General features: G+C 31.9%; 5 protein-coding genes and 1 pseudogene across 5 annotated transcripts; 4 read left to right on the top strand and 2 right to left on the bottom strand.

Moving 5' to 3' along the window:
- The first annotated feature begins 4196 nt into the window (after nucleotides 1-4196).
- Nucleotides 4197-9661, top strand: LOC134246396 (carbonyl reductase [NADPH] 1-like). The gene is made up of 2 exons (XM_062728760.1): nucleotides 4197-4290; nucleotides 8611-9661. The coding sequence occupies exons 1-2, from the start codon at nucleotides 4270-4272 to the stop codon at nucleotides 9418-9420; spliced, it is 831 nt and encodes a 276-aa protein (XP_062584744.1). The 5' UTR covers nucleotides 4197-4269; the 3' UTR covers nucleotides 9421-9661.
- A 6910-nt stretch (nucleotides 9662-16571) lies between these two features.
- LOC134246399 (uncharacterized) lies at nucleotides 16572-24328 on the bottom strand. The gene is made up of 12 exons (XM_062728762.1): nucleotides 24055-24328; nucleotides 23301-23462; nucleotides 22918-23024; nucleotides 20937-21107; nucleotides 20469-20580; nucleotides 19673-19756; nucleotides 19221-19258; nucleotides 19018-19059; nucleotides 18662-18800; nucleotides 18249-18369; nucleotides 17799-17936; nucleotides 16572-17426 (listed from the first exon to the last, which is right to left on the bottom strand). The coding sequence occupies exons 2-12, from the start codon at nucleotides 23385-23387 to the stop codon at nucleotides 17269-17271; spliced, it is 1197 nt and encodes a 398-aa protein (XP_062584746.1). The 5' UTR covers nucleotides 23388-23462; nucleotides 24055-24328; the 3' UTR covers nucleotides 16572-17268.
- Nucleotides 24329-28717: 4389 nt separating this feature from the next.
- Nucleotides 28718-39721, top strand: LOC134246398 (D-aspartate oxidase-like; annotated as a pseudogene).
- Nucleotides 39722-41826: 2105 nt separating this feature from the next.
- Nucleotides 41827-49243, top strand: LOC134246397 (D-aspartate oxidase-like). The gene is made up of 10 exons (XM_062728761.1): nucleotides 41827-42181; nucleotides 42623-42737; nucleotides 44876-44958; nucleotides 45050-45115; nucleotides 45246-45300; nucleotides 46260-46361; nucleotides 46717-46778; nucleotides 46905-47022; nucleotides 47307-47405; nucleotides 48287-49243. The coding sequence occupies exons 1-10, from the start codon at nucleotides 41988-41990 to the stop codon at nucleotides 48392-48394; spliced, it is 1002 nt and encodes a 333-aa protein (XP_062584745.1). The 5' UTR covers nucleotides 41827-41987; the 3' UTR covers nucleotides 48395-49243.
- A 1067-nt stretch (nucleotides 49244-50310) lies between these two features.
- LOC134246395 (D-aspartate oxidase-like) lies at nucleotides 50311-59493 on the top strand. The gene is made up of 11 exons (XM_062728759.1): nucleotides 50311-50673; nucleotides 51829-52025; nucleotides 52144-52258; nucleotides 52792-52877; nucleotides 55332-55397; nucleotides 57303-57357; nucleotides 57691-57792; nucleotides 58095-58156; nucleotides 58268-58385; nucleotides 58789-58887; nucleotides 59260-59493. Exons 2-11 carry the CDS (start codon nucleotides 51832-51834, stop codon nucleotides 59368-59370), a joined length of 1008 nt encoding a protein of 335 aa, XP_062584743.1. The 5' UTR covers nucleotides 50311-50673; nucleotides 51829-51831; the 3' UTR covers nucleotides 59371-59493.
- A 1287-nt stretch (nucleotides 59494-60780) lies between these two features.
- Nucleotides 60781-61736, bottom strand: LOC134246394 (uncharacterized). The gene has a single exon (XM_062728758.1). It carries the CDS (start codon nucleotides 61664-61666, stop codon nucleotides 61292-61294), a length of 375 nt encoding a protein of 124 aa, XP_062584742.1. The 5' UTR covers nucleotides 61667-61736; the 3' UTR covers nucleotides 60781-61291.
- Nucleotides 61737-64728: the final 2992 nt, after the last annotated feature.

The following is a 64728-nucleotide window of genomic DNA, read 5'->3' as shown; positions in this document are numbered from 1 at the left end:
ATGCGAATACAGTTCACTGTGAATTTTTTCTCGACGGATCTTGCTGGGGTTGTGGGTGTGGTAAACACCGAGATGAGCGTCGTCTCTATTATACATGGCATCCTTCATACTTTCTAAATTAAGGATCTGCGAATTGGCATAATTTAAGAAAAATCCTTTGACTTTACAGACGCGTTTACCTCTGTGGGTTTGATAAGCATAATTTTTAGGACCGTAACACGAATTCTGTGATCCAGTCTCCCTCCTCGAGTTTGTCAGTGAGTTCGCCGTTGCTTATAATTTACTATCAAAAAAACGACAGGTTTCTTTTTTAAGAACATTGAATTTTACATGTCGCATAAAAACGTACTCTACACAGATCGTGTTTTATATTGTAAAATACATTTTTTTTAGATATCTGAGCGATACATGTGTCTGGTTTCAATCGATGGTTACATCGATGTCTTCTTATTTTTCCATGTGATATTCCTGTACTATAAATCCTTTTCTACTATATGTAATGCATTTTATCTCGTTTAAAACTCGCTATCATCATTTCATGCACTGAAGTGTTCAGTTATAATGTACTTTAATTATGTCTCTTATTTCATTTCCCCCCCAAAAATCATACAACCAAAAATAACATTTTACGCATGAGAGACTAGTCCAAAAGTAACGACTGTCAAATTTATAAAATGGTTGTAAATTCTTAGTCTTAAGACGTTTTTTGTGAAAAAAGAAGACTACTGATAAAAATTTATACTTTCCGAAAAAGAAGTCGATGCATATCGAGAATGGTCCGAGTAACACTTAACAATTCAAATTTCTAAAATGATTTAGAGTTTTAGAATATTAATATAATAGTTCAAATTTCTAACTTTCAAAAACTCAAACTAATTTGGTATATTGAAAATTAATATTTTAGTTCAGAAATCTAAATTTTCAAATTTCCAAACAGGTTTTAGAATTCAAATATTTTAGATTTTTAACTTAAATATTCAAAATTCAAATTTCCAAAAAAACATATTTTGTATTTTAAACTTTTGAGTTTTTGATCTACCGTTCCTTCAAAAAGTTTACGCTCACCAATCTTAAATTCAATAACATATTTATGTCTTTTGATTACTTAGTATTTAGAATTTACTTCAAACTTCCATCTTACAAACGTTTTAGATTTTTAGAAATTTAGAATCTTGATTCAAACACTCAACTTTTAAATAAGCAAAGCCCTTTTTATATTTTTAGGTTTTAGAAGTTTACTTCAAATATCCAAAATATCAAATTCCAAACCTGGTTTAAATTTTGACACTATTTCAAAAACTCATTTGGTAAATAAAAATACTAATTCGAAAATTCAAATTGGGTTTGGACATTTGATATTTTGGATATTTCAAGTAAAATTGTAAAAACTCAAAGCGTTTTGGATATTTGAAATTTGAACATTTGAATCAAACTTCTAAATTCCAAAAAATCCACAATGTTTGAAATTTGAAATTAAGAAGTTTGAAGTAAATTTTGAAATATCAAAAGTCGTAAAACTGTACTGATATTTAGTTTGTTAAGCCTAAACTTTCTAAACAAACGCTAGATTTAAAACTAAAAAAGTTAAAAATACGAAATTTGTTTTTGGAAATTAGAATTTTTGAATATTTTCAAAGTAAAATTCTAAAAACTTGAAATTCTAAAACCTGTTTGAAGATTTGAAAATTTAGATTTTTGAACTAAAATATCAAATTTCAATGTACCAAATCAGTTTGAGTTTTTGAAATTTCGAAATTCAAACTAATATATTAATATTCTAACACTCAAAATCATTTTATAAATTTGAATTGCTAAGTGTTACACGGACCGAGAATAACCTTTATCAATGTATCTTTATAAAAGAAAAACAAACAATATTCAGACATTTGAATTCTCAAACATTTTAGGCAAAAATCCAAAATATTAAGATTTAAAAACTTGTTTGGAAATTTGAAATTGTAGATTTTTGAACTAAAATATTAAATTTAAATATACCAAATCAGTTTAAGTTTTCGAAATTTAGATATTTGAAATAATGAATGAACATTCGAAAACTCAAAATCAATTTAGAAATTTGAATTGTTAAGTGTTACACGGACCATCTTATTCGGTGAATAAGATAATGGATAAGAAAAATCAAGTTATATGGTACTAGGCACTTTCACGTTATTTGCCAACGGAAGAGACATATTTTTCTTATGTAAAAGTAACACTGTCGCTGGTTAAATGCTAGTCAACACTTCTCGCTTAAGTTCAATATTTCATGCCGTACCCGCTTTTGATTCTCATTGTTTACATTGACAGTGGCTATATAGTTGAATGAACAAATTTACTACGATTTTCATTATACAGGTCATATTTAAAATCTCCAAAGCGTCCCCGTTTTTTAACTTCCCATGACCATTTTGTATTTCTTTATTCACTGCGTAACTTGATCCCGTGTCTCATTGTTACTTAGACCAATACCTTATTTACTGCAAACCTTGTAAAGCAAGTTCGTCAGTTTTTATTTTTATTTGGTTCAGTAAAGGACTCCCGGGGGGCACCGCCGCGATCCTTAGGTTTCCGGAGACCTTTGATTCCGGAGTCCAAGGATTCCGGAGTTTCATGACGCCGGAAACTAAGATTCCGGGGTCCTTGTACTCGATTCAATTCAATTCACTTTATTACGAAAGGCATACATCATATTGTAAACAATATAAACTTATAACATATACACAGTAAAGCATAACGCAGGTATTTTTTTAACAGTCAGCATAATATACAATTAATCAGTATCATGATGATGGAGAATGTACAAACCATTTTTTAAATTTGTTTATGAGGCAGTATGACATTCATTACGTAAATTAAAAAAGCATGGTACAAAAACTTTCCCAAATTACAAAGGTCCTTAACATTATGTACACATAACAACTGTATTAATTTAAAACCTAGGTGGTTTTTCCTAGTATAATTTTTTAAATTATATTTTACTCATAAATCATCCTTGTATCGGGACTCTAAAACAAAATGGAATTCGTCTTCAATTTCAGATCTACAAAATTCACATATTCGGTTTTCGCGCAATATATTTCTATGACGTCCACTTTCAATAGCTAAATTAATATGTGATGACAGTCTTGCTAATTTACTTTATATGAATGGAAAGAATGGGTTTTACTAAATAATATTGCAGTGTGAAGTGGTCAATAATGTTTTTATATAACTTACATCTAGATGAACTACTGATATCAGCAAAGCGATTTTGTACCTAGATGTTAATAATTCTTTGCTTTATAATTGAGACATGGCTGTTAAAACTAATTCCAGGTGTATCCTAGTCCCATTTCGAATCATTTATCTTTAATATTAGAAGCCCTGTTCGTGATCTTGTTCATTGGTTGTTCCATTTCCTCTCACATTTTCTCATAACATGATCTCAAAATACAGTTCTTACACTTTGCAATATTTTGAAACCAAATTTAACACTTCGGAATAGTCCTATAGTCTTCATAGGCAGTCTACCTGTTCTGAAATATATCATAGATGTTTGTGTGTTTTTTTTCTAACCTATAAAACATACTTTATGAATTCTATAAGCTCAAGAGAAAGCGTTTGAGGTGAAATTTTCATTTTTAGTTTTAATTTGCAAGCAATATGCCAATGAGTCGTAAAACGTCTGCTATTTAAATCTCATCACCGCGTACCCACTAACAGTGGCTACATAGATGAATGAACAAATTTACTACGATCTCCACTATACAGGTCATATTTAAATCTCCAAGGCGTCCTCTTTTTTAACTTCTCGTAGAAATTCTTTATTCACTGTATAATTTGATTCCGTGTCTCATTGTTACTCGTATTAATGCGTATAAAGGAGAATAAAAAACCCATAAAGGGGTACCAACGAAATCCCTGATGGAAAATACCCAGTTAGGGATCCGTGAACAACCTTTTGTGAACACATTGTTTGGTCTTATTGACGTCACTGGGTTTTCCCCACTCTCCATTGTTCCCATTTTTCTATACCCCATTTTCTATACTCCCCTTTCTAGGTCAAGGCTACACCATTGTCCAAGGGCACTCGACCATAAGTCGGACAAGGTCATCTGGGTCTCCATTGTCCCCTCCATTGTTCTTCCCATTGTTCTCCCCATTGTTCTCTTACACAATACCCCCATTGTATACCCCCCTCAGGTGTCGGTGATACTACTGCGAGTCATGTAACAAGACTTACAGACCCTATAAAATTAGAACAAAAGACTCTAGAAGGATTTGGAGAAAATCATGTCCAAGAAAGTCGCAGTGGTAAGTTGATTTTTAGATATGGCAAGAAATTCATACTGCGTTTTAAGGAGATACTTTTGTACCCTAGGGTACATCATTTTCAAATGTATGGAGAAAAGGTTACAAAAAGGGTACACTATTTATTCCTACTGAAATCGAAAGTAGATGCTCTACAGTAGTAGGAATACTGTATTATCTAAGTTAAAATTTTTAAAAAATGGAGCCGAAACTCAGGCTACAGTGGGTACAAAGGGTACACCTTGGTACCGCAGTTAACAACACTGCAAGGAATGGATACAAGGGTATAGGAGACTGAAATTTTCTAAGTTAAAATTAAAAATAATGGAGCAGGTGCTCAAGGTACAGTGGGTAAACATGGTACACTTGTGTACAGCAGGTTACAACACTACAAGGAATGGATACAATGGTTTAGAAAACTGAAATTTTCTAAAATTAAAAATAATGGAGCCGATGCTCAGGGTACAGTGGATACACTGGGTACACATGGGTACAGCAGGTTACAACAGTTCAAAAAACTAAAATTTTCTAAGTTAAGATTTAAAATTATGGAACAAGTGCTCAGGGTACAGTGGTTACACAGGGTACATTAGGGTACAGCAAGTTACAACGCTATAAGGAATGGATACAAGGGTCTAGGAGACTGAAATTTTTCTAAGTTAAAATTAAAAATAATGGAGCCGATGCTCAGGGTACAGTGGGTACACAGGGTACATTAGGGTACAGCAAGTTACAACGCTATAAGGAATGGATACAAGGGTTTAGGAGACTGAAATTTTTCTAAGTTAAAATTAATAATAATGGAGCCGATGCTCAGGGTACAGTGGGTACACAGGGTACATTAGGGTACAGCAAGTTACAAAACTGTAAGGAATGGATACAAGGGTTCATGAGAATGAAATTTTCTAAATTAAAATTAATAATAATGGAGCAGGTGCTCAGGGTACAGTAAGTACACAGGATTCACATGGCTACAACAGGTTATAATAACATTCTAAGCTTGTTAATCTAAGACTTTATTGGCTCATTATATAATCCTAATTTAGCATAGTGATGGGTCCAATATCCATAGAATTCATGTTTTGAATGGGAAACAATCATTAAAAAAAAACAATACAGACTGTGCTATTTAGTAAGCAATATTGAGATTGTTTGCCGGTATTCATTAACAATGAAGAAAATTATTAAAATTATTGATACCGTTCCCCACCTCTTGTCACGTGGATACCTTCTCATCAAGAACCATAATTTTGAATAAAAAAATTTAAACCCAAAGTACCTATAGTTATCCTTCAGAAAAAAAAACCACAATCTAATTATTAAGGTTCAATAATTCAAATTGTTCTATAATGTTAAAAAATTAAATAAAAAATATATGTAATACATGTAGAATTAAAGAAAAATTGTTTGGCCTGTAGGAAATTGAAATTGAAATAATAAAAAAATTAAGTAACAGGGAAAAACAAAATGATTGTCCAAAAAATGAAGATATAATTTATTAATAAAAAAACTGTTTTTGTCTATTAAAGCAAAATGAAAAATGATAATAAGAAAAAAAATCCTCAAAAGAAAACAGTGTTATTGATCAAGAACATAACTACAAAATAATATTAACTCAAGTTCTGAAAACAATGTAAATTCATTACTTTTAAAGTGAAAAATAAATTCATAGATTCATAAATGATTTGATTTGGAAAATATGTATCAAATTTAAATGAACCATACATGCAAATAGAGTAATGAATCTAATATGTAAACTAGTATACACCTGTATTTACATATTTACAAAACAAAAAATGAAAAAAAGGAATTTCTTAGCTTAACGTTTGCAAGCTCCACAATGCCACACCGAGTCGCCCTTCAGCTGGAAATACTCCTTGTTGGTCATGCTGGTGCACTTCCGCTGGAACCACTTCCTACAGGAGTCACACCCAATCCAATGCAAGACGTAGTACTTGCTGCCCACTTTCGTGCATTTAAAGCACGTCTTTGTCTGGATAGATTGATTGTATATTGTTTAACGTCCCTCTCGAGAATTTTTCAAATTTTGACCTTTATTCGGCACTCAGGGTCATTTAGCAATGAGGGATATTTATCGTGCCAACTCCTGCCGCTGCCACAGGGCCTCGGTTTTTAAGGTCTCATCGAAAGAACCCGCAACTTTCACTTCAAAGTGCCGAGCGCATGGTGAAGGAACAGTTGCTACCCATTTTTTATAGACTTTGGTCATTGGAGAAGTAATAATAATATTAGCATGTCAGTAGAAATCACCAATATAATTCTATGATTTATAAGGACATTTTATCATTTTGATAGTCACAGGATAATTTAATAAGTCTGATACCTCTGATTAGGATTTCCTGACTGGAAAAGGTAGCTGAGGAGATGGCTTGCACATTTTGTTTTATATCACGATAAATGTTGTCTAGTAAAACGAATATAATACCAAAATAATCATGCAACAGTAATGTATTCAAGTAACGCTGATCACGAATAAAGGATAAATGAACCTTTTTCTCAAAACAATATATATGATTCAGTGTATTACATCGTATTTTTGTGTTATATATTCTTAAACATAAGTTGTCAATATTGATGCCTCATTTTATCTAAATTTGGAGAAATGGAGCAGATTAAATATACAGTAGTGTAAATTTATTGCGCGATATGTATATCTGAAACGTCTACAGTGACATGTGTTAAGCTGTATCAAATCTAAGATGCAAAGTTAAATAAAAAATACAGTATTCTAATATATTAAATATATTTAGGTTAACTATTCAAATCGTTGTATCAAATTAGAAGGATTTTTTTTCTGTATTTTTAGTTTAAAAAGGGTTGTATCCATTCCTTACAGTGTTGTAACTTGCTGTACCTTAAAGCATTCAAGTTTGCAGCTACAACGCTTAATGATACACTAGTATGTATCATTAGTCGTCGGCTATGTCGATATTTGCTTGTTTCATTAAGCGTCAGTGTTGCTCTGCATTTGTGACGCTTAATGATATAATTCTATCATTAAGCGGCGATTTAGCATTAGCGGTTGAGAATGTCAGCTATTAATGCAATAATTTACGGCACCAAGCGTTGCAATTGCAACGCTTAATGCTATTTGTATCATTAAGCGGAGTTTTATCATTAGAGGTTGCTACAATGCTCAAATCATATCTTTGTAGTTTGGTTGCAAGTTTTGAGACCTTACATGTGTATGCAAAATATATTCACAATATGCAACATGAAAGAAAAAATAATGTCATGCAAGTTACTAACTTACTTATTTTAGAAAATCGTCTTAAGATGAGTTAACTTATTTACTTGCCAAGTACGAATTATACAAAAAAAAAAAAGCTTTGCGAACTCAAAGGTCCCTTGAAACAATAGGACCATTTTCAGCTTAGTTTGGACTTTTAGTAAGGCGTTACATAGGCATAATTAACGTCTGAAAACTACACAGCTTTCCTTCACTGTTGAAATATACATGGGATAGAAATTCGGGCAAATGCCAATTAGTGTATCGAATAACCAGTTACAGTGTACACTGTTTCTTCCTGCACAGAGGTGGAACTTAAGTCGTCTCATCGTTGTCAACAACAATTTAAAGTTCCTGATGTTATTAATTTCTCAACCAATGAGAATCTATTCGCCATATGACAGGCGGTAAACATGTAGCGCCGAGAATGCCACGCCTTACTGAAAGTCCAAACTAAGCTGGAAATGGTTCTAAAAACTTGAAGCAGAGCAAACACATACCTCTCAAAATATCAGACGTCAGTATCCGGTGCCATGAATGAGAAAACTTCCCCAGTCGACTGATCACAACCGCTGTGTGCTCTTTGTTATAATTTCACCTAAGTTAAACTCTCATGTTAACATAAATATCATGCATGTTGATAAGTATAAGCGTGTACAATTAATTATATCACATGTTGACATATTAAATAAGTTGAACTCGTACATAATTAAATAGTGTTTTGATAATAAAAAAGACACAGTTCTTCATTATTAACTGGCGTGTTGAAAACAACACATGTAAACATAAAAAAGTTTTATTTGGATGTCTGATATCAAAAACAATCATATGTAAGTGAATTTGCCCGTATTTTCCCATATAATCTAAATAAAAATGTTTATAACTTACAGGTCAACATATGATTTGTTTTTTTTTATGAAGACTTGTTTATCAAGCATGTTAACGCATTTTTCTTTTCAAATGTTGATATACATTATTGAACTGAAATAAACATATTATACCATTTAGTTTAGCAGCACTTTGCTACAAGTGTCAAGGAAAATAGGCTAATTCAAAAAATGTTTAATTACCAGGTCACGGGTTCTAACAAGGGAATCGGATACGCCATTGTCCGGGGCCTTTGTAAACAGTTTGATGGAGATGTGTATCTAACTGCCAGGAATGAGGAGCTAGGTAAGCAGGCCGTCAAGAGCTTAAACTCAGAGGGACTTTCTCCAAAGTTCCATCAACTTGACATCACCGACCAAGCAAGCATTGATCGTCTGAGAGATTTTCTCAAAACTACTTATGGAGGTTTGGACGTTCTTGTTAACAATGCAGGTATTGCTTACAAACAAGAATCAACTGCCCCTTTTTCTGAACAAGTAGAGGTTACGATAAAAACGAATTACTTTGGAACCCTTGCCGTATGTGATGCATTGATTCCTCTTCTAAGACCGCAAGCAAGGGTTGTCAATGTTTCCAGTATGTTAAGCTCATCTGCGATTAAAAAATGTAGCAAGGAAGTTCGAGCCAAGTTTGCAAATCCAAAACTAACAATTGACGATTTGACAAAGTTAATTAACGAATTTGTCCAGGCAGCAAAGAGTGGAAACCATGAAAGCAAAGGGTACGCGAATAGCGCCTACGGAATGTCTAAAGTTGGTGTATCGGCCTTGACCGAAATTCAGCATCGTCAACTTTCAGCAGACCCACGAGAAGACATCTTGGTTAATACTTGCTGTCCTGGTTACGTTGATACAGATATGACATCACACAAAGGTCATAAAACTATCGACCAGGGCGCCGACACGCCTTTGTATTTGGCCTTACTTCCACCAGGAACGAAGAGCCCAGCCGGGAATTTTGTCTCAGAACGGGAGATCAAGAATTGGAGTGGATAGTTATTTGTAAAAACATAACATTTATCTCTCTGTTGGCTGAATTTTTGTCATATACTAAAGCTTAATATACTTTTTGTACAAAAACTCAAATTAGAGAATTTTTAATCTTGGAAATACGTTTATTAACCTGACCTCAAATAAAGTATTTGTAAATGTAGGTTATTTTGTTCCAGTAATGTTTATAGTTCAAACAATGTATGACTTGATAACCTGACCTGAAATTAAAGTATTTGTAAATGTAGCTAGTTTTGTTCTAATTATGGTTAGTTTATTTATTTATAAATACTTGAACAATCTCTGTATTGACAATGTTAATGGATTACGAATTATTAGTATATAAGAACACCATTCCTTGGTAGCTTGCGCAAATGTCTGAAAATGTACTTAAATTTTGTGAGGAAACTTGATAATGTTGCAACATTTTATTGACATATACTTGGGAAATGGTATATTTTTGAGGAACGTAGTCTGATCTTGTGGATCTGATTACAATTAGGAAACATATAAGTGTACTATCAAAATAAGATTTAAAATTTACAAGTAGCTTTGACCTACATCACTTGATTCAACCTCCCATAAAAAGAAAATTATTCCATATAGAAATAAATCAAAAACTCGAATGCCATGGTCAGATTAGGCTTTTGTTATCCTAACAAAATGCTGAAGGATCTAAAACTTCATTAATATATTATAAAATGGCTAATTTTTGTTGACCTTAATGCAGGTTTCATTCGCTGAATCAGATAGATTTGTTAACCGTTTTTTCGAATTCTACATAAACTTTTTTTTTTATTTTGTTGAATCTTTCCTACAAACTTGCTTCAAACAACAAATTGTCTTGTATGTTTCTTGCAGTGTTCCTACAAACATGCTGAGTTTCTGCAAATTTGCATCAAGCTGTGTCGATTGCTGCAACGTATGCGGCAAGATCGCTCAAATTTTCTTACTGTGAACATGTTAAACTGCAAACTTGTATTATAACAAAGGTTTAGTAAGTGTAGGCTTATTGCTCAAGATCGTAGCTCTGTATATCTTCAGGTTTGATCTTATGCGCAGACCACTATTCCCGTAAAATGACCTTGACGTAAAATTCAATTATTACTGAGTAGGGATGTCAAAATTGTCAATAATTGATATTCGAATATTCGGTAGTAGTATTCGAATATATTCGAATATTCGATGAAAGTAATACATCCTGCATTATAATATGTATACATCTTTACTCTTTTGTAAAGCAGGATACGTTTTATACCATTATTTTGGAATAAAAATTCATATAAAGTTTTGTAAATGCACAGTAGTTCTATTTTCAAAATATTTTACAGAATATATGAAAATCTGATATCCAAAATGTAATATATTTCTTCTGAAAATTCAAAAGAATCTTTTAGTATCTTCAAGATTAATTAATCGTCTTACAAAAGTCTACACTGGTAACACCCACAGATTTTTACCATGCAGAACAATTATCTAATGGAGAAAAATAAAAAGCAATTACTTTTAGCTAATTAATAGTTACTGTAAAAATGTGTCCTTTCAACAATATGAACTAATTGTAAGTACTCTAGGACACTGTTATACCACTAATTAAATGATCAAATGAATAATTTGTATTATTTAATAGATACAATCTTCACACCTTTTTAAGGTAATCCAAGAGGAGTGTATTTTTATTTTGTTTTTAATCAAATCATATTACTGGTCAACAGTACGACTTTGATTCAATTTCTGACAAAAATTGTCAGATTTTTTAAATCTTTAAAATGCTTGTATACTGAAAATCCGAATATTCGAATCTTAAATTTATATTCGAATATCAACTCATCGAATGAATATTCGAATATTCGAATATTCGTTGACATCCCTATTACTGAGTATATCAAACATAGACTCACCTTGGCTATATATAACATATTAAGGAAGTATATATGAGCTCATACCACTTTAAGAGTTTCAGGGTGAAATCTCAATTTGGTGTCCTACAGATAAACATTCAGAGGAAACATTAAATCAAAAGAGAGAGATCTTCGCCTTTACAGCTGTGTAAACACAGCCAATTATTATACCTTAACTAAATCAATCTTACCTGTACTGGATTATTTGTTAATGTCATATATGGCTTACCGTAGTGGCTATCTCCTACTTTGTTTGCATGGCTGAAGTCCTAAAACTTAACACGGTATTTCGAAGTTATAAAAATAATATTAGGACTTTCTGTCGCGTGTATGTCCAAGAAGGTTGCAGAGTTACATGCTATTCAAACAGTTATGGTTTTTGCTGATCAGAAAATTGGAAGATGAAAAAAAAATTGTTTTCAAGTTAAAGGTGCATAGACAAAGATTTTAAGTTGATATTTTCTGTATAATATCACGACTTATGTATCGTAATAACTTTCACACGAAAATATATTAAAAATATATAACAATATCTAAGTGGTGATGTTATACAGAAAATATTAACTTCAAAGCTGTGTCTATGCACCTTTAATGAATTCCCCTTTTCTCTCTATTCAAGTCATGTTATCCTAATTAATGAATCTTCTCTCTTTGTATAATATTTTTTAAAATAATTTGAAGCAGGTTTATTTCTTTTGTGATAAAGCCTTTTAAGTTATTAAAGCCATTTTGATAATATATTCATTTTTAATCAGTTCTGTTAATGTGGGTATATAGGTGTTTTAAAACAATTTTTGAAAAAGTTTAACAGTAAAGTTATTTACTTTGTAATAGTTTGTCTTTAATAATTTTGAAAAAAAAAATGTTGTTTTAATGGATAAAATGTTGTTTTGACCAACTTTGGAGGTTAATTTCAAAGTTGCAAATGATAAATTTTAGGTTCAAAATTTAGACAAATATACAATAGAAAACAACTAAAGAACATTGATTTTTAAATGTGACTTTTTCCGAAAAATTGTTCTCTCCTGTAGGTCAAATCTTTTGTTATAACGAATACATCCTTTGTTTGCATGTACAATTTAACATTCAAAAATCCGAAAAAATATACATGTACAAATGTATGGCACGCCAAATTCACAAAAATGAGCTAATCATAGTTTCACAGTCGATAATCTAGGTTTATCGGTTGTAAACTATAGTTTACGGACTGTAAACTATAGTTAACAACGTTAATCTATATTTTACATCTGTAAACCATAGTTAACGCGATAATCTATGTTTCACAACCGTAAACTATACTTAACACCGAAAACGATCATTTGCGATTGCAAAACATAGATTATCTGATATATACAGTTTTTACACGATTTGTAAACTATAGTTTACAAACCGTTAACTATAGTTAACGATCTGATAAATATAGTTTCACGATTTGTGAAACTATGATTAACAACTCTTAACTATAGTTTACGATTGTAAACTATAGTTTACAAACGTGAATCTATGTTTATCAACAAAATCTATTGTTAACGCTTTATTCAGACAGATAAACTTAGATTAACATTCGTAAACTATAGTTAACAACCGTTAAATATAGTTTTACAGATGAAAACTATACTTAACGAATCGTTAGCTATAGTTTACGGTTTGTAAACTATAATTTACAGTCGATAAACCTAGTTTATCAATTGTGAAACTAGGTTTATCTCATTTTTGTGAATTTGGCGTGCCATACAAATGTATCAAGTTTATTTTTTTCTTTAATTAAAGCCGAATTCAGATTTGATTTAGATTGAGTTTATGTGAAAATATTTCATAGGACTTGTACCAGATGCTAGATCAGGAATAGGTCTAACTGAGAATGAAATTGCGCTATTTTTTTTCTTGATTCATTTATACAGCTACCTTTTTTTGGATTTTGTTGTATATTTAGTAAATCAAGACTTTAAAATCAAAAATATATTTCTCTTTTAGACTTTAAAATTACTTGTTTGAACATTTAACAAAGGAAGAGAAAAGTAGCAAGAAGACTTGAAACTGCAAATGCAATAAATAGAAAAATAATCTTTCTCATTTCATGGAAAGATTGCAATCATACTAAAACTGTAGGAGGAGTAGCCTTTAAAAAAAATGCAGAAATTTCTGTTTCTAGTAACCATGACAAAACCGTTCATCAAAATCAAAATTAATAAACAAACTTATAAATCTTTAATTTAGTCTACTTGTGTACCAAGTTATACTAACCAGAACATAAGGAGTAGTAACATTATGAAAGCATTTCACAGAAATTTCTATTTGTACTAGCCAGAGCAACACCATTCATCAAATCAGAAACCCATACATAGAATTTTGTTTCTTAGTAAATTCAAGTTGTGTGCCAAGTTATCTTGAAATCTAACCAAAAATGTAGGAGTGGCATATTGAAAGACTACAGATAGACAGATGGATGGGCACATTACTGGTCTCTGACCAGATGAGCTAAAAACTGCCCACAGACAAATACTAGAGATTACTCAGTATGTCATATTAGCATATTTAACAAAGGTTTTATTCAGTTAAATTAAAACATTAGAAAATACTATATACATGTAGGTAAGAAAGTTTTAATGAGTACCCTGTTGTGGTTATAAAACAAACTAGATGTAAAAACATGAATTCTGGATTTAATTAAAATAAATACCACATTTGCCCCCAATTAGCACCCAGAGCTACTTAGTATTCAAATAAATTTAAAGTCTCCATTAAGACTCTTATTCTAATGTATACTTAAATAGTGGACCAGAAAGCTTAAAACGTGTTATTTTTTTTAGCTTTAAATTTTAAGCATATCCTGACATTTCAAAATATTTCTGTAGGGTTTTTTTTCAGATTTCAAAATTGAAAGAGAAGATTAAATTTTTTTAAAGACAGATTGACAGATAGGTGAAAAAAGTTGCCAAAAAACACCCTTGCCTTTGTTTTGGAGGGTAAACTATAAAAACAAAAAAAAAGCAAAAAAAAAAACAGGCAAAATATAAAATCAAAAGCTTTCACCAAATAAAAGGGATTGGGTTTTTTTTTTTAGAGAAGAGGCTATTTTTATAGAAATGGGTACTAACTGGAGCAAATGTATTTTCAGAGAAAAGCAAAACATGTTTACAACAAAAATAATTTTTAAACATATCATAAAAGCCAGATGAGCATATATATTAAAATATTGGATATATGGATGGATTAATACAAAATTCATTGGAGAACAAAATTTATAAATATATTAATGTTTAAAAGACATATATAAATGTATAAAGCTTATATTTGTGATACTTGATTTGCCTTTTTGGGCAAATTATCAAAAATGATGAATTTCACTAAATAGTGAAATATGCAAAATACAATACAGGTTCAAGTTAAAACCAAAGGAAAGCAGCACAGGTAATACTATTTAAACTTCTCCAAGTTTCTGACTTTCAAATAATAAAAATGAAAGCTTTTTTTCCTGTCAATCATATATTCACCAATTTAAGTTCAAGTATTAGATGATCATTTCAAGCAGTTGTTTATTTAACACATTCCTTTCTTTGCAAAAGTAATTCTTTAAAATAACCATTCATCTAAAACTATGTACAATTTAAAAGATAATTACCATAGAGCATCACAATGAACATTATCTGAAACATGATTATGCAAATTGCATTTCTAGTGTTCATCTATTGCAACATTCCCCAAAACAAAATGTACATCAAATTAGCTACCAGCTGCTGCCATTGCTAAATTTTATTCCTTTTTTAAAATGGTCCAACTACATCACTCGTCTAAGATATCTTCAAAACTGAGCATTGTTTTTTTTTTTTTAAATAATGATATCCAAGTATAACAACACATGTTAACAAAGCAAAATGTGATGTAGAATGGAAAGTTTTAAACAATTATGAAATTATAAAAGATCTATACATGTACATTCACAGTAAAATTCTACAAACAATGTATATATCAAATGCTATAACAGTATGAATCAGACCTGGGGTCAATTACTTTGCAATGTAATGCATTAAATTACAATTACTTTTGAATTTTTATCATTACAATTACAATTACCATTACTCTCATTCAGAAAAGTAATTAATTAAATTACAATTACTTTGTTAAAGTAATGAATTACATTACACATTACATTTTAAAAGAGATAAACACAAAACGTATGGCCACACACTTTATACCTATAAAGTAACTTTCACACTTTTTGCTTGATTTTAAATATGCTTTCCCTCAGATCTATAAATCAGAGTGATATTTGGATTTTGGATTCATGTATTAAGTTCATGTAGTTTACCAATCCAATCTTCAGTTGACAAATATTAAAAGTGGATCAGGACACTTTCAATGTTGTAGTTTTGTTCAAAACCTGATGTTAGTTTCTCTGTTTTTTTTTTAAACAAATGATTTATTAAACATTTCCTTATAATATATGTTTTATAAATGTAAAACTAGTATTAAAAACTTAATGAATTAATTAGCACTTCTAATTAGCTTAACTTACTGGTACATATATAATCAATGAAGCTATAAATTAAACAAAACCAAAGATGATAATTACAAGTACCTAATTATAGGATTTGAATTTTGAGGCCTTAAGCTACCAAAAATGAATGATGGTCAATATATCAGTTTGGCCTTAGTTTGACTTCCCTTTGTGTCTACAATAAATCATACTGATCTTGCATCATGTGTACCAACTCCATTATACCAGAATGAAAAGGGAAAAAAGTAGAACAATTTATATTTGTATCTTAACTGGAAGTCTCACTATACATGTATTAATGTAACTCTCTGGTATTTCTTTAAAACCCGATGAATTCTTTTAATATTTTCCTCTGGTTCTCTTCAATTGATTTTACAATTGTCTTGTCTAGAAGTTTTCTATTAAAAGAATTATTTAGTTTGTCTATCAATTACCATTTTATAATATAAAAAAATTGTATTAAAGATATAGGATTTTAATTTTAAGACTAATATTATGAATAAAAATAATAACCTCTCAGTGATATTCACTGGTTTCAGATTCAAAATTAAAAAGAGACTAATATAAAAAAATGTAATTGAAATGTAATTGAAAAGTAACTGATAATTACTGACATTTGTTTAAAGTAATGCATTACATTACAATTACTTGTAATTGAAAGATGGATCCATTACACATTACATCCCATTACTTTGAAAAAATGTAATGATTACAATGCATTACCATTACACATTACCATTACCCCAGGTCTGGTATGAATAAATAGGAAAGATTAAACTATGCTGGTTCATTTATATAAATGTATGTAAATATCACAGTTCGAAGTAAAGACACAATAATTCTCAAGAAAGATCTAAGTCAAGGTAACATTTTCACAATTATTATAGATATTAGATAGATTCTAATTATAATGCTAATTCAATCTCATATTCCACACCACATACAACATACATGTACAACATAAGAACCCCATATCTGACAGCTTGCAATTTTCGAAAGGTTATTTCAAAACCGCATGGAAAAAAAGAAAAAATATGTTTATTGTAATATTAACTTCTATGCCTATGCATAATGTCACTTTTATGGATTTATAATATTGTAAAAAAGTTGTTACTTTGCTCGTTTATACACTTCATACATGACTGTGTCATATGCAAATTAATGTCTATGGAATAACAAGGGAAAATAATGTTACATATACAAGACTTATGTCAGTTCTAGATCATCTTAGATATTAAAGCAAATCCAGGCACTGCAAATCATAATATTCATGCCCTGTAAAATCTTCATCAAAATAAATCAATAAAAATCTCAAAACATGTTTCTTAAAAAAAAAATATTCCTCTAATATAAAACATCCACGGCAAAATAAATTCAGTTTTTAAATTTTATAAAATGGGACCCAATTTAAATAAACAGGTAAACATCTAAAGATAAAAGCAATCAAAAGACGTGTCAGACTTTTGTGTTATTTGTGTCCATATTTATGAGTCGAATTTCCTCGGCTACAGGAGGGCCATTCTGAGTCACAAGATAATCTGTCAAGTTGACATTTAGGTCATCCAGCTTCTTCAGGAATTCACATTCCCAGGACTTTTCTGCTGAACTCAGATCTAAAAAAAAAAGGTGAATTGCAGATAATAATATAATATTTTATTTTATTACATGTAGTATATATAATATACACATATCCCATTTGATTAAAACCTCCATCAGAAAGAGTTTTCATGTGCATGCATTTGATCTAGTTATCAATACAGTCAAGTAAAATCTAATTTTCAAGTCTCTAACTATACTTTCACATAGTACTTGATAGGAAAGCTGCAGTATGTAGTTTTATTTAAATGATTAGGTTGTTTCAAAGTACTTCATAATAATTCATGTTGACATTTCCATGGTATTAGAGATAAAAATGTTTGAAACACAAGAAGTTCAGCAATGTACCTATGGAAAAATTGCATGACACATATGGTGTGGCCCTTTACCTAGTTTTGCCTTGGTGAATAAAGATGAAGTCTCCAGCATTTTGTGGTGCTCCATCTCGCGTAGTTCTAGTTTGTGTTCTTGTTCTAGCTCTGCTATCTTCTGCTTGTGGTCTTGTTTGGCTTTCTCCATGTCATGTACTATTTATTTATTATAAATACAAATAAAACTCTGTCAATGATATACAAAATAAGAATTAAGTAGTTAGTATTTAATACAAAATGTACATGTAGTGAGTAAATTTGGTTGAAGCACATGGGCCTTCAGTCTGATTAAAATCAAACCTTTCGCTAACTTCTTTATTCTGTTGGTCACAAGGCCATAAGAATAAATGAGTTAATGTCAAGTTTTATTTTACTCAAACTAATGGTCATTCAAAAAACTGTAAAATGTTTTGATAATTTTGACAGTACTGAGCAGCCATAGAATTCTAGAATGTAAGTTCACCTTACCTAATTTAGTTCTCTCTTGTTCTTTAGCCAGTTTAAAATTTTCTAGCTTGGATTTTTGTTCCTCAATTTCAGATTCTAGTCGAAGCTGTGTTCTTGATTCAATGGCAGAATTTTGCATCATCTAAAAAAACCATTTCGTAATGTTTTTGTTTAAAATTGCATTGCCTCAGTAACATTGTGCTATACTTTATTATTTTAAAACACATTTTCTGTCTTGCAAGACCAAATACCCAAGAGTGCAAAAATATTTGTTACATTTCAAAATTGTTTTTCTCTAATTTAAATCCAAAGAATATAAACATCTCCAGGATTCTAAAAATAACATCTTATATATTTCATGAACTTCAATCTTGCTGAGATTTGTCCAATTTAGAACTTCTCTATCTTTTCAATAATTGCTTTCTTTGCAATACCTGCAGATTATCACTGGCATGGTATCCCCTATACACAACTTTCTGAATGATGTAGCCAATCTTTTCAGCTCTCTGGACCAGCTGTGGGTAGGTTGAAAGGCTACTAAGGTTCTGGGTCTTGCTCAAAAACTCTCCAAACCTGTTGTGTTTGAATATTTAATGTGATTGTGTTGCACATTTTACATGTAATATGTAAATCATGTAAATTGCACATAATGTTATATTTTCTTTTAAAAGGTGTGTTATCAGTTACTTTTTTTTATCTAAATCATCAATAAGATTTCAATCATTTTTAATTTTCTGCAATTTCAATTCCAGAAGCTTAAAAGACACACAGCAAAATATTTCATACTTACGAAACTTTTCCAGCAAATGCAATGACATCTGCACAAACAGCACTGCAATGCAAGAGATGAAATTATTCCTACTTATCAGTGCTATCAAATCATTTTCTTTAATAATGTTCATTCCTAAATATACATGTAGAATTAATTATCTGTCAAATTATTTTCCTTAAAATAGTCAATGTGTGATAGCAAATACTTTTAAAAATACTTACTTCATCATGTCTGCAATAGGATCTGTTGTTGTATTCAGCTAATAGCAAAGAAATACAAAAAATCATTTCAGTGATTTTGGTTTTAAGTGTGCTGTAAGCTTTGGCTTTACAAAAGGTAAAACCCTCATTCACAACTAATTAGAACACTGATTTATAATCAATTATTTCTAAATGAAAGCAATGCATTATTCAGGCTTAAGGATTTAGATATAATTATATAAAGACTACCAGTATATCTTTCACATTCTACATCTTCAGCTTAGACCATTGTGTGAAATTATTTATAAGTATTTAAATGTGGTGTATTACAGTTCAGCATAAACAATATTTTCCATAATACAATACTTGAAGAAATCAAAATATATATTTACTTAACTTGTTTACATTGTAAAAATTGATTTTTCACCTTTTCAATTATGAATAACTCTTCACCATAAATAGGCCAAACTCACCATTTTTGTCACATCTTTCAATTCATAAAACAGCATTAATTTAACTGTAATCATAGTGTCATCTTGTGTTCTCACATCTCTGACCTTCAAAGTAAAAAGCAAATACATGTATATGATAAAAAAAAAATGGGAGAGAAATTTCAAGTCGGAATTCACAGAGTCGGAATTCAGATATCCAATATGTTATTTAATTAAGGACATACGCAAGGGAGAGGGCGTTATAAGTATTCAGTACTTGTGCTCAATCCCTTTGTAATTATATTACAATAAAATATGTTCAAATCAATCAAATCAAATCAAGGTACCATTAAGTTCGCTACTGATAATTTTTCAAGATATTCTTAATTTAAGATTATAGTGCCATCAAATGTTCTTAGACAAAAAATCAGCAAGCCTTACCAGGCGTTTTTGGAAGACATCAAATTATGTAAATTTTTGCATTATTCAAAGAAAAATACACAAAAATTTGGAAACATAAATACCAAATTCTTTTCAATCAAAATTTGTTTTAAAAGAGGTGTACAAATCCATTTATAGACATTAAAAGTATTGCACACATGTCCTTCATTTAGTGGAACTCTTCAATTCCTGGGAAGAACCCAATAAACTTCAAACTACGTTGCGTATGACCTTAATGGAAAAAGTTTCTGTGCACACAAATTATATACTGACATAAAATACTGCAACATCCCAGATTTTATGGGATTTTTTTCAAAATGGAGATTTAGTTGTTTTAATTTCTTATTATTTATTTGACCCTTGGAGACATGAGAGTTTGATATAAACACAATCTTACATCATAATAAAACTGGTCTGGAATCACAGCCAGTTTCTGGAATGTATTATGCCCAGGGATCATTCTGGCTTTGTTCTGTGGATCTGTGCCATGCCAAGTAAATGTATGTATCCTGAAGCAAACCAAAAATTAATATTATTAAATTACTGCAATTCTTTTAAATATCTACATGTACAAACCATTCTCTCAGGTCAAAAATCAGTACATGTACTGTACACAGGGAAATTTTCGACCCTATTTTATTTTTGCCCCTTTTGCCTAGCAAATTTAAATTGGCCGAATTCCAAGACCACAGTAATTTCTTAAATATAGTTGTGACTGGGTGAATATGATATGGGGCAAATTCTAAGAACACAGTACAAATTTAAAACTGTGCAAAATTATGAACGTATGAGCAAAAAATAACAAGGGGCTTAAATAACCCTGTATAGCAATCAGTTAGAAAAATTAGCAATTTTTTGTCTTTACCACTCCTCAGCCTCTGGAACAAACACAGTGGGACCTTGAACGATTCTCCTCTGCACATCAGAGTCCTTCAAACGTTTGTACACAACAATCAGATGATTGGCGTCAATCTTTGTGCTCTCTTTCACTGTCACCAATTCATAAAGAAGGGGATTGTTAAAGATGAAGCAGGGACTGGAAAAGACAAGGCAATAATCAATGCAATACTGTAGCAGTTTATAATATACCTAGCTTTAAACCAATTACATCTGTATAATATTAGGGATGGGTATCGCCAAAAATTTCGTATCACGATATATCACAATTTTTTCCCACAATATCACGATAATATCGTGATATTATTAAAAGCAGTTTTTACAATGATTTTATATGAAAAGTCATTATTTTTCTAAAAAAATATGCTAGAAAAACAAAATTTTACTTCCTTGAAATTTTTATGCATATAAAATCAATTATGTTTGGACTGTAAGAAGCCATTTTTTTTTCACTTTTTATCACATTTTTTATACTTTCTGTAATTGTGATTTCCATATCACGATACGTATCACGCAACAAAAAATTGCGATTTACTGGTATACCGATTAAATCGCACATCCCTATTTTATATGAATAATTTAATAAATATGTTTTAGCTATTGATTTACATATAGTATTAAGTCATTTCCATCATGATATTGCATACCGGTAATAAAACATTTAATCCTGAAAATATATGTAACAGAGACATTTTATGTGCCTCTGCTGGGAATTGAACCCAGGGCCTCTTGCTTGCAAACCCAGTTCTCTACCATTTGAGCTAAAGGGTCAACTCACTAGCCCAAGCTAGTAAGATGCAGTGTATCTTAAACTACTACATTGTCCCCTTCCAGAGAATAAGATGTCCTCATCTTTTTTGGAGAGCAGACACCTGTGGGGCAATCACTCTCATCTGTCAGAGAACACCAGGTCCCAGTGTTGGTGCCAAATGTAACAGAGACAATTTTGTGCCTCTGCTGGGAATTAAACCCAAGCCTGTGGCTTGCCAGTCCAGTGCTCTACCAATTGAGCTAAAGGGTCAACTCACTAGCCCAAGCTAGTAAGATGCTGTGTAGCTTACACTTTTAAATATACAGTCAATTCTCGAATTATCGCCATTCGATTCATCGCCATTTTCGCGATACTGAACGTTTTTCCTGCTATATAAAATTCTCTTTATAACGCCAAATTCGCATACCGCCATCCGCCACCCTGTTTTCACAACAAACGTTCATTTTTAAGTGTCAATTATCTCGATAATACCGCCACAGGAGCTTGTGGTCAGTAAAGCGTGGCTAATTTTGACGCTATCCTTGTTGTAATTAAAGCATGCAAAGCCAGTCAAGGTACATGCAATTAAGTAAACAATAATTTTAACATGAACTGTTATAATTTTGTTTTCTGTTGAATAAAATCATTTAGTCAAGGCTTCGCCACGAAAGCCGTTGTAAAGTACGCCGATAACGATATTATTTTGATGATCTCTGCTTTTAAAAACAATGCAAAGTTTGCTTTAAAAATAAATATAAGTCAGAAACTGTGAACGTTTCATTTACAATGATTCCATTAACAACGAACTTATTCAAGAACTTATTTTACGTACTATAGGCAATACATCACGACGATCGACCCAGCATTTTTCTTTCAATATCAGACGTGCAGATTTACAAGCATACACATGTACTTGTCTTAATTTCATAACTTAATATTTTGTTTTAGCGAAATTGTACATAAAAAAAATTACTTGAAGTATTTTCAAATTTAGAAATATGTTTATATATACATGTACATGTGATAATAAGAATAGAATCGCTAAATGGTATTTCTAAGAATGATAACTCTACGTCTTATTTTCTAAAGGATGGAAAATTCAATTCATCGCCAAATTCGTTATACCGCCATGATTTCTTAATTACAAAAGGTGGCGGTTTATCGAGAATTAACTGTACATGTATATTATATCACATACCCAGGTGTGTGTTGAACCAGCCCATCCTTATCCTTCACAACAATGTACTGGTAAGGGTCTGCTGTGTGTTTCTTTAAATACTGGAGCCTCTCTCTGTATAGAAATACCTGGAAATCCGAAATTGTCGATTAATTGTGTATAAAGACAGTCTTCTTTTTTATCCTGATATTTTAAATAAATAAATTTAGTGAGCACCAATATCTTAAATACCATGGATATGTCAAAGCCATTTGGAAATCCCCTTGAACCACTAGTAATTCTTTAAATATTTAACCCTTCCTTTAATGTCTGAAAGTCTGCCTCTTTTTATTTCTCAATTCCATTGAATTCAAGATAACAAGACTTGGCTGTATTTAAGGCAATAGGTAGAAATACATATATACCCTTTGTGGACCCTTGATGAGTCTTCCTTCACCAAGATAATTAAACACCACTGCTTGTTGTCCTTCAAGAACAGTTTTGAATTTCATTTTTACTCAGCTGCTGGCTTATGCTGGATTGTTAGATGTAGTCTTCATGTACAGGGTGGTAAATGCAGCCTGTCTCTGAAAACAAAAAAAGAGAATTAATATTCATCATTCATACTGTCTCTTTGAAGTATGTCTTCCATGCAGCTCATTTTATGTGTAAGGGGGGTTGGGTATGTCTGTCCAGTAGCTCAGTGGTTAGAGTACCTGCAAGGAGGTCCCAGGTTTGAGTCCCAGTCTGGAATACATTTTTCCAAGCCTGTTATGTATGAATATAAAGGGAGGGGATCCAACCAAATAAGTGTAGTAAAATAGCTAAATAAATCTATTCTGAATAGCTTAATAGAGCTATATGTATAGCTATTTAAAGCTATGTAGCTAAATCAAGAGATTGTAGACCTGTTTAAATGGGGAAAAAATGCTCACACAGGATCAACCACAAAGAATGCATGTACCTGGCCCCAGAAAAAATAAACTGATAAGTTTTTACCTTGTGTTACTGTATATATATAGGGGGCTGCTATACAACTTTTCATGAGTACATGTAATTATAGTCCAAATCATAAACTTTGTGCTTTAATAGGCCAAAAATGCTAAATAACTATATAATATTTAAATATATTTTGTAAAATGATATGCTCATTGGCATACTTTTTAACATGATACTTACCTTTGTTTTGTTTCAATGCGCTATTTATTAGACTCGAACTTCAACTTGTGTTTAGGCTGGTTAAGAAACGGGGTAAAATAGTTTAACGAGCTATTTTATTTTTAGATCTTGTGGGTTTTTCACTTGATTGATATTACTAAGAATAGCATTGTTTGTGCAATAAAAAATCTCTATGATGCAAGTCTGTTTTGAAGTTAAACAATAATATAATGATCTCTAAACATAGAAAATCAAAATGGGTTTGGCTCGTCACGATTTTGTAAACAAACATTCGGACTTCCGGATTGCAGGTGACCGAGCCCGACTATAAATGACGTCCTAACCCCCCCCCCCCCCCCCCCCCACCCCTCGTTTAAACGCCGATGTAAAAAGTCGAATATTATTGGACTTTAAATACTAATTAGGGAGTGAGGTCCAATGATACAAAGCTTTTTAGTATAATAGGTCTACATTTACCCTAGTGAGGCAGTGGTGATACCAGAAATCTTGAGAAAAAAGGGGGGCAGTTTTGAATATGGATACAGGATACATGTACATATGTAGGAGCCCATAGCCACACCAAAAAGAAAAAAAAATGGAGTGATTTAAGGAATATTTCCATTTCTTATATTTTTTTTCTGCGACAACTCCTGAAAGTTAGCGGAGTTGATTTCTAGATAATTCTACCGGAATGTAAATTAGGCAAGTCGATAGGTCAGTAGCTAAGGAGGCCCAAATATGCATGCAGATCTCGTGCGCATCTGTCTCTGTGTCTGACGCATAAGAAGGAAAAATATATGCATGTAAATCTCATGCAGCTGCCTTTGTGTTTGACTTAGTGGACTATTGAAATTGGCATGGTTTGATTGATTGAATATTGTTTTAACGTCCCTCTCGAGAATTTTTCACTCATATGGAGACGCCACCACTTGCCGGTGGAGAGCTGCAAATTTTGTCATATAATCGGCACTTAGGGCCTTTGAGCAGGGAAAGACCTACTGCGACACGGGACCTCAGTTTATACGTACGTCTCATCCGAAGGACCGGTCTCCACGTCTAATAGTGGGATTCGAACCAGTGCCGTAAGGATCGACTCCTTACTGCACGATTCTAGAGCAGACACTTTTAACAATCGGCATGGGAGTCCTTGTTTTTTAAATTTATGTGTACATGTTAAAAATTTAAACGAAAGTGGAAAAATGGAATAATTTATGCAAAATAGGCTTCGCATTTATGTGTACATTTTTAAAATCTAAATCTACAATTTTATTTTCAATGAAATAGAAATAATCACTATGTAGTTATAGGCTTCGCATTTATGTGTACATTTTTAAATAATTCCATGTTTCCCACTATCGCTAATGCCCTGGCTTACTTAACTAACCATTTGCAGCTATATTTCAATCTCTGAAATAGAAATACTAGTAATCACTTAAAATGTATTGTTACGAACCCGGTTTAACGATAGAATTCGTTCCGTGTATTCGTAATGTAGCAAAAAGAAACACGGGCGATAACTCGCATAGTGCATTTACTAGGAACAATCTAGAGAGTTCCGAATGTAAACCACATAGACCACAGAGGATAGATTACACTTTTTACTGAAATGTCCCACCTTAGATTCTATTAGAAAGCCATATCTGATGAAAATAGGTCATTACCTGCAAGAAAAAATTGGCACACAGGAATCTAATTCATACTTACTGGAGGACGCTAGATTGCTACAGACTATTATCGATCCCTCCTACTTCACATTCTCAGAGATTCCATCCAGAAACAACAAAATTCAGATTTTTATTGAGAACCTGAGCCGCAACATGGTATTTGCTCTACATTGCCATAGAGCTCAAATTATTAAAAAAATTAGTACACAGTCTACAACCAACAGACCTTAATATTTTTCCTTTTTTTTTTTGTGGTAAAGAGGAATATAAAATTATTTTATTTTTTTAAATAGAAACAGTCACGGAAAAGGTGCAAAATTCTTTTAAATTGTGGCTTTTTTTTTTAAGAACTTTTAGATCCGAACAATTTTACTTTAGGAGTTAAGCTACTGTACAGTATGTTAATTCTTGTTTTATTTTTAGTTGGTCTTTCACCTCTAACTTTATTTTACAGCACTACATAGAATAGATTTTACTAACTGTTTTTTTCCTCACTTCATGCTTTTATGAAACAACCTTCTCGGGTGCTCCTTATACATAGGAGGGAAATCCACAACTGAACTGAACTGAACTGAACATGGCAGGTAATTTGAATCGATAGAAAAACGCTGAGAAAATTACTTGGATTTTCGTATTTATATGGATTATTTTTTGGGATAAAAGGCATAAGCAGTCTCAAAAAGGTTTGTTTTGTTTATTTTGGTAGTTATTCCCAGTGCAAATCATTTTATATTCTTCAAAATCGTTTCGATCCGCTCCGAGCTACATTGCAAGTACACATTCTAACTGTGAGGGCCTCATCCTAGATATCATCCTAGATATTGCTTCTGAGGCTGAAATCCCTCTCAATCCTGATGACATTATAAACTCTCATCGAGTAGGGGCACCTGGCAAAAACCAAAGACAAGGAAGACCTAGGCAGATCATCGCACGGTTACGTTCTGTTGACCGCAAATTTCAGCTGGTGGAAAGTTATGAAAACCTTAAAAAAATCCGGCGACAAAACATGTTTCTATCAACGAAGATCTGACCAAACGAAGAGATAAATTACTTTTCATGTGTCGACAGCTTTGTCGCAAACATTTCATTAAACAAGCGTGGTCATTAAATGGCAAAATTCGTATTCGGGATAACCAACTAAAAACTCACTCAATCTTACAAGAGAGTGATCTTTGCCCCTTTGGTCACGTCCCCGAACAGGCAGATTAACAATGTGTGCTCAAAAGACCAACAAATAACACTCGAACTGTCCACTGATTTACTCAGGACATGGGTATGATTTTAGTGTTTGTTTTTTTCCCCACTTTTTGCGATTCTCAACAATCTGCTACCAAAACTTAATGTTTCTAGCTTCTTTTTGTATATACTATGCATTTTGTGGTATTCTCACAAACATTCAACGTTACAGTTTTAACTGTAATTTTCTCCCCGCTCTACATGCAATTCTTATCCATATAAACGTTTGTACTTTCATTATTACAAATGTGTTCTTTACTTTACATATTTACCTCAACATATTGCGTCTTGTATGCAACATATTACCCCTGTATATATATTTTTTGTTATTCCTGTTTTTGTTATTTTCATGTTATGTATTTGCCCACATTTTTGTATGTATTTTTTTTAATTTCATGATATATAGTCAAAATCTATTCATGCAACAAAAAAAGTGAAATTTACACTTCTAAACTTGTCAAAATTTCAGCAGTAACTGATTGCAGCCATTTACTTATAAACTACATGTATCACAAGGTTGATAATGGGTAATTCAATCGAACAATACCGAGCTGCAATCGGTATATTTTAGTTATCAAGTAGAGGCACATGTAAAACATATTCATATTTGGTTTTTCCAGCTGGTGTATATATATTTCAATTACTCAAAATACACTCAAACTTCTCGCTTGCGGCATGACAGCCATTTTTCAGAAATCTGTGTATATTAATTTTAATCTACAGTTTTTTACTTTTATTTTGTTGATATGCGGGGATATTGAGGTCAATCCGGGTCCTTCTATGGAAAGTACAAAATTCACACTGGACGAGCACTGGAATATTTGAAAGATATTGTCCCCAATAAGCGTGAACATGTATCCACATATAATACCCGTAACAAATAAGATTATATTGTTCCTAGGTGTAGGTTAGAACTATTTAGAAACTCATTCGTACCTGACGCTACAAAACAATGGAATTTATTAAAAACAGATACGAGAGAAGCCGTTTCAGTCAAAACATTTCGAAAAAACTTGCCAACAAAAATTGATATTCCACCGCCATACTTTTCTTTTGGCAAATACACAAATATCATTCATACCAAGTTAAGACATTAAAAACCATGATCTATATAAACATATTGTATTTTATGTTTATGTGGAAAAATGAAGATGTGTATCATTTCCTTTTTGCATGCACAAATTATTCTAATGCTAGAAGTACTCCTTTAAATCATTTGTTCATGCTTGATTTGGTTTCTATTGATATTAATATATTATTATTTGGTGATATTAATTTGCCTTTGCAGATAAATAACAAAACTTTTGCTGCTGTTCATAAATTTATTGACGAAACATGATTGTAGATTCTCTAAATGATGTATTACTCGTACATTATATTGTATCTATTTACTATAAGTGTTCATGTATCAGTTGTATTATTTTTTTCTTTTTGCATGACATATTGTATTATATAAGGAGAGGAATTCACTAAGTTATTCAGAACTTGTTTCCAATCCTTTTGATTGATATCAATAAACTATGTTCAAAACAAAACTAACCAGACAATGATTCCTTAAACAAGTCCGTCAGGTCTGTTAAGGGGTGGGGTGGAGAATCGTGCCCAAATTTATTATGCCAGTAAATTATTTACAACAGAAAACGAAATAAAGCTAGATATATTCCCTTTTTCAATTTGCAAGTGTGTTTTAACTTAATTTTAATCAGGAAAACAAAACTAAATACAGAACATGGGTCCAGTTTTAAACGCAGAAAACATATCTTAATTCGTAAAATCCTTCCTAGATCCGCCCATGCGCCACACGGCCTTTTTGTGTTTTTAAACAACCCCTTAATATTAAAAAAAAAAAAAGAATCAGCTGTTTAACCTCTGGTGCATAGAGGAGTGGAAATTTCCTTCATCTTATTTGGTGAGTACAATAATATCTAATTTTAAAATTGCATTTATTTTGGTAATTAATTTATATCATTTGTTGTTTTGCATATGCCATGAAGATGGACGTTATTCTGAACAAAGCCATAATTGAAAGGCGGGAGGGTATATAATAATCACGATGTCCATCAGTCCGTCTGTTACGCTTTGGGGTACCCATCTCTTATCCGCAACTATTCTCATACCACGGAATGAGATTTGATGAGACTTTCACAGAATCTTTATTATACCCCAAGCTTGAAAAGCGGGAAGGTATATAGTAATCGGTATGTCCGTGCGTCCGTCTGTCTGTTGGGGTACCCATCTCTTATTTGCAAATCCTCTCATTTTGCAAATCCTCTCATACCACTGAATGAAACTTGATGAAATTTTCACAGAATCTTTATTACATATTGCCATTGTCACCTCCTATTTTACTTTTTGATCCGACACATATTTTGGGTTTTCCATAACAAAACATGGACACTTCCATTATATTCATATGGCAGGTGGGGGTATCATTTAGTGAGCTCATTGCTCAATGTACCTCTAGTTGCATATTGCCATTAATTGTGCAACTCCTAGTTTACTTTTTGATCCGACATATATTTGGGTTTTCCATAGCAAAACATGGACACTGCCATTATATTCACATGGGAGGCGGGGGTTTCATTTATTGAGCTCATTGCTCAAAGTACCTCTAGTTATACCCCCGCTTGAAAAGCAGGAGGGTATATATAGTAATCGGTAGGTCCGCCCGTCCGTCTGTTCCGCTTTGGGTTACCCATCCGCAACTCCTCTCATACCACTGAATGAAACTTGATGAAATTTTCCACAGAATCTTTATTACATATTGCCAATGTGACCTTCCATTTTACTTTTGATCCGACACATATTTTGGAAACCGTATAAATTAACATATATAAACACGCCAAATGCATGTATCAGCCACGCACAACTAAATTTATAGGACCCAGAATTGCGTGGCTGATAGATGTTCCCTGTGCATTTGGCGTGTTTAAAAACCCTTAAATACGAAATAAAACCGCCGAAACATATTGCTGTAAAAACAATACTGTCAATAAGCAATAACTTATTCAAAACGATGTCAAAATGTCAATCGATGTCAAAATCAAAGAGAAATAAGAAAAATCGCAGCACTGTGTCGGGTCCATTGCGAGGCTGATGGGTGTTGCCTACATGTATATGCAATTGAATAAATCGACATATTTCTGTTGCCTGCCAACGCTGCACTGTTAAGAAATGGAATTGGGATAAAAGAGGATATCTCAAAATACAAAATTCAGGAAATTACCATCTAGTTGGTTGTTTTTAGCTATTTAAGAAAATAGCATATAAAACTGTTTTGTGCTATTGCAATTCTTTGCTATTCTCAGGCCTTTGCTGTTTTGTCAAGTGCATCTTATTAATGCAAATTTGTTTTGAGGATTTAAGGCAATGGATCAATGTTTCATTAATTATCTGTTTTTATTAAATTTTAGACTAACGTGGATAAGTACAATTTTTGATTTTAAAAAAATTGTCTATCATAGATATTTTTACACGCTGTCGTTTTCACTCAATTTTCAAAAAACAAAGAGTGACCTTTGAGTGTTAAGCTTTTTCACTGTCAGGAGTTTCTTAAAAACATTGTAAACTACCCTCAAAATAATGCATATCAAATTTAAAATGTTTCTAACTCTTCGAGCTGATGACATTATTTATTGACCAGCCCTCGTATTACTCAATAATTATCCACAAAGAATAAAATTAAGGATTTTGTAAAAAGTAAAATATCAATTTCAAATTGCATTTCAAATGTGAAAGGGATTAAGAGACACGTTAATGTCAGTAAAAATTAAAAACACAAATTAATGTTCGTATTTGCAAATTTTGCTTAGATATCACACTACGCCCCGTAGCTAAAACTCATAGGATAAATGCAGCCGAGAGATATATACCTCGTCAAAGATCAGGACGAGTTGTGTCGTCTCTGTTGTATTTATACAGGAAAGATATATTTTTAAAACTTGTGCATATTTTTAATAGAAAAAGCTAAAGTTCAGGGTAGATCATTTTATTCACAGGCACATGGGATATGGTACCACTTTCCATTTTTTTAAAAATATTGGATCGTCATCTTTTTCCTATTATTTTTTTGTATTCTAATATGTACTATATGTTATCGATAATACCCGGTATACAGTAACCCTTTTGTCCCTATTAGCGGTTTTTAAATATATCGGTTTTGACTGATAAATAAAAAGAAAGTTGTATGTATCAGCCAAAAACCATAAGTTATATTAATGTATTAAAAAACAGCTTTTAGAGACAAAAGGGTTACTTTATAGTGCATATTAGAATACAAAATTCGGAAAAAGTTAAAAATCAATTTCTAAAGTAAAAAAGGATTAATTGCGGGTCCAGCCAAATATTTTCTCTTTTCTTGATACCGCTTTGGTGCCGTGACCAGGATTCGAGCAGGGGTTTTGTTTTCGAGGGAAAAGACAATTTAGGGGATTGGGAGTAATGATTTGGACCGTGGATATTAACCTGGCTATTTCATTCGGTTGAGCACCTGACCAGTAATGCAAGGGTCCCGGGATCGATTCCCGCTCAAACCATATATTTGCTCCTTTTTTGTTGCATATGCCTCCAAAGGTATTTTCAAGCATGCACCGAGTACAATCAATTTATAAACGGAGGTTGGCTACTCACAGATAAGTTGATGTAACAGAGATTTCAACAATCTCTATTTAGTTAATTAAGTCATAATTTCGTAACCTCTATAGTTAAAGAAATCTAATCATTCGCCTGTTGTACTCTCTATTTATTAGAACGGGGGGGAAGTGAATATACAAAGTGTGTTTTTTCTGTTTTTAGTCAAATTTGTATTTATTGTCACAATAGATTCATATCTACGAATTGTAGGTCATTAGCATATTATATGTAGTCTCATGCAACACGATGTACAACATAGCCGTGCTAGGGGCAGGCATTATTGGTGTGTCGACAGCTCTGAACATACAGAAACAACTTCCATCAGCTAGGGTAAAAATTATCTCGGAAAAATTCGGCCAGGAAACGACAAGCTGGGGCGCTGGGGGATTTTTCCGACCCAGCAACAAGTATATTGGAGGAGTTCCAGAAGAGAAAATTCGGTAAGTTAAAAAAAGGTTTAGAAATACGCATTACATGTACATAGAAAAATATGCTAATTAGAAAATTAGGTATACTACTTAATATTAAGAATTTTAGGTTTTCTGTAGCAAATGGTCACGTATGGGATGGGAGTTTTATTCCTCCCTGGCTGTGTCTGACAAAGCGAAGGAGGCCGGAATGCAGATTGTCAGCGGTTATATACTTAGTCAGACTAAAGTGGTGGTACGTATAGATTGTCAGCGTTTATGTACTTAGTCAGACTAAAGTGGTGGTACGTATAGATTGTCAGTGGTTATGTACTTAGTCAGACTAAAGTTGTCAGTGGTTATGTACTTAGTCAGACTAAAGTGGTGGTACGTAGATTGTCAGTGGTTATGTACTTAGTCAGACTAAAGTGGTGGTACGTACAGATTGTCAGTGGTTATGTACTTACTCAGACTAAAGTGGTGGTACATATAGATTGTCAGTGGTTATGTACTTAGTCAGACTAAAGTGGTGGTACGTACAGATTGTCAGTGGTTATGTACTTAGTCAGACTAAAGTGGTGGTACGTATAGATTGTCAGTGGTTATGTACTTAGTCAGACTGTGGTGATGGTACGTACAGATTGTCAGTGGTTATGTACTTAGTCAGACTAAAGTGATGGTACATATAGATCGTCAGTGGTTATATATTTAGTCAGACTAAAGTGGTGGTACGTATAGTCAATGGTTACATAGTACTTATAGTTAGACAAAAGTGGACATTGGTTACATACCTAGACAAAAGTGTAGGTACGCAGAGATTAAAAGACGTAAAAAAGGTTCTACGGTCAATGCATTGTGTCAAATGCTGACTGACGTTTTTCATGGTAATTTTCAGTCCATTATTTATACAATGAATTGACGACGGAATTCCCCGTTGATTTCATGACAAGGAGCACACGGAGGGTGTGACCGGTCGGCAGGGGATGCTCACTTCTCCATGGCACCTGATGCCACCTGTGATGTTTTGGAGGTCCATGTTTTCTCTGATCTTTTTTTGTATTGTTTTATGGTATTTTGATCTTTAATACTGTTCGTTATCTCCATATGTTTCATTGTCAGTGGCTATATTTCTAGTTAAACAAAAAAGAGGTATAAACAATTAGTCATGCAATACGTTACACACTTAGACAAAAGTTGAGGCACGTAAAGATGGTCATTGTTGAAACAGATTGTACTTGGTCAGTCAAATGTGGAATAAGGTGCACTCATAAATAGACAGCGATTGAATACATTTTTCGTTTTTTTCTCGTTATGGTAATTTTTGCCCTTTCCGTTTCCGGTCAACCAAAAGTTGAAGTAGGTATACTTGTGCACATGAATGTTCACATAATTGTAACATATAATTTGAGTATGTTCAATTAAAACGTATACCAAGTTCACTTTCTTCGTCAAAAAAGGTTAAAGTACATAATCTTAAACAAAAGGCTTGTAGACACTCAATGAGTCGTTTGTCATTTTTATTGTATATTTTGTCAAACAAAAGAAAAGGTATGTAGATTTAGAATTGCTTGTTATACATTTAGAAGAACAAAAATTGAGGTACATGGAGCTCTCAAATAACATTCATACTTCATATGAATATTTCAAAATTATCCAAAGAAAAAATGCCCAAAAATATCAAGACACCGACACCATTTTGACAAATAGACAAAAAAGCCTGTGTCACTTGCTTACCATAACACTTTTGTCTTTATTGAATTCTAAAATATACGTGCTGTCTTTTCTAGAATCCAGCATACAAAGATGTTGTTTACAGTTTTCATGAACTGAGCACAGAATCAAAGCTAAAACTGGGATTTGGCCATTACAAGTGAGAAAATCAAAAATATTTTTGTGGAATTTGTTTTAATTGCTGGTTTAACCGGACTAATTTAATGACCTAAAATAATTTTCTGATTTCAGTTACGCCTACATAGTAACTACAATTATTGCAACAGTCAAAGACTATTTACCGTGGCTATTTGAGAGGTAAAACTTACCAATTTATTCCATTCTATCCATATATTAATAAATTTGTTTTGACATTAACGGTTGTTTGATTAGAAAAGACACGGTATGTTATCAGGTCTTGAATTGCATTGAATTATAACTAGGTTTAAAGAAAACGGGGGTCAAACAGAACAGAGGCGGATCGATGATTTGAATGAAGTAAGTACTGCTGCAAAATGAGTTAGAAAATGATTATAGTTCCGAAAATTAACGATCACCAAGGCAATTTACTCAGTAAAATAGTCGCCAAATTGGCGATTTATAGAGAAATTTTAGACTCAAATCAAAGCTTTTTGTGCCATAACGCCTACCTTTGTCGTCAGTTAGGGTCCTGTGTAGGAAATGTCGGAAGGAGGGTAGGGGAATACTGGTAGTCTCTATACATTTGAAGGTCATTGCACACTCACTTCCTGAGTATAAATGAGTTATTGTATCTTCAGATATATCGACGACGTATTGTCAATTAACAACGGTAATTTCCATTCCTACGTCGATACGATATAACCAGGAGAGCTTGAAATAGAAGATACCGCAGAGTCTGACACATCTGTTTCATACTTGGATATTTTACTTGAAAAAGAGGTTAATGGTAACCTAACAACCAAGTTATATGATAAACGTGACGACTTTAACTTTTCTATCGTCAACTTCCCTTACTTATGCAGCAATATACCTTCATCGCCTGCATACGGAGTGTATATATCTCAGTTGATTCGATACGCAAGAGCATGCTCTACGTATGAACAATTTCTAAAACGAGGTAAATTATTGACAAGCAAGTTGATGAAACAAGAATATCAGCAGTCTCGTTTAAAGTCACCATTTCGTTAGTTCTATGGTCGATTCAATGACCTTGTCAGCAAATACAATTTATCATTGAGTCAAATGCTGACTGACGTTTTTCATACCAATTGTTAGTCCATTATCTATACACTGAATTGAAGACGGATTTTTCCGTTATTTCACGATCATGACAATGAGTACACGGCGGATGTGACCGGTCAGCAGGGGATGCTCACTCCTCCATGGCACCTGATCCCATCTCTGACGTTTCAAAAGTCCGTGTTTGCTCTGCTCCTATTTTGAATTGTTTCATGGACTTTGATCTGGAATGCTGTTCGTTATCTCCATATCCTTCACATAATAGAAAACACATGTAAAGACTACGGATTAAAAAAATTACGAAAATGAAAAACGATAAATACGTAAATGGTATAGTATCAATAGACCATAGTTTTTTTCAAAGTGAGAAAGTTTTAATTCAACCAAAGTTGTATTTCACAAAAGGTTTTAATTTCAATGGATCATAGTTTGTCTACTCTGTCTACCCAATCCACTGAGTGCCTAGAACTCACGGCAGACAGGGAAAGCTTACTCCACTTCTGCACTTGATCCCATCTCCGGAGGTATAAGGGGGATATTTTCAAATTTGTATTGTTTTTAAAAATTTCAGATGGACCATATCTTCACAATGTCAAGGTTTTGGAATTTGTCCCAAAATCACAAAACCTTGACATTGTGAGGATGGAATGATAACTGTTTTTTTTATTAACTTCACCCTTTTCACCTTACAGCTGGTTGGTATGTACGATATTGTTGTCAACTGTACTGGTTTTGGAAGTCGCACTCTGTTTGGGGACAAGTCAATATTTCCTGTTCGTGGTCAATTGCTGAGGGTATTAAGATAATATTATGAGCTATGAAAACATTAAATTTTGATTAGAAATAAAATTAACTCTCAATCATATCTTAATCATTACAGACATTAAAAATTGTATGTTAAGGGTTGAGTGTTCGCTTAATTGCGAGGAATGTTAGTGAATTTTAATCCAAAACCCTGATACAAACCTACAGGAGATGCAGCTCTAGTTGCAACTGATTACTACTAAAGGAAAACAATGTCCAGATATTTATAACATAAACATTTTTCCTTTTATTAACGTGGTAGGTTAAAGCACCATGGATAAAGAATTTTGTGAATACAGAAGACGATGCCTACCTTATTCCCAAGTAAATAAATTGTGTAAGAATGATTTTCTTTGGTTAATAACTAATTGAATTTATTGTAATATATATGTATATTGACGGATTGGAATAAATTGATTTTAGTGGCGATCTTCTGGTTGTTGGAGGTTGTCGACAGGAAAACAATTTTAATCTTAATATAGAAAGCAAAGATCGGGAGGGGATCCTAGAGAGATGTTTAAAGATATTTCCAGCTTTAAAGGTAATAAGCACTATTTTCCAATAGAAAAAAAATGCGGAGAAAGAAAGTCTATGAAAATGTATGTTAGATAATAATGATAGTAAATCAATCTTAAATACTGAAAAAAATGAAAAAAGGAATGCACAGAGGTAAATAATTCAATACAAACAAATAAATTCGATTGAAAGTTGACTTTTTAAATGTAACTTTTTAGATGATGTTTAACTCATATCTAATGTATTTTTTTAGTGCGTTTGACTTGATCGTCATGATTATTTCTTTCAACTACAGGGAGCGGAGATTGATCACAGTGGGTAGGACTTCGTCCAACACGTTTTCCCATTCGTATTGAGAAAGAAGTTATACAGCTTAAAAAGGGGCCTTTAAAAGCAAGTCTCACTTTTTCTCTTTCTCACATACAACATTATTCTTAAGAAATAATGATTCGTGGTTTAAACACATATCCATGATTTAACCCTACGTACCTATTCTAGTTGGAGATGTCGACCTTCTCAAATACAAACAGATCGGAAAATTAACGCTAAATGGACACTAAGTATTTGTGTTATTTCCAACTTTTGAAGATATGTTCACTCCACTTTAATGTATGTAGATGTCATTAAGTACAACATATGCTCATTAATTTTCACCTACTCAATTGCTGACAATATTGATATGATATTCTATAGTGCATGTAAAAATGCAAATGACAGAATGTAACGAGAAGTTGTTATTGATGTATCAAATGTAGTACAATTACTTCAATCTCGAAAAAAAGAATATTTATTTCATTTTGAAACAAATCACAATGTGTAATATATTTAACTTTAAATCAGAAATATACCATGCGATTGGTCCAAATAAACCATTACATTTTCATTCAAAATTAATGATAATGAAAATACAATATAAAAAGAAAACAGCCCTTGTTTGTAAAATACAGTACAGTTAGTACAAGATTTGATGATATCAGTTTCTCAAAAATTTAACTGCGAACTTGGAGCTGTCCACGACGCAATATAAGAGATATTCTAGATTAATTTTTGCTTTTTCTTAAAGCAAAATCTTACAAAAACTTTGAAAAGTCATTGCAAAATAATTTTTATTTTAGGTTGTTCATAATTATGGACATGGTGCAAATGGGATCTCATTGAGTTGGGGTACCAGCATAGATGCTGCTGAGCTAGTCAAAGAGGCATTGCTGGGTTCAAAACTATGATGCTGTATTTTCTTTGAGTTGGGAACCAGCATATAGTTACATCAGGACTAGTCAAGGACATTGCCTTCATATAAATGTGTTTTTCTAAATTATTTTAACTTCCGATGTTCCATGAATAATATATTGATTTTTCTTTGTTGTTTATAAAAATATTTTTAACAACTAACTTTTTGGATATGTACATTGTTACAACCATCGTCTGCTTGCCTTACCACCCATATCAAATAAGACCATATAACTCCTCTTTAAAGAATAAAATGATCATTTATGAAATATGCAATAAATGACAGTGGATCAAAAGCACAAATATAAAGACATGCACAAAAGTAATTAAAATTATATGCATCAACATCAAACAGGTACAAACATGATTAACATAAAATATATATTAATTAAATGGTTCTCATGAATGGTGTCAATCTGAAAACGGGGCGTTAACCCCCGAGCATAAATGAGTAACTAACATCAAATGAATAAGTACAAGTTGGAGGAGGGGTGGGTGGTGGCAGACAACAAGATTCTATTATGACCGACGTTCAAGAGAAATAGCGCATGTGCAGTAGTTTATTATGTAAATTAACCAGCTAAAATCGCTGGCTGAGGGGAAATCCCCACATCAGACAATGGGCAACAAACATAAACCATTTATTAACACAAATCGTTTTTCCCCTATATTTAAGTATGTGTTTAAAACCAACTTCTTTCGCCTTATTTGAAATTCATTATTGATAATCAATGCAAAGTTTTCCCCCATTTAATGGCAAATATGTAAAAATAATTTTAATTGTGATTTTGTGTACATTTGAATTTGTTTCATGCAATGAAATCATTTGCATAAAAAATTGATACAATTGAACGAATTGCACTAACTTTTAATATTATACATTGCTTAATAAAATGCAGGATTTTATTATCAATTTTTATCCATACCTTGTAATTTTGGTTTTTGTTTATCCAATGTTACCCAATTGAAATAACAGAAAAACATTTTTGTTTCCTTATCAACAGAACTTCTGTGTCTAAAGATACAGTTTTCGAAAAGAAACTTGGCTTAGGGTAATGACAAAGTCTGGAGAAGTGGTGCAAAATTTACTACTTAATTAAATAATTTAGGATGAAAAGCCTGGTCACTCGTAAAAAAAAAACGTTGAATGGCTCCATCTTACTCACCATCCGAAATCAGCTGTAAGCTATATTTATACGACATGGCATGTACAAACTATTATTATTAATTAAAAAGCTATGATAAATGAAATCAAATTAAGAACAATTTCCTTGATCATTAAAGATTAACATTTATGGTATGTCAAAGGTTGTAATATTCGATTTTTCCTCCTAATTTTTCTAATTGGATTGTATAATTTTTAGTATGTTTTGCATTATTTTCCGTTTCCATTTATTTTCGATTGTATTATATCATTCTCATTTGCATAATTTTTTTAAATTTAAATTCATAAAATTCTTTTTTACATTGTCTATAGTTTTTTTTTTATATGCATTGTATATATTTTTTCATTGATAAGCTATAATTTTCCATTTATATTGTTTTTCCCAGAAAATAACGGTTAAATAGTTATACAATGACAGTTTATTCTGCATGAACTAAATTAATTATATTGCTCTGACTACATTTTAAGAAAGTTAGTCTCCTAGGTTGAATCAACCCATAAAAAACTTTTACAACAGCATCAAAAAAGAAAGGTTGAAAGAATTTTTTCTTTTAAAAAAGACATACAATATAGCACAATTAATATCAATACAAGTCCATAAAGTCTGTAAAGGGGTGGGGTGGGGAATCGTGCCCAAAATTATTTTGCCAGTAAATTATTCATAACAGAAAACGAAATAAAGCTAGATATATACCTTTACTTTTTGCAAGTGTATTTTAACTTTTAATCAGGAGGGAAAAATATATAGAACATGAGTCTAGTTTTTAAACGCAGAAGACATATCTTAATACGTAAAATTCTTCCTAGATCCGCCCATGCACCACACAGCCTTTTTGTGTTTTTAAACAACCCCTTAATATTAAAAAAAAAGAATCAGCTGTTTAACCTCTGGTGCATAGAGGAGTGGAATTTTCCTTCATCTTATTTGGTGAGTACAATAACGCCTAACAGTAAAATTGCATTATCTTGTTAATTTATATCATTTGTTGAATTGCATATGCCATGAACATGCACGTTATTCTGAACAAAGCCATTATGGTCGTTTCTTTAGAAAAGGCAATATTGACCTGTCAATATTATGTAATAAAAATCACCGGTATAATGAATTTCATGTGTTAACATAAAATCATATTGCCGAATAAATTCATATACATTGGTTTTCCATGTTAAAATACTTCCTTCTCTTTACTGAATCAATCGACATATTTTCGTTGCCTGCTTAGATCTGTGAAGACCAGTGTATTGGTCTTTAGATAACAAGGGGAGATCTCAAAATACAACAAATACGAAATTACTATCTAGTTGTTTGCATGGGTACTGAAACGAACGTGGGATAATTTTATCCCATCTTACCTTATTTCATGTAACAGGTATATGATGAATATATATTTTTAATAACAAAATTTGCATTAAAAATATATTAACAGAAAGCAGTGTTCTTGGTGTTATAATGGGAAAAGCAAGAGGTGCTGACTGAACTTCTCAACCGAAAATGCAATGAGGGTGTTTGTTTATATGATTGTGTTGATCCTTTTTGGTTATGGAAAAAGTGACAACCAACAAACAATAGGTCAGCCATGCGTATAAATTATCCACAAAGAATAAAATTAAACTAAGGATTTTGCAAAAAGTTTTAATATCAATTTTAAATCAGTTGCATTTCAAAAGAAAAAGGATCAATAGGCACATTAACGTAAGTAAAATTCAAGTCACAAATTGATGTTCGTAGTTGCAAAGAACTACGCAAGGTTAACTCCCGATTCCCCCTACATTTATAATCATTTAATTCAATTCTGATGACTTTATCCATGGCCATAACAGTTTTGTTTAATACAAAGAACAGTTCGAAGGTAATTGATTAATTATTCTAATTCCAGTGCTAAATAGTAAAATATTCCTACTTCCAACTCTTGAAATAAGGGGGTGGTGGTGGTTAGACGATATTTTCCACTGAAATCGAGCTAGTTGGCTTATAATACAGCATCATCACATTCTGAGATATTATTGGATATGAATAAATGTTTCTTAAGTCTTCTGTTATGTTTTATGCGTATGAAATTAAGCATATATTAGTAAATTATTATGTTTCAGTTGTAAAGCACTGAGGAATTACTGAAAAAATAAGCATTTTTGTTGTTTTTTCTATAAAAACATATGTTGCCCCAACCCCGAAACACAAAATGTTTTTATATGAATTTGTGAAATGACAGTCCTTATTACCCGTAAAAAGGAATTTATGTTTCACTGGGGGAAAGATGTTATAAAAATATTTCCGTTTTTACCAAAATTTTGGGGTTATCGCTCGTTGTTTTCCTAAAGAAGTAAGTATTTGTTCTATGAAAATCCATATAAATATCAATATAGATATTAAAAATCATTCAAATATCTTAACATTTTGAAAATTGACTTGGAGGTAGGCGGAAGAACAATACTATCTTTCGCACTTCTTTTGATAAAATAACATATCTGGACAGGGAAGAGCTAAATATATAAGTTGATGTAACCTCTATCTGATTAATTAAATCATCATTTCGTAACCTCTATAGTCGTAATAATGACGTTATTTGCAACTACAAACCTAACATTGGATCGTATTTGCCTGACATGTTTCATATCAGTTGATTTGCCTGTGTACTTATATTATAAAATTTGACTACGGAATTTTCCGTGTACGTAATCAATACATATAGGACTCATCATGGGCAAGGCAGGTTTGACCAGTTAACAAGGGATGCTTACTCCTCCTAGGCACCTGATTCCATTTTTAGAGATTTGGGGGGCGGGGTCCCTACGAACGAACGCCCTGTGTACAAATTTGTATATTGTTTGTAGAGTACTTGAGATCGACCACTCTTTGTTATTGTTTTCTTTTCTTTCTATTTTCTTTAGGTGCTTAATTATGAAAAGCCAAATTAAAGTCAGTGACTTTCCTTTCCTAGAATAATAAAACATACTAGCTGGTACCTTAAAGCACTGACGTTCGTTACTTTGGTTGAAGATTATCACTTCCGTTATAATTTCAAGGCTTAAGCTTACATGAAATTTTACTGTGATCAAAAATTGGTATTAATTAAGTTCAGAGAAAGGAGGACATTTAGAAGAACAGCAATTTGTATTCATAAGTGTAGTTTAGGGCTCTAGGCTATAACAGATGATCGATATTATTATAATTCATATAATATTATTAAAAAAACAGAATTGGTGAAAGAAATCAAAAAAAAAAAAAAACATCTGTACTCTCATATTTTTAAAACAGAGAAGTGAATTTATAATTGTGGGATTTTCTGTTTTGGTTAAGTATAAATTCATTGTCATGAAGCATATCTACAAATTGTTGGTCATTAACATATTATTCCAGTCAGCTAACACAAGATGTACAACATTGCCGTGTTAGGGGCAGGCATCATTGGCGTGTCAACAGCTCTGAACATACAGAAGCAGCTTCCATCAGCTAGGGTAAAAATTATCTCGGAAAAATTCGGCCAGGAAACGACAAGTTGGGGCGCTGGAGGATTGTTCCGACCCAGCACCAAGTATATTGGAGGAGTTCCAGAAGAGAAAATACGGTAAGTTAAAAACTAGAGATACTGTGAGCAATTAGTTCACTAAATGATGCCCCCACCTCCCATATGAATAGATTGGCAGTGATCATGTTTTGCTATGGGAAATCCAAAATATGTGTTGGATCCAAAAGTCAAATAGTAGGTGCAAAATGGCAATATGTAATATAGATTCTTTGAAAGTCTCACCAAATTTCATTCCGTTGTATGAGAAGAGTTGCGGATAAGAAATGGGTATCAGATTACTATACCCGTCGCGTCATGTGTTTTCGTGGTATATACGTTTTCGTGGTATTTTTTTATTTTTAGCGGGGAATGACGTCATATTTGCTATTAATAAAGGGGAACCCTGGGGTAAAAAAAAAATTTGAAATGCGTAGAAAAATATGCTGATAAGAAATTTATGTATACTACTAAGTATTAAGAAATTAAGTTTTTTTTTTGCAGCAAATGGTCACGAACAGGATGGGAGTTTTATTCCTCACTAGCTGTGTCCGACAAGGCCAAGGAGGCCGGAATGCAGATTGTCACCGGTTATGTACTTAGTCAGACTAAAGTGATGGTACGTACAGATTGTCAATGGTTATATGTCGCCTGACTGACGCAGTGGTTATATATCGTCTGCTCTAGAGTCGCGAAGTAAGGAGTTGAATCCAGTCCTTCGGATGAGACCGTATAAATCGAGGTCCCGTGTCGCAGAAGGTGCTGGCACGAAAAAGATCCCTCTCTGCCATGGCCCTTAGTGCTGAGCATAGGACAAAATTTGCAGCTCTCCACCAGCAAGTGGTGGCGTCTCCATCTGAGTGAAAAATTCTCGAGAGTGACGTTAAACGATAAACAAACAATCAATCAGTTATTGATTACATGTGTGTTATACTTAGTCCAACTAAAGTGGAGGTACGTTTAGATTGTCAGTGGTTAAATATTTAGACTGACAAAAGTGGAGTGTAGACAATTAACAGTTACATACTTAGTCAGACAAAAGTAGAGGTACTTTTAGATTTTCAGTGGTTACTCACTTAGTCAGTACCGTAGTGCAAGTAAATACCGTTTATGCAAATGATAAAATGAAACGAGATTTTATATCATATATAGTACAATCATAAAGCATAACATTTATTTCAAAATATTATTGTTATCGAAAAAAAGGAACATAGTATTTCATTTTTTTAAAAATTACAATACAATAGCAGGTATTATTTGACTTTTTAAATCAGTAAAATATGCTTGTAGAATAAATGAACCAATAAATTTTCAATAACTATATATTAGATACAATATAAAAAGTGGCACTCGTTGTAAAATGATATTAGTACAAGATTTGGTGATATCAGTTCTTAAATTGCTTTTTCTCAAAGCGAAATCTTGCATAATTTTTAAAGATTCACAGCAGAATTATTTTTGTTTTAGGTTGTTTAGGTCTCCATCTGAGTGAAAAATTCTCGAGAGTGACGTTAAACAATAAACAATCAATCAATCAGTTATTGGTTACATGTGTGTATATACTTAGTCCAACTAAAGTGGAGGTACATTTAGATTGTCAGTGGTTAAATATTTAGACTGACAAAAGTGGAGTGTAGACAATTAACAGTTACATACTTAGTCAGACAAAAGTAGAGGTACTTTTAGATTTTCAGTGGTTACTCACTTAGTCAGAAAAAATGGAGACACATTTATTTTGTCATTTAGTAATACTTAGACAAAAGTGGAGGTACAGTGTACGTTTAGTTTGTCATTGGTTAATTGCATACTTAGACAAAAGTGGAGGTACGCAGAGATTGTCAGTGGTAAGATTGTCAGTTATTTTATCAAATAAAAGTGGAGGTATACATACAGATGGTCAATGCGTTACACGCTTAGACAAAAGTCGAGACACGAAAAGATAGTCATTGTTTAAACAGATTGTACTTGGTCAGTCAAATGTGGAATTAGGTACACTCATAAATAGATGGTGATTGAATGTTTTCTCATTATGGTAAATTTTTGCCCTTTCCGCTCCCCATGACGATCAACCAAAAGTTGAAGTAGGTATACTTGAGCACATGAATGTTCACGTATAATTTGAATATGTTCAACTGAAACATTTACCAAGTTCAATTTCTTCGTCAAAAAAGGTTAAGGTACAAAATCTTATACAAAATGTTTGTAGACACTCAGAAAGTCGTTTGTTGTATAATATTTTGTCAAACAAAAGATTAGGTATATAGACTCAGTAATAATTGCTAGTTATACATTTAGAAAAACAAAAATTAAGGTAAATGGGGCTCTCAAATAACATTCATACTTTACAGTCATACCAAAACATGGATTGATTGATTGTATGTTGTTTAACCGTCCCTCGAAAAAAAATTTCACTCAAATGGAGACGCCCCACTTGCTGATGGAAAGCTGCAAATTTTGTCCTATGTACTCGGCACTCAGGACTATTGAGCAGTGAAGGGTCTTTTTTTACCAGCACTTCCTGCGACACGGGACCTCGGTTTATACGGTCTCATCCGAAGGACCGATCTCTTACGTCTTACAGTGGGACCAAAACATGGAAGAAAACATTAAAGATCTATTTCAAAATTATCCAAAGAAAAAAATACCCACAGAATATCTAGACACGACAACGTTTTGGCTAATAGACCTTTGTGTCAATTGCTTACCATAACACATTATCTGCATTGATTTCTAAAATATACATGATTTCTTTTCTAGAATCCAGTATATAAAGATGTTGTGTACAGTTTTCACGAACTGAGCACAGAGTCAAAGCTAAAACTGGGCTTTGGCCATTACAAGTGAGAAAATAATACATTTCTGTGGAATTTGCTTTAGTTGCTGTTAATCCAGTTAAATGGTCTTTACCTCACAATACTTTTCTTATTTTAGTTACGCCTACATAGTTACTACAGTTATTGCAACAGTCAAAGACTATCTACCATGGTTATTTGAGAGGTAAAACTTACCAAATTATCCCATAATTTTATATCCATTTAAGTTTGTTTTGACATTAATGGTTGTTTGATTACAAAAGACATGGCATGTTATCAGTGAACGATCTTGAATTGCATTTAATTATAACTAGGTTTAAAGAAAACGGGGGTCAAACAGAACAGAGGCGGATCGATGATTTGAATGAAGTAAGTACTACTATGAATTTGAAAATAATATACAAATTGGCGTTCTGGAAAATTTTATGCTCAAATAAAAAAAATGACAATACAAAATGCGCCTATTTATGTCACCAATTAAAGTCCTGTGTAGGAAATGCCGGAAGAAGGGTAGGAGAATACTTGCAGTCTCTATGCATTTCAAGGTCATTGCACACTCACTTCCTTAGTATAAATGGCTTATTGTATATGATATAAAACACATGTAAAGATAACAGATAAAAAATTACGAACATGAAGAAACGGTTATTAAATGCTATTGTATCAACATTCGAATACAGAAAGTACTGAGTATTTTCAAAGTGACAAAGTTTTTATTCAACCAAAGTTTTATTTAACAAAAGATTTCACTTTCATCGGAATAAATACATGTATAATATGCACATGCATGTGAAAATATGTCCCAGTGTGTTATAAAGTTTAAGAAATTGTCACTCTCTAGGCTCGAGTTCACAAGATAAGTCTATAAACTGCATTATATTAAATGTTATTGTAGCAAAATTCCAATACAGAAAGCACTTTTAAAGATTAACTTAAGGTTTTTTACACAACGATTTACTTTCATCGGGTCGTTTTTTTGTTTTTTTTGTTTTTTAATGGGAGTTTTTTTTGTTCTTCTATGTCAAACCCAAAATATTTGTTAGTCAAAATGTAATATAGGAGGTGCACAATGGCAATATGTAATAAAGATCTCTTCTGAAAGTTTCATCAAATTTCATTCAGTGGTATGAGAGGAGTTGATTAATGAGTTTTTATCCTAATCACTTTGAATTGTAAAATAATTTTCACATGGATCACCTCCTCACAATGTCATGGTTTTTTGACTTCATAACTCCACGTTTTCAAGCGGGGGATGTAACAAAAACCTTGACATTGTGAGAATGAATTGACCACTGTTCTTTATTAACTTAACCCCTTTCACTTTTCAGCTGGTTGGTATGTACGATATTGTCGTCAACTGTACTGGTTTCGGAAGTCGCACTCTGTTTGGGGACAAGTCAATATTTCCTGTTCGTGGACAGTTACTCAGGGTAAATAATATAATGAGATATTAATTATCAATATAGGTAATTTAATCAATTTTAATTTTAAAACACCACCAGCACCACCACATCCAAATATAAATAATTATTAATTTTAAAAATAGATATTTTAAATCTCAACCATATGTAATATATTTCATTTTGCAGACAATTAAGATTCAAAATTGCATTTTTTAAATAGATAAATGCTCGTTTAATTCTAAAGTATGTTAATGAATTTTAATTAAAACATTTAAACAAACTTGCAGGAAGTGCAAGTTATAGGTTCAAATGATTTCAATTGAAAGAAGATACATGTACAGATATTTATAACACATATTTTCCTTTTATTAACATGTTTTAGGTTAAAGCACCATGGATAAAGAATTTTGTATATACAGAAGACGATGCCTACCTTATTCCAAAGTAAATATTTTAGATAAAATGAATTGTGTATAATTAATTTTCTTAGCTTAATAATTACTCGAGTTTATAAATGTATATGTTGTATATAATTATGTATATTTACGGACTTGAATAAATTGATTTTAGTGGTGATTTACTGGTTGTTGGAGGTTGTCGACAGGAGAACAATTTTAATCTTAATATAGAAAGCAAGGACCGGGAAGGGATCTTAGAAAGATGCTTTAAGATATTTCCAGCTTTAAAGGTAATATGCACTATTCTTTTTAATTATCAATTAAATAAGCAGATATAAAAGTTTGCGGAGAAAAGATTTATGCAAATTTATGTAAAATAATAAAAATGATAAATCAATCTAGAAAATTCAACTACTTATAAAATAACAGGAATACACAAAGGTAAATAATTTAATACAAATTCGATTGAAAGTTGACCTTTTTTATTAAACTCTATAAATGTGTAATTCATATTTAATGTAGTTTATTTTAGAGCTTTTGCCTTGATTGTCATGATTATTTCTTTCAACTACAGGGAGCAAAGATTGATCACGAGTGGGTAGGACTTCGTCCAACACGTTTTCCCATTCGTATTGAGAAAGAAGTTATACAGCTTAAAAAGGGACCTTTAAAAGCAAGTCTCACTTTTTCCCTTTCTCACACACAACAGTATTCTTAGGAAATAATGATTCTTGGTTCAAACACATATTCATGTTTTAACCCTACTTCTACCCCAGTTGGAGGTTACTCTTTCTCAAAGACAAACAGATCGGAAAGCGCTAAATAGACATTTAGTATTTAGTATTGTTGTTATTTCAAAATTTAGAAGAAATGTACAATCAACTTTCTAAAACTAACAAGCACCATTCACAAACCCTTGGAATAAATGCAGATGACATTTCCAACACGTGCTTTTAATTTTCACATATTCAATTGCTGACAAACTTGACAGTATGTTTCAAATAATGTTTATACAAATAAAATCAAAATTAACTTTAGATTGAAATTGATCAGAAATTGTTTTGAAATACAAAACTTAATGTGACAATAATTCCAAAGCATAATACTTTAAACATTATTGAACACCATTTTTCAAACTTTATGTAAATGTATGTACAACCCTAATGTACCGTAGTGCAAGTAAATATGCAAATGATAAAATGAAACGAGATTTTGTATCATATATAGTACAATCATAAAACATAACATTTATTTTAAAATATTATTATTATCGAAAAAAAGGAACATAGTAATTCATTTTTTAAAAAATTACAATACAATAGCAGGTATTATTTGACTTTTTAAATCAGTAAAATATGCTTGTAGAATAAAAGAACCAATAAATTTTCAATAACTATATATTAAATGCAATATAAAAAGTGGCACTCTTAAGCTTTGTAAAATGATACATGTATTAGTACAAGATTTGATGATATCAGTTATTAATTTGCTTTTTTTCAAAGGGAAATCTTGCATAATTTTTAAAGATTCACAGCAGAATTATTTTTGTTTTAGGTTGTTCATAATTATGGACATGGTGCTAATGGAATTTCAATGAGTTGGGGCACCAGCATAGATGCTGCTGAGCTAGTCAAAGAGGCATTGCTTGGTTCAAAACTATGATGCTGTATTTTCCTTGAGTTGGGAACAGCAAATAGTTACTTCAGGACTAGTCAAAGTCATTGCCTTCATAAAATGTTTTTTTTTAATTTTTACTTCTGATGTTGATTGAATATATGGAAGTTTATTGTTGTTTATAAAAACATGTTAAACAATTAACTTTTCCAGATATGGACATGTACAGTGCTACAACTTCATTATGTATATTCTATTTTTCTCTGTGTATAATTATGTGATAAAACCAATTTCTTCTGCCTTATTTTGAAATTCATTATTTGATAATCAATTCAAAGTTTTCCCCATATAGTGGCAAATATAGAAACTAATTTTAATTGTGATTTTATGTATATTTGAATTTGTTTCATACAATAGAATCCGTTGTTTTAAGTAGTTTTGATACAATTTAATAAAATGTACTTAACTTATAATATTATACATTGCTTAATAAAATGCAGGATTTAATTATTAATTTTTAATTAATGTTCAATGTTTCTCGATTGAAATAACAGAAAAAACATTTTTTGTTTCCTTATCAACAGAACTTCTATGCCTGTAGATATACTGGGCCTCGGGAAATGACAAAGTTTCTAGTAGTTATGCGAAATTTACTTTTTAATTAATTAAATAAATAAGGATGAAAATTACAAGTCATACATAAAGATGCTAAATGGCTCCATCTTACTCAACATCAAAAATCAGCTGTAAACAATACTTATACGATATGACATGTACAAACTATTCTTATTTCATTGTAAATTTATTAAAATTAAAGCAAATAAAGAACGCTTTCCATGATCATTAAAAGTTTACTTTTATGGTATATCAAGCGTTGTAATATTCGACCCCCCCCCCTCCCCAAAATTTTTTTCCTCTTGAATTGTATAATTTTTAGTATGTTTTGAATTATTTTCCATGTCCATTTATTTTCCATTTGTATTACTATTATATCATTCATTTTTTTAAAATTCAAATTCATAATATCCCATTTATATTGTATATTTTAAAATTTGCATTATATGTATATTTAATATATATGTTTTTCATTTATATTCTATTATTTTCCATTTATATATTTTTTTTCCGGGAAAATGAAAAATTGTAAGGATGAATAATTATACAGTGAAAATGGAAAAATTATACAAAGGAAATGGAAAATAATCAAGTACAAATGGAAATAAAACAGTACAAATGAAAAATTATGCAGTGCAATAGGAAAATGATAGGATGCAAAAACATAATAAATGAAAATGAAAATTAATCCATTCCACTTATGAAAAAATATACAATACAAATAGAAAATTAAAATAATTAAAATTATACAATACAAATAAAAAAATATATAATAAAAAGGCAATGTACATGCACTAAATACAACTGAAATATATAGAGTATAAATAAAAATATGCATTGTAAATAAAATTAATTATACAAATAGAAAATTATACAATACAAATATAGATAACACAGCATAAGTAGAAGTTTATATAAATTAAATGGAAAATTATACAATACAAAGGGCAAGATAGCCTAAGACCCCTTTTTGTCCTCTGGTTTGGGGTGTCTTTTAGAATGATACAACAGTATATATATAAGAACCTGAACACATTTTTTATTAATGTTTGGTTTTATCACTCACAGATGTCCACAATTTTCGATTTTTCCAATTTTTATGCAAAATATCATTCATTTTCCATCAAATTTTGTATCAGAAAATATAAAACACAAGTAATCTATCCTATGTATATATTTCATGCACTAGAATTTGATGCATCTTTGGTATAAAAATCTAAGATAGGCAAGTGCTCTGTGTTTTTCGAAGTGAAAAGTATATCAAATTTGGCAAAATTCCAACAGAATTGAGGAAAATGCTCTACCTTTGCGTCCTCCATTTACATTTTAAATCAAAATTCGTGCCGGTTTTAAAGCAAGCATCATTTTAAGCTCTTAAGCACAAACTATCCCAATTAAAAAATGTGTTTTGATCTTTGCATCAAATAGTTGGGGCCAGATTCGGCAGTTAGGTATGATCATTATCCTTTAAACAAATCAAATGGAAAAGAACGAATATTGCAACGTTTGACACGCCATACAAATTTATATGGCTAACTTCTATATTTGTAAACATATATGTTAAAAGCCTAGAAACCTAGAAAGATTACTGCGGGTACACAACGATATCCGACATTGACGAGTATCACGGGGTCATCCTTTTATCATGCCATATATAATTATATATATAGAAAGATCAGACCTGGAACCCAGTAAAACTGTCAGATTAAGCTGTAAGTACACGTTTTTTTCTCTAATATTTTGTTTCACCTTTTATGAGGCTGTGCAAATTCCTTATTAAAGGTGTCTGTTACGTTGAAATGAAATTATTCCTCTTTCTGTCATAAAAACATTACTGTATATAAGGCAATTTATAATGAGACTCATTCTCCTTTTATTCCTGTGTTTGCTTTGAATAAGAGATGGAGTGCTGGGATATTTTCACATCCTCTATAAATATATCAATAGTTTATGAAGTTTGTATGCTTAAAATTGCAATATCAAATCCTAAGAAAACTGAAAAAGAGTGTTGCTACGACATAGATTTCTTACGGAAGCTCATTTGTGTTAAAAATGAAAGCTTGAATGCGTCCATCAATTCGTTTATCATTTTTTATATACACTGTATTTTATTTTTTACGAATTTTCAATATTTTTTTTACAGATACAAATCATTATTTGAAATGTTGTAAATTCTTGGGATTATTGTCTGGCTTTTGACTAAATCATAAAATTAATATATTCAATACACTTGTGTATTTGATTTTAAAACCCACACTTTTCTTTATCCTCACAATAACCTTACCTAGTTGTTTTGTTGCATTCGGAGGCACGTGTATAAAAGTAAAATTATGTATTTTTTCTTGGTTTTCAAAGAACAATTGCTAGGTAGTGCTCTAGAATGAATTTTGGGTTTGGGCTGTGTCAACCCTTTTCTATTTGCTTCCTACGGGTCTGCAGTATTAGTCAATGAACTTTGCGGACTAAGTCTACATGCAGCCACTTTGAAAGAAGAAGAGATATATAATACAAAAGAATATATGATTTTGTATCTGCTTTTTCCGGTTTGCTGAAATGATGTATACATGTTCAGCAAACGTACATGTACCAACAATGATATACACCATACAACATCAACATATCAACTGGAGAAAGCAGTTTATAAAACTTACATTATTTTCTATGTAATTATACATGTATGTATCGATTCGGTGCAAAAATGTTATTTTCATTACTGTAAACCAAATTTTATTCACGACGACTTTATTTCGCGATTAAAAATGTTTTTTCATTTTTTTAATAGACATTATTTGAATTTTTTCGGAACTTCGCGACTATTTTTTCCTGATATATCCTTACTTTTATTTATCCTAGATACTTATATATAGGACATGGTTGGCGTGACAGTAATCGGCGCTGGCGTAGTTGGCCTCTCTACTGCCGTCAACATACAGCGTCTCCTTCCGTCTTGTCACGTGACTATTGTAGCAGAACACATAATAGAAGGAACGACAAGTTTTGGAGCTGGCGCTATTTTTAGACCGACGTCAGAGTATATTCCAGGAGTTAACATAGAAAGAGCCAAGTATTGAAGACATAAATTTTTTTAATATTTTGATTTTTAAGTCAAGGTAAATGCTAAATTTTGAATCAAAAATTTTCTTCGTTTTATTAACTTTTCTGTGCTATATTATTATATATAGAAAATGGACACAAGACGGATGGGACCACTTTTCCTCTCTAGCTATGTCAGAAGAAGCTGGTACAGCAGGCATTGCCATAACACCTTCATTCATGTTAAGTCAAACAGAAATATCGGTAATTATCCAACTGTTTTAATTAAATTATAAACTATGTTTATTGATATAATGTAGAGGTATCTTTTTAATTTTGTTTAAGTCACGATATTGTCAAACGGAGACTTTTACCTTCTCTCCCACCAATCATTTAAGTTAAGGTAACAAATGTCAACAATACGAATTTCTCTTAATCTTTACAATTATAATTTCATGAAAAAAAATCGAAATATATCAATTTACATTTTTGCATGAGATTATAAAAATATACTTAAAATTCAAATAAACATATTAACCTCAATCTGGTATATCCAAAAGATCCAAAATTCATGACTTTGGGTTTCTGGTCACTTTTAACAATGTCTAAGTTTTCTGTTCCCTAATTCATTAACTCTATATCCACAAGAAAATTGAATTTGATTTTTAACGGATAACTTATGGAAAAAATGAATTTTTTATCATTACAATTTTTGAAAATTACAATAGTAATAGATATTCATTTCTTGTGGGAGTTAAGACAACACTTTGACATCTTTTATTTAATCATTGATGTAGGATCCTCTTTATAAAGATGTTGTGTTCACGTTTCACGATTTAAGAGAAGAAGAAGTGAGAAAGCTGGGGTTTAACAAATACTTTAAGTAAGTAGAAATGCATTTGAAAAAAGAACTGAATTTAATGTAAAAGCAAATAATAAATTCGACCTTATAAACTCGGAGCAAACGCTCTTCTTTTCACTCCGGAATAATTTTCACAAAACCTTGTGAAAAGTACTAGAAGAAACAAGATGTGTTTTTGAAACACTGATGCCTTCGTATGGCAGTTTATGTCGAAGGTTAAAGTTTCTCAAATGCAATTCAAACTCAAAGGCGTTGTCTTATTTAAAAAAATTTAACTAGCTATGTCGACCTTACAAATTAAAAAAAAAGCTATGCTGACTAAAACATTTTGAAAGACAGAGATATTAAACGATAGATAAAGGCTTGATGAGATGTAGAGAAAGTTGATATGGTGTTAATATAATCAATGACACATACTCAAGAGTTATTCAAAATTGATATACCTTAATTGTAATGAAATAAGACTTTTTTGATATCAAAAGACATACAGATATATAAAAATGAAAATTGGATAAGAGCTGTACAAAATATTTGAAAAAATATTCTAATGTAAAGAAAAAATATCAATGTGTGCACAGATGGAGAAATCTGCAGTTCTAAAGTACACCAAAAACAAAACAAAATTTAAATTGAATCCAAAAGCAATATACATACACCTCAAAGTATATAAAAACAAGAGGCCCACGGGCCTTATAGGTCACCTGAGCATTACGCAACAATTTTCCAGTTATTGAATTTGATTCATGTTTTAAGCCAGATGCTATATGACATTCACAATTTTAAAAGAGGCACCATTGATCATCATAACAATACACTTAGCAGTTGCTTAGCTTGGTTACTGAATACCCATATGCAGGGTAGGGGAACAAAAATGCATTCCAATAACCAGTAGTGCCCCTAACACTGTGACATAAACCTTTGACCCTAGGTCCACACATTGCACAAATTTCAAAAAGGCACCCTTAATATCAAAAAATAAATAAATGTTTTATAAATACAAAAGAGCAGATTTCAAACAATAAATCCATTTTCGTATATATAACAGAGCCCCCACCCCACCCCTGACCCTGGGGCTTTGAAATTCACAATTCTGCAAGATTAGGGCCCTTTCTCATCATAACTATAAAGGTAGTTCATCTGCTTTATACCCAGAGACAAAGAAAAATTTTTTCAAAGATTTAATGTATTTTCATTATATAATCAATTGAGCCCCACCCCCTAACACCAGAACCCCTGACCCTGGGGCCATAAAATTCATAATTTTAAAAGAGGCATTCTTGCTCATCATAACTCATATGTACTTAGTTTATTTAATTCCTAAGCAGAGAAGAAGATTTTCAAAGAATTCATGTATTTTCAATGTATAATCAATAGAGCCCTGCCCTAACACCAGAACCCCTGACCCTGGGGCCATAAAATTCACAATTTTGGTAAAAACACTCTTGCTCATCATAACTATGCACTTAGTTAGTTTATTTAATACCTAGGAGCAGAGAAGAAGATTTTCAAAGAATTCATGTATTTTTACTATATGTAATCTATAGAGCCCCGCCCTAACACCAGAACCCTTGACCCTGGGGCCATAAAATTCACAATTTTGGTAGAGGCACTCATGCTCATCATAACTATGCACTTAGTTAGTATATTTAATACCCAGGGGCAGAGAAGAAGATTTTCAAAGAAATCATGTATTTTCACTATATATAATCAATAGAGCCCCGCCCTAACACCAGAACCCTTGACCCTGGGGCCATAAAATTCACAATTTTGGTAGAAACTCATGCTCATCATAACTATGCACTTAGTTAGTATATTTAATACCCAGGGGCAGAGAAGAAGATTTTCAAAGAATTCATGTATTTTCACTATATATAATCAATAGAGCCCCGCCCTAACACCAGGGCCCCTGACCCTGGGGCCATAAAATTCACAATTTTGGTAAGGCACTCTTGCTCATCATAACTATGTACTTAATTGGTTTATTTAATATGCAAGAGTAGAGAAGAAGATTTCCAAAGAAATATTGCATTTTCACTATATACTTATTTAGCCCCGCCCTAGCACTAGAACCCCTGACCCCAGGGCCATGAATTTCACAATTTTGGTAAAGGACTCAATGCTGATTACAATCATGCAAACAGTTTGACTGCTTGATGTCCAGGAGTAAAGAAGAAGATTTTTAAAGATTGCATTAATTTTAGTGGTTTTGGCCCCACCCCTCGGGCCCCAGGGGGGCAGGGATCATGAAATTCACAATTTTTGTTCCCCTTCACCCATAGATGCTTTGTGCCAAATTTGGTTGAAATTGGTTCAGTGGTTGCAGAGAAGAAGCTAAAATGTTCAAATGTTAACACACGATGGACGACGAACGACGGACGACGGACGACGAACGACGGACGACGACGGACGAAAACGGATAGCAATAGGTCACCTGAGTTTACTCAGGTGACCTAAAAATCAATGTTATCTTTCTAGGTTTGGGTATCTTGTAACTACAGTTGTTATTACAACAAAATTATACCTTGCATGGCTTCTCAGAAGGTAAGGTTATTTATAATTTTATTTAATTATAATAAATCAGTATTACTGATTTTGTCCTATTATATCCGTATGGTTCACAATATAAGAATTTACATTGAGTTTCATGCTAAAAACAAAAATCTGATCTTCTAAATAAAATGAAACAATGATGTACATTGTATGACGTAATGAATATACCCTTTTCTACAATATGTGAAAGTTTCATATTTTTTTTTAATTCAACGTGTGCATATTTCTGCAGCAATAAGTAAGAAAATATGTGTACAAAGTTTTTATAGTTATTAAGACAGCACGAATCAATCTATTAAAAAAATTCTTATCATGCTAATTTACATGCTAATATACACTGGTGTCTAACGCTAAATGTACATTTTTAAAAAATAGGTACTTGGTTTTTAGCTCACCTATGCCGAAGGCTCAAGTGAGCTTTTCTGATCACATTTTGTCCGGCGTCCGTCTGTCCATCTGTCTGTAAACTTTTCACATTTTGGACTTCCTCTCAAGAACCACTGGGCCAATTTCAATTAAACTTGCCACAAAGTATCCTTGGGTGAAGGGGATTCAAGTTTGTACAAATTAGGGCCATTTTCATTCAAGGGGAGATAATTGAGAATTACTGAAAATTTGGTGATATATTTTAAAAAAAACTTCTTCTCAAGAACCACTGTGCCAGGAAAGATGAAACTTATGGGGAAACATCCTCAGATAGTGTAGATTTAAGTTTGTTCAAATCATGTCCCCCGGGGATAGGGCAGGGCCACAATGGCCGACCAAAGTTTTATACAGAAATATATAGGAAAATTCTTTAAAAATCTTCTTCTCAAGAACAGCAAAGCCATAATTGCTCATATTTATATGGAAGCATCCCCAGGTAGTGTAGATTCAAGTTTATTCAAATCATGACCCCCGGGGGTAGGGCGGGGCCACAATGGCCGACCAAAGTTTTATATAGAAATATATAGGAAAATTCTTTAAAAATCTTCTTCTCAAAAATAGCATAGCCATAATTGATCATATTTATATGGAAGCATCCTCAGGTAGTGTAGATTCAAGTTTGTACAAATCATGACCCCCGGGGGTAGGGCGGGGCCAAAATGGCTGAAACAAAGTTTTATAAAAATATATAAAAAAAAAAAAATTCTTCTCAAGAACAGCAAAGCCATAATTGCTCATATTTATATGGATGCATCCCCAGGTAGTGTAGATTCAAGTTTGTACAAATTGTGACTCCCGGGGGTAGGGCGGGGCCACAATGGCCGTCACCAAAGTTTTATATAGAATATATTGGAAAATTCTTTAAAAAACAAACAGCAAAGCCATAATTGCTCATATTTATATGGAAGCATCCCCAGGTCAGATTCACATTTATTCAAATCATGACCCCTAGGGAGGGACCAAAGGCCTTTTATTTTTTTCACAATTTTATATAGAAATATATAGGAAAATTCTTTTAAAATCTTCTTCTCAAGAACAGCAAAGCCATAATTGCTCATATTTATATGGAAGCATCCCCAGGTAGTGTAGATTTAAATTTGTTCAAATCATGACCCCCGGGGGTAGGGCGGGGCCACAATGGCCGACCAAAAGTTTATATAGAAATATATAGAAAAACTCTTTAAAAATCTTCTTCTCAAGAATAGCAAATTCATAATTGCTCATATTTATATGGATGCAAAGTATATATATTAGTGTAGATTTTTGTTAAACTATTATTCATGTTTTTTTAAAGTTTTAAAAAACTTTTCAATAGTAAACCAATTACTACTTTTTCCTAGCCACAATGCTCGGGTGAGCGATGTGGCCCATGGGCCTCTTGTTAATTATATGGGACAATTGACAACTTTTGTGACTGATTTTTATGTATACTTATTCTCAAAACTGGGATTAAAAAAACTACTTTTACAGGTTTCTTCAAAATGGCGGGAAAATTGAACGAAGACGAGTTAATAGCATAGATGAGGTAAAAGGTGCCATTTAACAAAAACTGTCTCCTATTATACGTAACATCAAACATACATGTATATATTAATTGTAAATACTTAAATAATTATGCATATATATCAAAACATTTGAAATATTATTGATGTTCAATATGCATGACAGTTGATGGAGTGATAATTTTGAATGCACACTTATGACATAACTGAAAGCCAAGAGGTCTAGAGGTCTGTTGCTTGTAATTACTCTAGTTTAGTAAAGAGGAAATCAATGCAAGTTGACTTTGAGTGTGCAACCTTATATTGTTCTTTCCTTAAGAACTTTATAAATAAATCTTTTAATTTTCATTTTGCAGTTTGTTGGACGGTGCGATGTCGTTGTAAATTGTTCTGCAATAGGCAGTCGTCAGTTGTTCGGAGACAAAAAGATTTATCCAAATCGAGGACAGCTTTTGAGAGTATATATTTAGAATAATATAATAGAGAAAGTTGGACACATCCCGTTTCAGAGTGTATTTGGCCCTATTTAAGCTTTATACAATGCAATTTGACGCCTTGTCTATTCCTTCATATTTGTCTCCCTGTTTATTTCCGATATGACAGATTTGACTGCATTTCAAATATTTTATGGAAACTTTCACATGTTTAATATTAATTTTCTTGTGTAATTAAATTAACAGAATTAACTTTTAGATTTTTGTTAGTATGACTGAGTATATCATTTCATTTTACATGTCACTTTTTCGTTTTTGTTGAAAAGGTGAAAGCACCATGGATAAAATATTGTGTATATACAGACGGGGATGCATATATAATTCCAAAGTAAGTGTAGAAATTTTGTGGAAATGATTTGTCTATTTGTACAGTTTTGTAACTGGGATTGAAAAATTTACAAGATTTGAAAACAGTAAAATTCATTGTTGTTTATTAAAGCCAGGACCTGGTGGCGGTCGGAGGATGCAGGGAAGATAACAATTTCAACACATCCATAAGTAAAGAAGATTCAAAAGCAATCATGGAAAGATGTTGCAAAATTTGCCCTTCTTTAAAGGTTTTCAAAATTTAAAAATCATTCAAATGAAAATTTGATGAATACAAATATCAGTTATTTACTGATAAAGATGGACATCCTTATACATAATGTATTAGGTGAAGATGATGATATCTGACATCTAAAAAACTCTATAAACAATAAAAATGTTAAAAAGGCATAAAACACGGGTCCAGGGAAATTCCAGAGGTGGGATCAGGTGCTCGGTTTGAGCACACTTTCCCTATTAACCGTCAACACAATAATAATAAATAATCATTATTTTTATCATCAAAAACAAACAAACAAAATTGCTACAACTGGCAAACCAACCTCAATAACCTAAACAGGAATTGCATTCAAAAACATTAATAATAAATGACTGGCCACCAATCAGTTAAGTTGCTTCTATTTTTTTCTGCAGTCAGCTGAAATCGATAATGAATGGGTAGGGCTGAGGCCGATTCGATCCCCTCTTAGACTTGAAAAAGAAGATATACAGTCAGATCGTGGCAAAATGATTGTAAGTATTAGTCAGCCTGTATCATTTTAACACTGGATTATAAATACTAGTATATTTACTGTATCCTTTTTTACTGTTATCTCAAAATGTCATATTTTAAATCAGTTGGATAGCATATATACGTATATCTTTCTAAGCCTTTTTTCATGAAATGGCATACACCAGATCTATTTGAAATTCTCTCATATCAGTTTATCATGTTTCAAAGTCTATATGTTACAAAAATGACTTGTTAAACTCTATAATTAAGTGATTTTAAACTTAAAAAAAGACTAAAGTACAGGTGAACAATCTTTCAGTTTCTGAGTTGGATTATGTTAAATGTAATGTGTGCATGCTTTATGAATTATCCACTTGCTTTATATTCGAAAGGTTGTTCATAATTACGGGCATTGTTCAGACGGTATTGGATTGAGTTGGGGTACTAGTATGGAAGCTGCCAACCTTGTTGTAAGCTGTATAAATTCTCAGTCCAAGTTGTGATATTCAACATGTGTCTAGTTTAACATTCGAGCCATTTATTGATATAAAATGTGCCCTTTCTTTCTTTTATCTTTTCTAATAAAAACTAGAGGTACTGTGAGTACTGAGCTCTGTAAATGATACCCCACCTCCCATATGATCTTAATAACAAAGTACATATTTTGATCTGGGAAACTCGAAATAAGTGTCAGATCAAAAAGTAAAATAAGAGCCGCTCAGTGGCATTATGTAACAAAGATTCAAAGAATCTGTGAAAGTATCAGTAAATTTTATTCAGTGAAATGGGAGGAGTTACGGATAAGAGATGGGTACCCTTCGATATTATGGAAAGAAGGACAGTGTCCATGTTTTGCTATGGGAAACCCGAAATATGAAACTCATATAGAAGCATCCTTTGAGGTCACAATGTCAAAATCATGACTAAGATTCTTTTACATAGAAAAATATAGAACAAATCTTTAAAAATCTCTTCTAAAATCCACTCAGCCAGTATAAGAGGAGTTGTGGATAAGAGATGGGTACCCTAAAGCCTAACACACTGACGAACGGACAGACGACATCCCGATCACTATTTACTCTCCCACTTTTCAAGCGGGGGTATAATAATGAGAAATTCCTCCTTACGGTACTTTGGGAGAAATTCCTACACGAAAGGTCGGTATTGTAAAATTGCAAAACTTTCCCTAGCGCGGTTTTTTAAATGTGTGTTATAAATTTCATTCATGATTTTAAAAAAATTAATCACTCAAATAAGCAATCTTTGTTTTAAATATCTTCTCTTAGTGTAAAATTACTGCTATTGACTAGACTTGGAAACTTCCTGTTATATGATATTTATTATATGTACTTTTTATTTGAAGAATTTTAAAGGAAAGGTTTCATAAAATGAACACCTTTTTAAAGGAAAAAATGATAAAAAGACGTCATAAGCTGTAATAATGTATGACTACCGTGCGTGAAAAATTAAAAAAAACTTCCCCATAACGAAATAAAGGTGACAATAATTCCCAAATTAGCTAATGTAAATGTATTCTTTTACGTAACGAAAACTTTGTTGATGATAAAATGAAATTCTGAAATTCAGAAATGTTAAATAATAAGAGGCTTCGTTTGAATAAGATGAAATCTGTAAAGACATGTTACGTCCAGTTTTCCCTTTGTTCAATTTCTGGCTTCATCTCCAAAAGCTACATGTGCTTCTTTGAGTGAAGCGGAAATTTAAAATACAAAACATCAAGTGTATAATGAAATTTAAGCCAATTTTCATACGTACGTCTTTACATTAGGCCTAAAATGTTTGAAATGTTTTGGGTAATCCACCGTGTAATATTTCAAATTTTGATCGTCAAAGCATAGCATATACTAGGGTAGTTTTATATGTGTGTTCTTTAGAGATTCATAAGAGCCAGGTTAAGTTTAAAATTTATTTTAGAAAACAGCGTTAAATATCACAGAAAGTTTTGTTTAAACATATAAAACGAAAGTATATAGATCTAACTGTTTGTAATAGACAAAAGTTCATGGTATATTCTGTTTCACATTTGCAATTTGTTCCCCAAATCTTTAATATATATTTTTTATAAGAAATATTAACTATAGATATCCCATTTATATAAATATCGAATCTAATGGGTCCTATATCGATTCTAATGAGTGCAGGTATCATCAGCCAGTTAATGATATGCATTGCAAAATCCAAAGCATAACAGATAATTCTTTATTTGGTTCATTTATCTTCGACAATTAAACACATTGTAAAGATCCATGTTCCAAATAGTCAAAGACAAGGGAATAAGTCGGCAAAGTCGATCAATCACATGACACTAAAATATACAGAATTACAGCAATAAAATCATAATGAAAGTTTTAAAAAATAATAACACGGAAAGATTAGGCCATCCAAACCACTGTTGATAACCTCTCAAAAGAAATAATCTTCATCAGATTCGTCCTCATCTGAATCCAAATCAAAGATATCAACAAAAGCACGTCTGATCTCCACGCTTTCACCTCCATTTTCAGTGGTGAACTTCTCCGCTGGCAGACGATCCTTGCTAACCTGGTTGACTTTAACATCCTTGATATGACCGTCTGCTTCTAGTTTCCTAAAGACCCAGAGACGACGATTATCCAGGGTGTACCATTTTCCGTCTTTCTTACAAACTCTCATCCTGGGAATTTTGTTGATGACATAAGGGTGCTTTTTGCACACGCTCACAGTAGAATATATTGTATGACCATTATCAAACTTTTCTTTGATGGAGTCTTGACTGTAGAAGATTTCTGAAGGCTTCATATTCAATTTTGGGACGGGTATACATGTAGTTTCATTTTCGATTCAATTTCAGTAGAACAGGTGTGTGATTTTCCCAAAACAGTTTGTCTCTTTTAATTCATGACGCACGCAATACCCGGTAGTTAAAAAATATCTTTTACCGCTGTTAAATGTTAAGAGATATATATATACTGGTGTCTCATTACATCGCGGGTTTCATTGTATCGCGGTATATTGCAAAAAAATTTGATACATAGCCTATATTCTTTTTGTTGATGGACAATGTGTATTTTGTCTGAGTGTTTACTTTTTCATGATTAAAAAGTAGGGAACATCCGTTTGAAAAGAAATATTCAAATAAAACGTAGTTTTACAGATTTCCTGTCCCGTTTTTATTATATTTAGACCATTAAATTTATAAGCTATTGAAAATTATAATAAAGTTAATTTTTAAAGACTGTTAATTTGTACAATTAATTATTTTTAATGTAGAATTACATCGTAAATTCAAAAATAAAAATTGACGTCCATGTCAGCTAGAAGCACCCATGTTTTCCCATACCGCGATACAATGAGACTCTCCAACTTAGGAGGTAATTAAGAGTTCCTGTTTTAAAAATAGACCATAAGTTAAACGATGCAAGCTTGGAAAATAATTTGACACTTAAAAGTTAGGCTATAGTTAGATTTATTAATATCATTTGATAGAAGTTAAGTTAAAAAATTGTAATTTTACTTTTTTATGCAAAAGAATTAAGTACCGCGATATAATGAGATACCAGTATACATGTGTACATAGAGAGGATATATATATTGTGTAATTTGATATTTGTTTTATCCAACGATCGAGTTGAAATATGTACATTCTCGAGGCCTGCCTAGCAAATATCCACCAATTCAGAGAATTGAATAAAGCAAATATCAAATTACTTTTTATTTATCTCATACGATTTTTATTTTTCGCAAAACTTTGAGATAATCCCTGAGAAAATATGAAACCGATGAGTATTCCAAATCATTTGTTTTCGAAGTTATCTCCAATATCCAAATGTCACGAAAACATGAAATTGTTATACCTTTTTATATATGTGCGGAATGTTACTATTCACAAAACCACTTTGCATTACTTATGAAAACACAACAATGCTTGAATCATACAGCCCAAATTAAGGATTCGAAGATACGAGCATGGATTTACATAAACTGTTTCTAAGTTTCAGGGTATAAATTCAAATCCTATACAAATCCTATTCACTCAACCTCAAAATTGTGTACCCTTGCTTTAAATTATAATTTGCCAAAGCAAATGATAAATAAGTGATTTCTTTACACATTTCATTATATATTGTATGTCTAATCATATCACTACAGTATGTTAAATGATATGCTGTAGGTCATTGGGTGCATAAGGGAAACAACAATTTATTGGCGTTCTTATACTAGCAAATGAATAAATGTTAATCTTGTATATAGTAAGAGAAATCACTAATATTTTAATGATAGATCTCTAATTATATTCTAATTAAATATTTGAAAGCTATTCTTTGACTATTTATGCTTACTCCTATTAATTAGATACCTGATTTAACCTCTTGTTTATGGTCCTAATTTTTACAGATTCGTATTTTTTTTAAAAGTTTTAACACATTCACAAATATTTCTCTTTATAAAAGAATTATTGTCAACCATTGTAAACTCAGTCTACACATAATATAGTTATCTGTCGAAATTCTTTGAACAGTACCATAAGACAAACTTATAGTTTCTCATTTCGCTCTAACCGTCTAACTGTCTAACCGTCTCTGGTTTTGGACAACGTTAGACACCATTTCAAGAAAGTTTCCGCCAGACCTCCTTTTTTGGTCTTTCTGTCCTCTGCTGATCAGTCAGTGACCCATGACCCGCTAAAAATAGCTGAAACCATTTATAAACAAGTCTCTTATTTACATTCTATCCTCTGTGTGTCTGATTTTCATCGTAACTGTTTCTACAGGTGATTTCCCCATTTTGAAGCGAAAACGCATTACAGATCGTTTCAGCGATTTTTCTCCATTTCGACATTTTTTTGTTCAATCCAGCAGATTAAAACAACAATGTTTTTGATCAAAAAGCAATGATATCAAATTTATTTCCAACTTAAGACTAGAAAATGGCGTAAAATTTTGTCTATTAAAATATTGGGCAATTACATGTTTTGGTTTTTTTTTTAGATGTTTTTTAAGGTGTTTGTCTTTTTTATTTTAACAATTTACAATTTAAAACGTGACGTATAGTTGTGACGCGGCGACACCCCTTATCTTTAATATTTTAAACATCTATAAAATTAATTCAAGTAAACATTATTTAATAAAATTTTCAATTTTGATTAGATTTATTTTAATTTATGCATCTTTTGGTATATTATATTTGAAAATATGACGCCAAATATTAAAGATATTGACACAGTGACATTACTTTTGGATCAACCCTCGTATTTGTTATACTAACAATAAATAACAATGAGACCTGCTATCATTATATACAGCATCCCTTTTCAATAATTCTAGAAGTTTTTGTTGATATCACACAGCATCATCTAAAAATATTCCATGAAAGTCGGTTAGCCATGAAAAATGCAATTGCAAGGACAAAATCACCTAATACAAAATAATGAAATACTTTTATGATAAGTAGGACAGCTACCCTCTTTAATCGCTCATCACTATAGAAAGTCATGTTAAACGTAAATATTCGAGTTATAGAACTTTTTTGTTTTTTCCTACATTATTAAAATTCAAATGACGTCACAGCAGATTTGATTTCCCCTATATATACTGAGACAATTGTTCCTAGCGAAAGAAATTCCGCATTCAAGGACCACGTCTTTTTTTAACCAGGGGGACAGAAAAGGCATGGTAGAAATAATGAAAATCTTTATTCAATCTGCTACCAACAGAAGAACGGACACCGTAGATGTGTCAGAGGTGAGTTCTTTATCCGAAAAAAATTTGCTCTCTAGAATTATAATGTTTTAATATCATATTTTATGTTCAATATTTACTAAATACATGTACACAATTTTTTATTAATCTATTTCCCATGAC

The sequence above is a fragment of the Saccostrea cucullata genome, unplaced genomic scaffold, assembly GCF_032062105.1.
Source record: "Saccostrea cucullata isolate Sc308-1 unplaced genomic scaffold, CSIRO_AGI_Scuc_v1 ctg2062, whole genome shotgun sequence".
In the NCBI taxonomy this organism is placed as follows: Eukaryota; Metazoa; Mollusca; class Bivalvia; order Ostreida; family Ostreidae; genus Saccostrea; species Saccostrea cuccullata.
This window is presented reverse-complemented; position numbering and strand designations above follow the sequence as displayed.

Bases quoted from the DNA above. Each gene is read 5' to 3' on its own strand.
- LOC134246397 (XM_062728761.1), top strand. From the start codon at position 41,988: ATGTACAACATTGCCGTGTTAGGGGCAGGCATCATTGGCGTGTCAACA. The intron at 45,301-46,259 runs GTAAGTACTACT...TTCACTTTTCAG, and splicing joins GGATCGATGATTTGAATGAA to CTGGTTGGTATGTACGATAT. The intron at 47,406-48,286 runs GCAAGTCTCACT...TTTTTGTTTTAG, and splicing joins TTAAAAAGGGACCTTTAAAA to GTTGTTCATAATTATGGACA.
- LOC134246399 (XM_062728762.1), bottom strand. From the start codon at position 23,387: ATGAAATTCAAAACTGTTCTTGAAGGACAACAAGCAGTGGTGTTTAAT. The intron at 19,757-20,468 runs GTAAGATTGTGT...TTTACTTTGAAG, and splicing joins CAGACCAGTTTTATTATGAT to GTCAGAGATGTGAGAACACA. The intron at 17,427-17,798 runs GTAAAGGGCCAC...TTTTTTTTTTAG, and splicing joins ATTCACCAAGGCAAAACTAG to ATCTGAGTTCAGCAGAAAAG.
- LOC134246395 (XM_062728759.1), top strand. From the start codon at position 51,832: ATGGTTGGCGTGACAGTAATCGGCGCTGGCGTAGTTGGCCTCTCTACT. The intron at 52,878-55,331 runs GTAAGTAGAAAT...TTATCTTTCTAG, and splicing joins GGGTTTAACAAATACTTTAA to GTTTGGGTATCTTGTAACTA. The intron at 57,358-57,690 runs GTAAAAGGTGCC...TTCATTTTGCAG, and splicing joins GAGTTAATAGCATAGATGAG to TTTGTTGGACGGTGCGATGT.
- LOC134246396 (XM_062728760.1), top strand. From the start codon at position 4,270: ATGTCCAAGAAAGTCGCAGTG. The intron at 4,291-8,610 runs GTAAGTTGATTT...TTTAATTACCAG, and splicing joins TGTCCAAGAAAGTCGCAGTG to GTCACGGGTTCTAACAAGGG.
- LOC134246394 (XM_062728758.1), bottom strand. From the start codon at position 61,666: ATGAAGCCTTCAGAAATCTTCTACAGTCAAGACTCCATCAAAGAAAAG.